The 68,891-nt window shown below is 35.8% G+C and overlaps 2 protein-coding genes, 1 long non-coding RNA gene and 1 other non-coding gene across 4 annotated transcripts; 1 reads left to right on the forward strand and 3 right to left on the reverse strand.

The window, feature by feature from the left end:
• Positions 1 to 21,603: 21,603 nt before the first annotated feature.
• Positions 21,604 to 23,972, reverse strand: LOC107630664 (flavonoid 3'-monooxygenase CYP75B137). Its single transcript, XM_088501447.1, has 2 exons — positions 22,862 to 23,972; positions 21,604 to 22,503 (listed from the first exon to the last, which is right to left on the reverse strand). Exons 1-2 carry the CDS (start codon positions 23,726 to 23,728, stop codon positions 21,874 to 21,876), a joined length of 1,497 nt encoding a protein of 498 aa, XP_088357573.1. The 5' UTR covers positions 23,729 to 23,972; the 3' UTR covers positions 21,604 to 21,873.
• A 2,084-nt stretch (positions 23,973 to 26,056) lies between these two features.
• Positions 26,057 to 28,733, reverse strand: LOC107630675 (copper ion binding protein). Its single transcript, XM_016333882.3, has 2 exons — positions 28,542 to 28,733; positions 26,057 to 26,778 (listed from the first exon to the last, which is right to left on the reverse strand). The coding sequence occupies exon 2, from the start codon at positions 26,763 to 26,765 to the stop codon at positions 26,235 to 26,237; it is 531 nt and encodes a 176-aa protein (XP_016189368.1). The 5' UTR covers positions 26,766 to 26,778; positions 28,542 to 28,733; the 3' UTR covers positions 26,057 to 26,234.
• A 7,726-nt stretch (positions 28,734 to 36,459) lies between these two features.
• Positions 36,460 to 41,766, reverse strand: LOC107630686 (uncharacterized). The gene is made up of 2 exons (XR_015902354.1): positions 40,986 to 41,766; positions 36,460 to 39,231 (listed from the first exon to the last, which is right to left on the reverse strand). It is a non-coding gene; the product is annotated as an uncharacterized LOC107630686 (long non-coding RNA).
• A 7,096-nt stretch (positions 41,767 to 48,862) lies between these two features.
• LOC148576790 (small nucleolar RNA R71) lies at positions 48,863 to 48,970 on the forward strand. The gene has a single exon (XR_015904656.1). It is a non-coding gene; the product is annotated as a small nucleolar RNA R71 (small nucleolar RNA).
• Positions 48,971 to 68,891: the final 19,921 nt, after the last annotated feature.

The raw sequence follows: 68,891 nt of genomic DNA on the forward strand, positions 1-68,891 counted from the left end.
AAAAACAGTGAGTATCGCCAGGTTTACCAGCGATAAAGGCGCCAAAATTCGTCAGGTTAAATTATTACCAGTGGATTTACGTTTCTGATGGTGAATTTGCCGGTAATAATTGAAGAAAATCAAAAAAATATGCACATAAGTTAGGATCGGATTTACCGTCGGATAATCCACGGGTAAACTCATTTTGTGAAATGTTGCATTTTGATGACTCGCAATGATTTACTGTCGGATTTATCCCACGGTAAATCTGATGGTAATTTTAATTTGCCCTAAATTCAAAGTGCGAATGCTCTCCCCCTTCATTTCGAATCCGTCTCTCTCTACCCTTTCTTCTCCCACTCTCTCTCTAACCCTCTTCTTTCCTGTCGCTCCATCAACCCCACCATCAGCCCCGCCGCCGTCTCCTCAATCCATCTCTCTTTCCCTTTCTTCTTCTACTATCTCTCTAACCTTCTCCCTCCCCAAGCCACCGCTCTGTCAGTCGTGCCGCATGTCAGCCCCTCTGCCGCATCCTCTCCGGTAGTCCCTTTCCCTCTCGCTGCCATCCACTTCTGCCAGCCGCCACCAACAGCGCCGGCCACCACCAACATTCTCTCATCCACCTCTGTGCAAGTCTGTATTTTCCAGTGAATAAATTTCTATTTTTGTTTTCGTTAAATTTAGGATTAATTTAGGTTTTAGTTGTTAATTAGTATTGTGATTTAGTTAGAAATAAATTTTTTGTTTAGTGAATTTATGTGGTTAAGATAGGATTAAATTAGGTTATTAGAATTTTATGAGTAATAATGCTATGATGTGATATTGATGTTGTTGTGCTGTTAGTTTTGAATTGGAATTGAATTTAGTAAATTAGTGATGCTCAAACATAAATGCATATATTTCACATAGTTTAAGTTATTCTGTTCAAATAAGCACATTATTGCTAAATGTTTGTGAAGTTAGAATATGCACTTACCTCTTTTGTTTTATTTAATTTCAACGGATAATGTATTTCAATGGATCAACTTGTAAAATACGCCACATTCATTTTACAAGTTGATTAAGCTTACTTTTATACGGGTTAATTTTTGGTCTATAACTAATTTTATCTATGTAATTAAATAATTAATTCTCTATCATTCTAGTACTTCTTTATTTTATGCATAGTCAGTACAATTAATTATATTATATTATTTGTTATAATGTATATTACATTTTATTGTTTTCAAGTGTTATTATTATTATTATTATTATTATTATTATTATTATTATTATTATTTCTTGCATGAGTCAATAGTCAACAAGTTGATTAAAGACTCCGATAACAATTCACATTAATTTTCAATATGTTTTAAGAGTGAAAATGACAGTATATTAAAAAAATCAAATATGAGATCATTTTAAATGACTTATGGATGACTTTTTATTTTCATATGGACAAAATTATACATGTAGTTTATATATTGCTAAATTTTGTGAAGTTAGAATGTGTACTTACCTCTTTTATTTTATTTAATCTCAACGGATAATGTATTTCTTTAACTAAGTTTAACGTAGTTTATTTTGATTAAGCATTTTGAATGATGTTCTGAATATGTTTAGCACATTTTTAATTAGTATGCTCTTTGCAGACATGACGATAGGTAGATGTGTTGTGGATCAGCCTAGTAGTCGTGTTTGTGGTCGTGGTAGAGGAAAGGTTTCCGCTGGTACCCCTGGGAATTCTGGATGCTCTCCCTCTACTCTGACTACCCTGGTGATGTCATAGGTTGTAGGTGCATCAAAACAGCCGTTCATCACGGTGCCTAACCCCAACTACGTCCCTGCGTCTACAGCGACGACGCTGTTGGGAATAAGGAGTATGACCACAATCCAATCAATCATGTATCAAATAATTTGTTATTGTTATTATATTAAAATGTTAATATAATAAGGTCCTTGATTAAATTTAGAGATTTATCATTGTAATAGTGATCATAATATTGAGAGATAAATCTTTTATAATTTAATCTAAATTGTTCTTGGTCATAGGATTATTAAAAAGGACATTAATAATCCGGAAAGATCAATATATATATAATGGTCTTCATTGGATGAAGATTAATAGATCTCATTTATTAAATTATATATATAGATGGTGCATATAGAGATATGACCATTGAACTAACTCACTCTGAGAATTCCTAATAGTTATAATTACCGCATATTTGTCAATAGGATATTCTAAGGATGAACATAGTAATAGAGTTTTCTTTAACCTGCAACTATCATAGTAATTAACAATGTATTTATTATACTTTGATTTCGGACACCTAATACCCTAGAGTGCTAGTTGAATGGATATTGGGTATGATTTAAATACTTGAAGAATTAATGATTAGTCAATAAGGAATTTGTCAACTCTTGGTAAAGAGTTTGAGCTCTATGATTATAATGACTGAGATGAATAAAACCTTGGCTTAGGGATTGAATGAATGAAGAAATGAGTTTCTTAAGTCATTCACAATTCATTATAATAATGGTAACAAGTTAGAGTTTAACAGTTAAACCATACTCTAAGGGTTAACCAAGAGCTGGAAAGATGGAAGGAATTATACTTTGTTCTTCTAAGGTTCTTAGGAAAAATTTATTACTTCATACTATCGGGTCGTTGAGGAGTGTTGCTAGACTCCAACCTTGATTAGTAAATTTAGTATGACAAATTTACTACCCGCTTAGTATTGAACCTATGGGGTCGCACACTAACGAGTGTTCTAATCTTTACTGTAAAATTATTTAATTATTATTTTGATTTGATCAAATAAATAATTATAATAATTCAAATGGAATATTATTGTATTTTTTGCTAGCACTAAAAATATAATAATAATATGATAATTGAGAATATTAAATGAGATTTGAGAATAATTAATTATTCTATTTCTAAATTTGAATTATAAATTTAGATGAGATCCAAATCCATTATGTTTTAAATTGTTATGATATGATTCATAAAATTTGAAGGATTCAGATTTAGAATTTCAAGATATGATTTAAATTTGAATTGAGAATCAAATTTAAAATAAGTAACAAATCTCATACTATATATATGTATGCCAAGAGTAGAGGAAAGGCGAGAGAATAACAAGAGTTTTATTCCTTTACCTCTACATACATAAATGTATATGAGCCTAATTCTTGGAGAAGAATTTTATGGTGTGCAAAAAGTTGCAAAGAGGTTCTCAATTTAGATCAGTTAAATCCATTGGTCAAAGAGTTGGCAACAAAGGTTGGTCTCGGTGTGGATATGCATAGCACATTCGTACCATCAAAGGAGAAAGTAATTTTTACTAAAGCGTCTAAAGGTATTTAGATATGATCTATGTATTATTTCTAGAATAAAATTTAAGCACAAAATAGATCTTTAGGATTACCTTCTTTTCTTCCACTGCGTGTTATGAACACATGGTTATCCTTCTGTGGTATCAAAGCTTTGGCTTTTTTGTGTTTAAATTTTTTATTCCTATTTTCTTAAAGTTTGTGAATTAATAAGATTAATTCAAATTGTTTTTTAAGACTGTGATGTATTTATTTCCATTGAGATAGTTTTCTAATAAATTAATAGTTAATTTATTTTAATTATTTAATTGTGATTAAATTATCATTCTCTTAATATAAAAGTTATATTTATAATCAAATATTTTGTTTGATTTTATTTATATGTTAAATTTTATTGGAATTTTGATCACAATAAAAGGAATAAGATGCAAAATATCTTTTATTTGTTTTTATATATAAGTGTATATATTAAGAGTGTCAAATTTGATTTGATAGTTTTATAAGGCTAAATGTTAGTCTATTAAAAATCAAATTTTGATTTGATTGATATGTTTTGGACACTATAATTTTAGAAATTAGTTTTTCTAATATTCTTGATTATAAAGAGCGGCCTGACAACCAGGAGTTTTATTTTCAAGATAATAATCAGTATATACATTTGATGTATTAGGAATTTATTTTTATATTTTTAATAGACAACCTGGGAGTATAAAATTAATCTATGAGTACTGATGAAAAATTCTCTAACAATAGAGATAAATCCTAAAAGTTAGGAGATTGCCAAACAAATAAATTTATCTCTTGTTTACAAGGAGCAACCTGACAACCAGGACACTTGTACTCAAAGATAGAATTTATTTATGCATATCATGATGTATAAGGAGAATTAATTTTATGCTTGAACTTAGACTATCTAGGGGTATAAAATATAATCCAATTAAATAATTGTCTAACAACTAGATAATTATTTGGGATTATAATTATATAAGATACAATTTAATCATGTTTATTTGGAATAGATATGAGTAACAACTTGACAACCAAGATACCCATTCGTGATTCTAAATAATTTTACCAAAAATATAGATTTCTTGTTTACTTTCATATTTTAGATTTTTAAATATGTCCATATTTCGTATGACATACTTGAAAGTAACAAATTGGCTAAAAATTGAGAATTGTTCTTATGTATGAAAGGATTATCATGGACATGATAATATTCCTATTGAAATAATATTCTCCCATAAATTTGGTTATGGAATGGTTAGAAGTTGTGAAGAATTTGGAATATTGCTTTATTGCAACATAAGTTATTTTGACAACCATGAATTCTAATTTCAAAGACAACCTACTATTTATTATTAAACATCTTGAGAAAATGTATGATGCCCAAAGCAAGATAGTACGACTATCAAAGATTTTATTTAAATTAGTGGGAGTATTGAACGATATATTTTGAATTAAACAACTTTAGAAGTTAGAATGCTGTTAGGCAAATGGCTTTTGCGAGAATTGTTCTTGCAAGTATTTTTGGAGATTTATTTTGTTATAATTTATAATTGGCCTTAATATGATTAATGTTTGTGATCTTTTTGGAAAAACTCAATATGAGTATTGAGGATGGAAATCAAAATTACTTTTAAGGGTTGGTTTGACTAATAATAAAGATATTGAGTATTTTTATTATAAGAGTTTAAAGTAAAATCTCTAATATCTCATTGATATTCTATTGAATAGAGAATGCGATTCTCTCAATGCACAAATGCTAGTACTTTATGTACTTCATCATTTTTAAGAAATAAGGAATTTAGCTGAGGATCACTATTTGTTAAATATTTGGACTACGTTTTAGAAATATTGCTAAATTAACAAATTTTTCACTAAATCAAATTTTTTATCCATATGAGATATGAAAAAGACATAAGCTGAAACTCAAAAACATTAGAGTTTGGAGATGTCTTATATGTGTTAAGAGATTGCACAACAATAGAATTGACATTAGGTCCAATAAATGAGATTTATTGGTTACCCTAAAATAAAAAAATAATAATGAAATTATTTGTATCACTCTTCTTATGACAAAATATATGTGATAAGAGGTTAAACTCCTTTTTAGAAAAAAGATTCCATCATAAAAAAAGAGTGGGAGTACAATTACTTTTATTATAATTGTATACCACTCAATAGAGGATATACTTTCTCCTAAAAGTATAAAAGGTTTGATTGTCAAACAAATTTTTTGAAAAGTAACCGATTTGTGTAATGATACAATTCTATAAAGATAGATCTAATGGTTACTTAGATTTTTTATAATCATATTCAATAATGATTGTCCTTCAAATAATATTATGCACTATTGTAGTAGGAGACTTCATGTTTTGAGAAAACGTGATATTTATTATGCGTTACGTGTATTTTGCAAAAAGTCAGGCACATATGCTCAAGCGTTAAGGTGTTTAAGGTCAGAAGAGTTTCGAAAAACACAAATGTACATTGAAAATTATACACATGATTGATTGGCTCTAGTACAAGTGGGAGATTATTGAGATAATAGTATGTCCAAGATCCAATCTATCATGATTGGCTCTTGTGCAAGTGGGAGATTGTTGGGAATAAGGAGTATGACCACAATCCAATCAATCACGTATCAAATAATTTGTTATTGTTTTTATGTTAAAATGTTAATATAATAAGGTCCTTGATTAAATTTAGACATTTATCATTGTGATAGTGATCATAATATTGAGAGATAAATATTTTATAATTTAATCTAAATTGTTCTTGGTCATAGGATTATTAAAAATGACATTAATAATCCGGAAAGATCAATATATATAATGGTCTTCATTGGATGAAGATTAATAGATCTCATTTATTAAATTATATATATATATGGTACATATAGAGATATGACCATTGAACTGACTCACTCTGAGAATTTATAATGGTTATAATTATCGCATATTTGTCAATAGGATATTCTCAAGATGAACATAGTAATAGAGTACTAGTTGAATTGATATTGGGTATGATTTAAATACTTGTAGAATTAACGATTAGTCAATAAAGAATCTGTCAACTCTTGGTAAAGAGTTTGAGCTCTATGATTATAATGATTGAGATGAATAAAATCTTGGCCTAGGGAATTGAATGAATGAAGAAATGAGTTTCTTAAGTCATTCACAGTTACTTATAATAATGGTAACAAGTTAGAGTTTGACAATTAAACCATACTCTAAGGGTTAACCAAGAGCTGGAAAGATGGAAGGAATTATACTTTGTTCTTCTGAGGTTCTTAGTAATTTATTACTTCATACTATCGGGTCGTTGAGGAGTGTTGCTAGACGCCAACCTTGATTAGTAAATTTAGTATGACTAATTTATTACCCGCTTAGTATTGAACCTATGGGTCACACAATAACGAATGTTCTAATCTTTGCTGTAGAATTATTTAATTATTATTTTGACTTGATCAAATAAATAATTATATTAATTCAAATAGAATATTATTGTATTTTTTGCTAGCACTAGGAATATAATAATAATATGATAATTGAGAATATTAAATGAGATTTGAGAATAATTAGTTATTCTATTTCTGAATTTGAATTATAAATTTGGATGAGATCCAAATCGATTATGTTTTAAATTGTTATGATATGATTCATAAAATTTGAAGGATTCAGATTTGGAATTTCAAGATATGATTTAAATTTGAATTGAGAATCAAATTTAAAATAAGTAACAAATCTCATACTATATATATGTATGCCAAGAGTAGAGGAAAGGCGAGAGAATAACAAGAGTTTTATTCCTTTACCTCTACATACATAAATGTATATGAGCCTAATTCTTGGAGAAGAATTTTATGGTGTGCAAAAAGTTGCAAAGAGGTTCTCAATTTATATCAGTTAAATCCATTGGACAAAGTGTTGGCAACAAAGGTTGGTCTCGGTGTGGATATGCATAGCACATTCGTACCATCAAAGGAGAAAGTAATTTTTACTAAAGCGTCTAAAGGTATTTAGATATGATCTATGTATTATTTCTAGAATAAAATTTAAGCACAAAATAGATCTTTAGGATTACCTTCTTTTCTTCCACTGCGTGTTATGAACACATGGTTATCCTTCTGTGGTATCAAAGCTTTGGCTTTTTTGTATTTAAATTTTTTATTCCTATTTTCTTAAAGTTTGTGAATTAATAAAATTAATTCAAATTGTTTTTTAAGACTGTGATGTATTTATTTCCATTGAGATGGTTTTCTAATATTAATAGTTAATTTATTTTAATTATTTAATTGTGATTAAATTATCATTCTCTTAATATAAAAGTTGTATTTATAATCAAATATTTTGTTTGATTTTATTTATATATTAAATTTTATTGTGATTTTGATCACAATATAAGGAATAAGATGCAAAATATCTTTTATTTGTTATTATATATAAGTGTATATATTAAGAGTGTCAAATTTGATTTGATAATTTTTATAAAGCTAAATGTTAGTCTATTAAAAATCAAATTTTGATTTGATTGATATGTTTTAGGCACTATAATCTTAGAAATTAGTTTTTCTAATATTCTTGATTATAAAGAGCAGCCTGACAACCAGGAGTTTTATTTTCAAGATAATAATCAGTATATACATTTGATGTATTAGGGATTTATTTTTATATTTTGCATAGACAACCTGGGAGTATAAAATTAATCTATGAGTACTGATGAAAATTTCTCTAACAATAGAGATAAATACTAAAAGTTAGGAGATTGCCAAACAAATAAATTTATCTCTTGTTTACAAGGAGCAACCTGACAACTAGGACACTTGTACTCAAAGATAGAATTTATTTATGCATATGATGATGTATAAGGAGAATTAATTTTATGCTTGAACCTAGACTACCTAGGGGTATAAAATATAATCCAGTTAAATAATTGTCTGACAACCAGATAATTATTTGGGATTATAATTGTATGGGATACAATTTAATCATGTTTATTTGGAATAGATATGAGTAACAACTTGACAACCAAGATACCCATTCGTGATTCTAAATAATTTTGCCAAAAATATAGATTTCTTGTTTACTTTCATATTTTAGATTTTTAAATATGTCCATATTTCGTATGGCATACTTGAAAGTAACAATTTGGCTACAAATTGAGAATTGTTCTTATGTATGAAAGGATTATCATGGACATGATAATCCTACTGAAATAATATTCTCCTATAAATTTGGTTATGAAATGGTTAGAAGTTGTGAAGAATTTGGAATATTGCTTTATTGCAACATGGGTTGTTTTGACAACCATGATGCCCAAAGCAAGATAGTACGACTATCAAAGATTTTATTTAAACTAGTGGGAGTATTGAACGATATATTTTGAATTAAATAACTTTAGAAGTTCGAATGCCATTAGGCAAATGGCTTTTGCGAGAATTGTTCTTGCAAGAATTTTTGGAGATTTATTTTGTTACAATTTATAATTGGCCTTAATATGATTAAGGTTTGTGATTTTTTTGGAAAAATTCAATACGAGTATTGAGGATGTGAATCAAAATTGCTCTTAAGGGTTGGTTTGACCAATAATAAAGATATTGAGTATTTTTATTATAAGAGTTTAAAGTAAAATCTCTAATATCTCATTGATATTCTATTGAATAGAGAATGAGATTCGCTCAATGCACAAATACTAGTACTTTATGTACTTCATCTTATTTAAGAAACAAGGAATTTAGCTGAGGATCACTATTTGTTAAATATTTGGACTACGCTTTAGAAATGTTGCTAAATTAACAAATTTTTTACTAAATCAATTTTTTTATCCATATGAGATATGAAAAAGACATAAACTGAAACTAAAAAACATTAGAGTTTGGAAATGTCTTATATGTGTTAAGAGATTACACAATAATAGAATTGATATTAGGTCCAATAAATTAGATTTATTGGTTACCCTAAAATAAAAAAATAATAATGAGATTATTTTTATCACTCTTCTTATGACAAAATATCTGTGATAAGAGGTTAAACTCCTCTTTATAAAAGAGATTCCATCCTAAATAAAGAGTGGGAGTACAATTACTTTTATTAGAATTATATACCACTCAATAGAGGATATACTTTCTCCTGAAAGTATAAAAGGTTTGATCGTCAAACAAATTTTTTGAAAAGTAACCTATTTGTGTAATGATACAATTCTATAAAGATAGATCTAATGGTTACTTAGATTTTTTATAATCATGTTCAATAATGATTGTCCTTTAAATAATATTATGCACTATTTTAGTGGGAGATTTCATATTTTGATAAAACGTGATATTTATTATGCATTACGCGTATTTTGCAAAATGTCAAGCACATATGCTCAAGAGTTAAGGTGTTTAAGGTCAAAAGCGTTTTGAAAAACACAAATGTGCATTGAAAATTATACACATGATTGATTGGCTCTAGTGCAAGTGGGAGATTATTGAGATAATAGTATGCCCAAGATCCAATCTATCATGATTGGCTCTCGTGCAAGTGGGAGATTGTTGGGAATAAGGAGTATGACCACAATCTAATCAATCATGTAACAAATAATTTGTTATTGTTATTATATTAAAATGTTAATATAATAAGGTCCTTGATTAAATTTAGAGATTTATCATTGTGATAGTGATCATAATATTGAGAGATAAATATTTTATAATTTAATCTAAATTGTTCTTGGTCATAGGATTATTAAAAAGGACATTAATAATCTGGAAAGATCAATATATATATATATAATGGTCTTCATTGGATGAAGATTAATAGATCTCATTTATTAAATTATCTATATAGATGGTGCATATAGAGATATGACCATTGAACTGACTCACTCTGAGAATTCATAATGGTTATAATTATCGCATATTTGTCAATAGGATATTCTCAAGATGAACATAGTAATAGAGTTTCCTTTGACCTACGACTGTCATAGTAATTAACAATGTATTTATTATACTTTGATTCCGGGCACCTAATACCCTAGAGTGCTAGTTGAATGGATATTGGGTATGATTTAAATACTTGTAGAATTAATGATTAGTTAATAAGGAATCTGTCAACTCTTGGTAAAGAGTTTGAGCTCTATGATTATAATGACTGTGATGAGTAAAACCTTGGCCTAGGGGATTGAATGAATGAAGAAATGAGTTTCTTAAGTCATTCACAGTTTATTATAATAATGGTAACAAGTTAGAGTTTTACAATTAAACCATACTCTAATGGTTAACCAAGAGCTGGAAAGATGGAAGGAATTATACTTTGTTCTTCTAAGGTTCTTAGTAAAAATTTATTACTTCATACTATCGGGTTGTTGAGGAGTGTTGCTAGACGCCAACCTTGATTAGTAAATTTAGTATGACTAATTTACTACCCGCTTAGTATTGAACCTATGGGGTCCCACACTAATGAGTGTTCTAATCTTTGCTGTAGAATTATTTAATTATTATTTTGATTTGATCAAATAAATAATTATATTAATTCAAATGGAATATTATTGTATTTTTTGCTAGCACTAAGAATATAATAATAATATGATAATTGAGAATATTAAATGAGATTTGAGAATAATTAGTTATTCTATTTCTGAATTTGAATTATAAATTTGGATGAGATCCAAATCGATTATATTTTAAATTGTTATGATATGATTCATAAAATTTGAAGGATTCAGATTTGGAATTTCAAGATATGATGTAAATTTAAATTGAGAATCAAATTTAAAATAAGTAACAAATCTCATACTATATATATGTATGCCAAGAGTAGAAGAAAGGCGAGAGAATAACAAGAGTTTTATTCCTTTACCTCTACACACATAAATGTATATGAGCCTAATTCTTGGAAAAGAATTTTATGGTGTGCAAAAAGTTTCAAAGAGGTTCTCAATTTAGATCAGTTAAATCCATTGGTCAAAGAGTTGATAGCAAAGCATGGTCTCAGTGTGGATACACATAGTGCCTTCATACCATCGAAGGAGAAAGTGATTTTTACTAAAGCGTCTAAAGGTATTTAGATCTGATTTATGTATTATTTCTAGAATAAAATTTAAGCACAAAATAGATCTTTATGATTACCTTCTTTTCTTCCGCTGCGTGTTATGAACACATGGTAATCCTTCAGACGCTGCCTCCATCCGCTCAATAGCCCACTGTCTAGGTGACGCCGCCTCAAGCGACGGACACCGCGGTGTCAGAATCCTCTCACGGAAGCTAGCCAGTTGATGCCCCCTCCACCACCTCCTATCGTATGGATGACAATTTGGCCTGATGGCAGAACGGCGTAAGTACTACTTTAGGTCTTTTATATGCTCTAAGTGTTTGATCATTCGTGATTAATTATTATTGATTATTGATTCTAGTTTTAGTTCTAGCTAGAGCGGCTTCAGTAGATGGAGCAACAGATGATGGTGTACTAGGCTCAGATGTGCGCCAGTAGCAGCGACACTGCTGATGGCAGCGGTGCTGCTGGTGGAAGCGGTGTTGCTGGTAGGACACAGACGTGACCATCTTCTCCGCCGCTTCAGCAGGAACACGAGAATGACCACGACGACGACGACTACCAGGATCTTTAGTGATTAGGTCTTTGTTTTTTATTATTTCACTGTATTTGATTTATTTGACTTTTAATTTATTTGAACATTTGATATTTAATATTACATAATTGGCTTCTAATATTTATAATTTGACTACTAATTGTATGAAAAATAAATTTAAATAAAAAATAAAATTAAAAAGCAAAAATAAAAAAATACGTCACAGTATTTTTTTAAAAAAAGTTGACATTACTATCGAATTTATTGAGGGCATAATCTGATGATAATACTGCGGGAAATAGGATATTGTGGCATCAATATTACTGTCAGAAAAATTCACCGGTAACAATAATCCGATGATAATAGTGCGGGAAGCAGGATATTGTGGCGTCAATATTACTGTCAGAAAAATTCACCGGTAACAATATTTTTCATGCAGGTAATCTGTCACAGAATCCGATGGCGATTGTTGTCGTACAAAAAAATCTGATGATAACTTGTTACTGGTGAGGTTTATACCGTCGGATTCCTTCTGACGGTAAATCCGACGGTACTGAGCCTTTTTGTTGTAGTATTGGATATTTTTGTTGCATTTCATAATATTTTAAGGACATTTTTTTCTCTAATAAAAATAAAAGGTATATTTGTCATTGTTTTAAAAACTCGGATGCAATTTTAGTAATTTACCCTTTTAAATAGCTTTGGTGATGGTTAAAACTAAATTTGAATTTTATAAATCTTGAAATTTGTAAAATGTTTATTTGTATTTGTTGAGTCTCTTATGTTTTTGTATTTGAAAAATATGATTTGAATTTGAATTTGATTATTTGAACAACACTTTATCTTATGAAAAGGCAAAAGGGAAGATGGAGATTGAAGAACTTCAGCAAGCTCGAAGTTTAGAAAAAAAAAGTAACACTAACAAAGACGATGATAAAGGTCAAGATAATAAGAAGCCTTCTCGACTCACACCTAGATACGATTCCTACACAATTCAACACTAAGAGGGAAAAGATCATTACGGAGATTTGAATGCCAAGCTAATCAAACCTCCTTGTAAGGAAGGTATTTATCAAGATATACAAAATATTGACAAATCAAAATATTGTGATTTTCATAAAAAATATGGTCATACTACTGACGACTGTGTTGTAGCAAAATATCTGCTAGAACGGTTAGCTCGGTAGGGTAATTTGGTTAAGTACATCGATGGTCATATTCAGAAAAGAGCCGGACACTCTACTGATCATGCTCCTGCTGGACAGCATTCAAGACACAAAGGTAAAGGTACCAATAATCAACCTACTCAACCATGGGGGAGGGGGTCATTAATTGCATATCTGGAGGGTTCGCTGGTGGTGGTATTACTAATTCTGCTAGAAAATACACATACTGAACTATGCTCTCGGTGGAAGGATCTCATGGTTCCACTCAACCTCTTCCTACAATTCCATATATGGTTTTTCAACCATCCAACTTTAAGACAACAACCACAATTTTTTATGATCCAGTAGTCATATCTATACAATTGGGGATTTAATTGTTTGTAAAGTTCTTTTAGATCCTGGGAGCAGTGTTGATGTTCTTTTTTACTCTACATTTCAAAAGATAAAACTAAACAATCATATCCTGCAACCTTCTTCCAGTGTCTTAGTCAATTTCTCAGGTGAACATGTCCTTGTTATAGGGTCTATGTGTTTGTAAACCATATTGGGCGAGCATCCTTTAGTATAAATTTTAGACATCCAATATCTTGTTGTTGACTGTTCTAGTCCTTAAAATTTACTACTTGCTCGTCCCTTCTTAAACTTTTTACATCCAGTATCTTGATGTATATTTTGGGAGAGATAGGAAATACTGTTGTTAAACTGATTTTATTTCTGTACCCTAGTCGGCCTAAACTTCGCAGGTCGCGACTAGTGGCTATTATACTTTTATATATATATATGTACCTTGTCTTTATTCTATTCTTCCTTATTATTTATACCTTATCCTGTTTCCCTTTCCGAATACATTTTATGTTCTGTTTATCGATAAGTGAGTGTTCTGTTTCGTGATTTTATTTTACTCCCTTTTCAGGCTTCTCGTTTAGTACTTTCTTTCAACTAATATATATTTATGTATTATAATCCACCTTGAGTTGTACCACCTTATTATCATTGACTTATGGCTCGAGTATAAGGATTTAAATATTAGGGTGTTACAAACGCCCAGGAAAATGGGCGCCCAACTCCCAAGAATCATCAAAATGGCGCCCAATAATGTTTGCGACGGAAGAAGAAAGAGTGGCGTCTAACTTCAGGATAGGGCACCCAACTCTAGTAATTGTGCATAGTACTAAGCGGCCAACGCCCTTGCTTTTGGCACCCAACTCCAAATAATTTTTCAGTCCCAGGGATCCAAAGTCAAGCGTCAAACCTTGGTGCACAATGCATTCGAAGAAAAATTGGACTAATTCTCGACACCCAGAGTTCAAAATGCATTGGTGCTCAATGCCAGAGGCTAGCATCAAGCGCTCAAAAGGCCAAAGAAGTGGGAGCCCGCCGCCATCAATTAAAGTTCAGCCCCAGCAAATTAAAGGAGATAGAAGGCTGGCGCCTAGCGCCAAGTTCGAAGCACAACACTAGCGTCCAAAATCACTTCCAGGGCATTTTTTATTCTGCCCATATGCTCCAAAGATTTAAGATTTGAATGATCTAAAAGCAACTAGTTATTGTTAGCTTCTTCTAAAACGATAAGAGTTGGTTTTTAGTTTAAATTTGAATTATTATTTTAATTATCTTATTATTCGCGAAGATAAGACTAGGATTAGTTTAAGTTCAAAAATTAGGTTAGAATTTAGAGCATAAATAAGCGAGCAATGATTCATTGAGAATCATTCAGCATCTATCATTCATTGGTATAGTATAGTTTAGCTTTTATTTTTCCATGAGTCACTAACTCCTTCGTGTTAGGTTAGGAGCTCTCTATTTGATTTTATGGATTAGTAATTTGATTGATTATTTTATTTTGATTAATGCATTAATTTTTTTTTCAAGAATGGAATTTCGTTCTTATTCTTAATGATTAGAAGTATTGAAAAATATTCTAACTCTGTTTTGGATTCCTTTATTATCTTGGAAAATTTAATATTGGGATTAACTTGAAACTCATTCTCATAATTTTTCAAACTAACTAGTGATAATTTTTGAAAGGTTATGCAACTTTAAATCAGAATTGTACTTAACCTCTTTTTCTTAATTAATTGACCAACAAATTGGCGATTAAATAAGATAAAGAGAAATTGAATTGTCTAAGAATCGGAGTTTGATTATATATGATTTTTTGTGAAATTTTTTTGCATGAATCAAAGTAAATAAACATAAAAGTTTCATTTCCTAAAAATTAAACATTTTCAAAACCTTAACATCTCCATTCATTGTTTATTTCTCTAATCATTCATAAGCATCCATTCACACTATTACATTACTATTATTATTTTTAGATCGTTCGTTGATCTAATTAGAGGTTTGATTAGAAATTGCTTGTGCAATTCTTTAATCCTCGTAAAAATAATATCCACTTATTATGATATTACTTAAAACGATTTGGTGCACTTGCCAAAATTAGTCCATTAAGTTTTCGGCTTATCACAAGATAACTTTTAGCTTCTTGATATTTTTGGTTTGTAATTTTCTGTGTGTAATTAATTTATAATATCTTTTTTAAAAAAATCTTTATATAAAATAGAAACTATGTGTACAATTTTATTATGTGCCCTGTAGGTTTAGTTGATAATTCTTCTAATATTTGGGAACTTATAATTGACATATAATCATAGACAAGTCCCTTTAAACCCATATAATTCCATATATCAAGTCCTGTTAGTTAGTGTATTTACCTTGGGTTGTATATGCTAGCTTCTAATGAAAAGAAATTTAACTATTCTTTAAATATTGTTTGTTCATTCTTATACAAATTAGATCAAACATTTTTTCTTTTTTCTAAAAAATTTTGTGATTTTAGAATATATTTAGATGGTATTCTTTTATATTTTGAATTTTGATTCATAATTTTTTTTAAAAACATACTTTTCAAAATCAGTATCCCAACTATAATGAGGTTGTTCTATTCTTTTTAATGTTTCAGCTTCATCTTTTACTTGTATTGAAATTACTGGATATTCTTCACTTGAGTTATTATAATCTAATATCACTTCTTCTTTCTCAGTACTATTTATAAAAGCATTTTTAATTTAAAAATTATGTTCAAATTTTTTATCTTCTTGAATATTTTTTTGTTATTTAAATAGCATAGTTACTTCTTCTTATTCTTCATTAATGTTCATAGTTTTAACGGTGACTTTACTTTTAGTTTTGACCTATCAATTATATTTTGTTGATTTTTTTTTTTGAAAATATTTTTTGAACAATATTTCTTAAATAGTTCGTTGTTCTATTTCATTTATTAGATTAGATTATCTATTTTTTTTATTCTTTTGATAATTTGTATAGTTTAAAATTTTTTTATATAAATTTAATTGAGGTCGAAGGTATGATGGAGATGTGGAAAATCTTTGCCAAAATAACGACTTTTTGAGGTTCCATGAGATATATAAGTTTTTTTTTGTTGTTTTTGAATTTCTTGAATAAGAGTATAAGACTAATTGTAAAATTATGATTTAGAAAAAAATTATTTTGTATTGATTTAAAAAATTCAGTATTATTAAAATTAATATTAGTTAGAATCATTAATTTATTTATTTATTTATTTGAATAATATAGATATATATTTTTTAATTCGTCTAATTTACTTAATGCTTCACTTTTTCTCATAAGTCATGGTGATAAGTGTGGCTAAACTTAGGGTTGTTTTACTATTTTTATTGAAATAAGTGTCTTTATATGGTATGTATATTTTTAATCTGTCTACGAGTATAAACCTAAAATAAAATGTCAACCATTCTAAACGAGATATCAACCTTCAATTATGGAGCTCTTTTTTTTTTTTTCATTTGCTTTTCTCTTTTTTGGTTTTGTTTAATATTGGTTATTTAGATCCTCAAACGACATATAATTCAATATTTGAGAATCTATTTTGCATGGTACATTATGTCAATTTACTTTCTTTCCAACCAATATAATGAAAGGCTTCTGATTTGGATTAATCCACCAATTTATTATAAACTGAGTATATAGATTATCATTAACCATTGTAAATTCTTCAAACTATAAAAAATAAGGCGATAAAAATTATTTGAGAGAATAAATGAGAGAAATCTTGAAAAAGATCTCTGTATTATCTAACAGTTAAGTAATAATAGTTTGGGAGCGAAGAGTGAAACGAGGCACGGACTAGCATCATAGTGTGTGATACGGCTGTTATAGTTCGACTATACCTCATGATCAACTATATACATTATAAGTCGGTTATCAAATATATATATTCATCAAAGCAAATACCAAAATGCTCAAATATGTTATTACTTTCTATTTAAAACAAAATTACTCGGAGACATAACCGTTACTCTTTGTTTTAGATATAAAAGAAAGGGTATGAATGTTGTTCAGATGATTATAATTGGAAAAACCTATTATTCACTTACTTACTTGAGCGTCGGAGTGCCTTTTGCAGGTACTCACCCCCTTGTTCTCTTATCGACGAGCTATACAGCGGTCAATCTCCACAAGAACAATTAGCGCCCACTGTGGGGACGAGAAACAAAAACCCTTCTTTCTTTAGGTCCCAAAACTCCCATATCTATTCATGGCTGACCAACCTCCTCCCACATCATCCGAGCTTCTTCAGATGGTAACAGAGCTACAACAAGCTAATCAGCGTATTATGGCTGAAGATAACCAACGAATGGTAAACCAGATAGCCAAGCTAACTAATGCTCATATTCCTCATAACAATGATCATAATGAACGACAAGATGACGAGGAAGAAAATTCTGATCCAACACATATCTCTGAAACTCAACACCCATAGGGAGACCAACAATGATGACGATGACGGATTGGACAACGTTATTGGACCATTCACAGCTGACGTCATGAATTTCAAACTGCCTAGAAACTTCGCATTACCAATCACCTTGACTCCCTACGATGGCATGGGAGATCCGAAAAAACACGTCAAGAAATTCCGATCTATATGATGATAGTGAACGGTGCTTCTAATCATATTTTATGTCATTGTTTTCTTACCTTTTTAGATGGTCCTGCACTTGGTTGGTTTTCATCTTTGCCTGCAGGTTCAATTTCACACTTTCAGGAGCTCGCTAAGTAATTTGAAGATCAATTCGCTGCATCTTCCATCTATCTACATGATTTCGACTATCTGAACACTATCAAGCAAGGACAACATGAAAGTTTAAGGGAATATGTCACCCGCTTCACTAAAGTAGCAATGAGGATCCCAAACCTTCACCCTGAGGTACACCTGAATGCTATAAAGAATGGAATCCGCCTCGAAAAGTTCCAAGAGGCCATCACAGTGGACAAACCTAAAACCTTGGCCGAAGGGTCAAATGGAGATTGAAGAGTTGCGGTAAGCTCGAAAATCCAAAAAGAATCAAACCAATAAGGATGACGATAAAGCTCGGAAAAACAAGAAACCACCTTTCCGATTGACACTGCGTTACGATTCTTATACCCAATTCAACACCAAAAGGGAGGAAATCATCAAGAAAATACTAAATTCGAAGCTAATCAAACCTCCTCATAAGGCCGGAACCTACCAAGATATGAAGAATGTGGACAAGACAAAGTACTGTGCTTTTCATTAGAAACACTGGCACAATACTGATGAGTGTGTTGTAGCCAAAGGACATCTGGATAAATACATCGGCATTCCTATTCTTAAAAGCAAAACGCTTCTTCTTGGGGGCTGGTTGATTCACATCTCCCTCTCCATCCATTTTCTTGGGATTAGAAGATGACCCCTCTTTCTCAAATTTCTTATCCTTCAGATGAGCTCTCAAGCTCGTCGCTGATACACCTGGATACTTTCCACCTACAAAACAATTCAACAATTTACAAATGTAGCCAACTTTGACTTCTTCAAAAAATAACATATCAACTCTCACCGAGATAGTTCACCACAGATGTTCTATCTTCCTCCCATGAAAGCAAATCAAATACAGATATTAAGTTTTCTCTATCAACAACTTCTAACAAATACCCTATTATACACTCATTTCGAGGAGTGATCCCTTTTGGACCCAATATATGTTGTGGCTGCAAACACCAAAACAAAAAAAACTTCTCACATAAATGCTCGTCTAAATAGAAGGGAAAATCCTCGTCGATCGACTTTACTTTTAGAAACATTTCCTTGAAATCTTTGAAAGACGACTTATAGAGTTTGAAAATCAAAAAACCAGGAGCACTATTCAGATTCACCCAAACTCCCTTCCAGATCCCTTTAGCTTGAAATAAAGAGAAAAATAACTCAAGAGAAGGTTTTATTTTCAAAAACTCCATCAAAATTTCAAAAGATCTTAGAAAAACCCAACAATTCGGATGGAGTTGAGACGTGACATAATTTAGTTGTTTCAAAACATCATAATTGAAAACAGTAAAAGGCAGTTTCACACAAAATTTTTCAGTATAATAGTACTTAGCAATAACTTCTTATACTACTCTCTGCACCTTCTAAATTTTAATTCTATGGACCTTTTTTTTTATTTTTTCTTATGGATGTATCTATAAATATGGAGTACAAAGTAGTGAAGAAAATAGTTCTATTGCAGGTTGCAATGAAGCTTCTTTCAGATAGGAAAAAATTCATGCAAGTGCTTTGTTGCGGAGGGGAATTTGGACCTTAAATGAAAATTTTTGTACCGATTTCTCGTTGGTGCTTGAGGAGAATCATAAATTCCTGGTACAAATTTTAATTACTTAATTACTATACTAATTGTATATTGTAATAATCCAGAAGTTTGTGTTAAGCTGACCAAGTTTATTTTTATTCCTATTAGCATAATGTTGATGAATTTTTATAGTAGAATGTGAACCTGATTTAAGTTGGAATTGTTAATACATGCATAAATTAGATTATTTTTTATAATATTTTTATATATATTATTTTTGTTGGTTCAATTTGTTCTTGATATTTTGCTGCAGGCTAGTATTGGAATGGATAACTTGAATGCTTAATGCACAAAGTGGAGCAGTTTTAGGTTGATTCTGATCTTTTACCAAGTATTTAGGTTGATGATCATCTCTATTAGTGTAATTTGATATATTATGAGCAGTTCTAACTTATATTATTTCTGTATTTTTCTTCGGTTTTTAGTTTTGGAATTTGAACTCAGATTTATGTTGTATTTGAGTATTAGATTTTTAATGAATAAAACAATTATAGTAAATTATATATGTCACTAACTATTGTTTGATTTGTCTTGTAATAAAAATTGCATATTATATTTGTAGGTTTGGTAATAAAAAAGGATTGAAAATTTATATTGTGTAGTAATGAAGATCAAGTAAGGAAAAGAAATTTTTTTATTAATTTAACAAGGCTTTCGCAACGCTTTTAAAGCGTGGCTGTATATCTTGCTATGGCCACGCTTTAAAAGCGTGGCCGTATCTCTACCTATCGCCACGCTTCAAAAGCGTGGCCATATCTCTCGCATACTGCCACGCTTTAACGGGTGGCCAGTTGTAAAAAGCGTGGCAAAAGAAAAAGCGTGGCGATAGAGCAACTGCCACCCTTTTAGACACCATCCTTTCAAAAGCGTGGCGGTAGCTCAAAAAGCGTGACGAAAAGCTATCGCCACGCTTTTTTCAGCTTTTTGCCACACTTTAAAAGCGTGGCAATAGACGTGTTTTCTTGTAGTGAGAACACAGCTATGCATGTAAAAATATTCAAAATCCATTTTTCTATGAAAAACACGATCCACCCTAGTGTTTGGAATCAACTTAACCATCACCCCAGAACCTTTTCTAACTATTTTTGAAACGTCAATCTCAGTCACACTACCCATGTCCACAAAAAGAGAACCTCGAATTTTAACATCTTGACTAACCCAATTGTAAGAGCCATCATCACCATCTTTCAATTTTTCCTTTCCCTTTTTCTCATCCATGATTTTTTCAAAGAAAACTGGAAAACAAGAAAAAGATGAAGGAATCAGAATCAGAAATGGAAGAGAAATTGACCTCTTTTACTCATGTTTTACTCTTGCCAAACGTCTTTAATCAAACTGAAGTTCCTTTAATCAAGACCTTCAAGATTCTAAATACATATGCAAATCGGTTCAGTTCCATCTCTTTAATCACAATTGTTTCTATCAAAATCAATAGTACCTACTCACCTTAGAAACTGGAGCGCCAATTACTACCCATTTAATGATAAGACCACTTTTATTTTCATTTTCTTTTTCAAAAAAAACTTGCATTTCTCCATTTAATTGTTCCAGTCTTTATATTTTCTAATATTTATTTTGATCAAATAAGTTGAGTTAGGACTTCATATATCTATCAAAATACTAAGCTATAACTAATCAATAAAAGCTCAACCTATTGAATCAAAATATCACTAGGTCAAACTTGGGGGTTATGATATCACCGTTATAACTCGACTAAACGTCATGACTCATATATATACATTATAAGTCGGTTATCAAATATATTCATCAAAGCAAATACCAAAATGCTCAAATATGCTATTACTTTCCATTTAAAGGAAAATTACTCAGAAACATAACTGTTACGATTTGTTTCAGATATAAAAGAAAGGGTAAGAATATTGTTTAGATTATTGCAATTGGCAAAACCTATTATTCACTTACTGACTTGAGCGTCGAAATATTTTTTTGCAGATATCCACCCCATATTCTCTTATTAACGTACGAGTTATATAGTGGTCAACATCCACAAAAACAATGTGTTTAAGGGTAATTCTAGAATCAAATAATGTGACCAAAATACAACTTTTTTGTCCATCCACTTTGCATAGTATTACAAGATGACAAAATGCTATTCCTTGTTATAGTATTTGATGACAATGCATCGATTAATTCTATTTATAAAGATCTGGATTGGATAATCGTGGTATGGGAATGGCAATTAGAGGTACTTTCTTCTTAAGAACAATACCAAATTTTTCAGATACATCAAACTTCTCTCTTTCGGGTATCCTCCAATCAAATGAATGTAGAAGCGTGGCAAGGGAGTATAGAACTGTCCTCTCAGCCATTGCAATCCCAGCACATATTCTTCTTCCAGAACCAAATGGAAAGTAACTGAAATCACTCCCACTGAAATCCCATTTGGCTTCACCATCCTCCAAGAACCTAGTAGGATTGAACTCAAGGGGTTTGTCCCAAATAGAAGGGTCTCTGTGTATTGCCCACACGTTCACAAACACTCGCGAACCCTTTGGAATTGTGTACCCACCCACAGTGGTGGTTTCACTGGGGCAGTGAGGGACTAAGAGTGGAAGTGCTGGGTGCAACCGAAGGGTTTCTTTCATTACTGCGCGCAAGTAAGGTAGCTTGTGAATGTGTGACTCTTCTACTATGTTGTCTCTGCCAACTACTGCTTCCAGTTCTTCTTGGACTATCTTCATTATCTCTGGCTTGTTTATCATTTCAGCCATGGCAAATTCGATTGTGTTGGAGGATGTGTCGGATCCACCCACTACCATGTCCTGTTCAAGTTCCATCCAAAATTTTGAGGATTAATGGTACAGGATTAATATAATTTATTACTTTGCTGACTAAAAATACCGAGTAATATTAATTAAAATTAATGACTTTTTGAATTTTTTTAATTAAAATAAATTAATATATACATTAGTACCAATTAATATATTCTTTACCTAAGATCTCCTAGATCTAAAAGGAGTGAGTTCATCTAGTCAAATAAAGTACTTTAATCCCAATCATACACTTCCAATTTCCAAATATAAGATATCCATTCCAACAATATAAAAGAAACCAAACCATTTTTCACTATAAAAGAGTGTAGAAGAGCGAAGATTCAAGAATGAGATGGAACTAACGTACCATGAGCAGTGACTTGAGTTGAACCATGGTAAGTGGGGTCTTGGAGTCACCTTCGTCCTTCAAATTCAACAAAAATTGTAAGAAATCAGTGCTCTTCTTGTTTCCTTCTTTCACCCTCTTCTTAATCATCCTCTCGAAGATCCCATCGAACCGCGGCACCAGTGCGTGCATCTGCTTCTCCACACCCTGCAAGTCAAACCGTGCCAACGCGGGAAAAAAATCCGACACGTTCGGCTTCCCAAGCAGCGCCGTCATCTCCGCCACCACCTCCCTGAACTCCGCTCCCAACCCCTCCCTCTCCTCCCCCTCCACCGCCCCTCCCCACATCATCTCCGTTATCACGTTCAGCACCGTCAAGAACACCTGCTCGCCAACGTTCACCTCTGACCCGTCCCGATTATACAAGAACCCGACCGTTTTTCGCACCTCGTTGCGGCGGAGCTCATAGACGGAGTCCAGCGTGTGGTTGCTCAGCATCTTCATGACGCATACTTTCCTCAGCATCCGCCACTCGGGTCCGTATGGCGTCCAGACGATGTCGGATCCGCCGTAAGTGGCGGCTCTTCCGGCGGCGGGGACGTCGCGGTTGGCAAAAACGGTGTCGTGATCCTTGAGGACTTGGCAGGCCACGGTTGGGGAGGTGATGACGATGCCGAGCTTGCCGCCGAGCTGGAGCTTGAATATCGGGCCATAGGTGCGGGCCAGGCCCGCGAAATAGGTGTGAAGCTCGGGATCGAGGGAGAATAGGTTGCCGAAGATTGGGAGACCCGGCGGGCCTGGTGGGAGGTTTCCTTGGGCCTTGCTGGGCCTGAAAAAGAGGACCCACGTGATGATGGAGATGATGAAAAAAGCAATGATGAGGAGCATGGTGTTCGGGTTTCTTCTATTGTTAATTATTACCGGAGGGACAATGAAGTCTAGGAGGGAATGGGATGATGAAAGAAATGAAATAGAGTGAGAACTCAGAACTGAGAAGTAGAGGATATAGGTTTTCCTTTTCTTGACATGAGTAGAGGATATATCTATGTGAGTGAAATTGTGTCTATGGTTGGTTGGCGGTGAAATAAAAGCTAGATAAGTAGATATGGTAAAGGACAACGAAATACGGCTTAGAATGATTGTGTGAGGAAGATACTGAAATTCATAAGGAATCTTTTGCCGAAAGCCAATACAGTTTTGGCACGTTGGCAGCAAATGAGGATATTTATTTTCCGTTAAGAGAGAAAATTTAGGACCTCCAACCGTCCTAATTAGCATAAGGGAAACACTAATGTAAAGATTTGTTTTGTACAGATTAAGTTTTTGTGGTTAAAAACACTAGTATTATTAAATAATAATTTGTATAGTTTAAAATGAATATCTTTATTCTCGACTAAATTCCTATAGTGATTCTTCAGATTCAGTCCGTGCACCGATTTAGTTCCTGAAATTCCAATTGCACTATTTATGTCCTCCAGATTGTGATCCGAGCACCATAATGGTCCTTCGGTAAATTTTTGGCATGATTTAGCGACGGCCATGCTTATGTGGCACAGCCACTGCCATGTTGGAAGAGTGTACAGATGACGTGGATTGTGTTGTAAAATTTCCCAATGTAGTCCTTGTCTTTATGTTTAAACCCTAAAACTTCGTTGGCCTCCCCTCAATGTGGTTCTCTCCATCAACGTCTCCTTTTTGCATCTATTGTGTACACCAATAGCTGTCCCCCATGAAAGGAACTGGGAGCTATGTTGTAGGAAGTTCGAACCGGTCATCGTTGATGGAATGATGAAGCAAAATACAACTTTCCGCAAGACCCAACATTCACTATTCACTCCACTTCATAGCTTAAGAAAAAGGAGGCACCTTCTCTTCCTTCTAGGGTTCAAGGATTGGGGATGGGTGGTGGGTTACCCGATTTGAAAAACAAGAAAAAGGGGAAATAGAAGGCTCCCAAAGATGCCCACGTCAACGAGGCACTCGACAAGCTGAGGGAGCAGACCAGGGAGGCTGTCAAGGGTCTCGAATTCATGGCTTTGTCGTCGGCCGATGATTTCGGTAAGGATGCCATGATGGAGGATTGGGTCAAGCATTTTGAGGACCTTGCTGGCTCTCAGATAACTAAGTTTACATCCTTCCATTCGTTTCCTTTAAAGTTGAAAGCTTTGTGTTGTTGGGGAATGGTGCAATTGAAAATTGTTTATGTTAGTTTAAAGTCAAATCTTTGTTTCTTGTGCTGTGGTTTACAGTTTGAGTAAAATGGTTGAGTTCATGAAGTTGTGAAATGAGTAAGAGAGTCATGGATTTTACAGGCACCTTGTGTTTTGCACCTTGTGTTTTGTTTCTTTTTTATAGTGTCTTCTGTAAGCATTAAGCTTATCATTGGGGCATATAATTTTACCATAATTTTCTAGCCATGGCTCTCCGTTCCTCTCATGGGGGATAGTTATTGGTGTACACAACAGATGTAGAAGGAGACGTTAATAGAGAGAACCACATTGAGGAGAGGCCAACGAAGTTTTAGGGTTTAAACATGAAGACAGGGATTACATTGGAAAATTTTACAACACAATCCACGTCATCTGTACACTCTGACGTTCAATGTGGCAGTGGCTATGCCACATAAACATGACCGTCGCTGAGTCACGCCGGAAATTCACCGAAGAATCATTATGGTGCCCGGATCGCAATCTGGAGGACATAAATAGTGCAATTGAAATCTCAGAGGCTAAATCGGTACACGGGCTGAATCTGGAAGACTATTATGGGGATTTAGTCTTTTATTCTTTACATTTATATGCTATAATTAACCTTGAGATATTGAGACCCCACAAGAGGAATTGTTAAGACTCATTGATTTATCGTGAAACAAACTCAAAATTATTAATCTATTTATTAAAAATGGACAAAAAATCAAGTAAAACAAATTAGCACACATGGGGCTACATTCTCGATAGATTGTAGTTCTGTTGAAAGGAAAAAACCGAACATTTCTCTTGGTATAATATTACCATGATAGTACCCATTTTGCTACACCAAATTCTCGATATTTTGGACATGTATATTACAAAAACAAGAGAACAGTTATCCTAATCTAACAAGTTTTTGCTAAATCTCTGCAGAATATATGTATGAAAGAAGGATAAACCTGAACAACTTGGAACATATTTTCCCTTGTGTGCACGTTCCTTGTAAGCATAAGTTGGAACCCAGTAATTGAAAATGTTAAAATTCCCAACACATTGCGTGTTACTTATTCTCAGCTTAGAAACAGTTTTGGGAAAAACAAATCAAACAAAAATTGGAGTAACAATAAGTATTTCATCAGTTTGTAGTTAAGGAGTTTATTTGCATATGGTTCATCCAATTTTTCTCCACCATTTCTCAGTGTATCTCACTTCTCGCTTAAACGACCAAACCTACGTAAGCAATCTGCAAAATTGGAAACAAAACTAGCACACTTCAAAGGATCCTTGATATTTTCCCTGTAACATGCTACAGTGGCAGACCTCTCGGCCATGCAAGGTTCAGGCTTTGGGTTTGGAAGCTTATACTCCTTGTCACGGAGATCCTTTGCCTTTTGGGTTACTTCCTGCAACATTGTCTCCTCTTGCTTCTCCAATCTTTCCAAAACCTTCTCGCTTTCCTGCAACACAGACCGAATGGCTTCTAATTCTGAATGAGACGGATGCACGGGTACGGTTGGTGGTAGAAACATAGGGGGCTCCACTGGCCACCCTTGTGCAGCTTTAGTATCGGGCACTCCAGGTTCATCTAAAATTTGCTTTTGATTTTCATTAGATTGGGGCTTAACAGTCTCTCTTTGAACCTTCCGTCTAATTCTTCTAGTTTTCTTCTTGGGCTCCACATCATCAACGAGCTGATTAACAAGGTCATTGCTAATCTGAATTGTAAACTCACCCATAGTATGATAACTCCTAGACAATGCACCAGAAAACCATCATAAAGTTTAAAATGCTATATACACCAAAAGAAGTAACAATGCTGAAGCTGGAAAAGAATAAAAATGTGAATAGTAACCAATTCCCCCTCTTGATTCTTAAAGAGTTGAATCAAAAGTAAATTACACATAAATTTAACAAGTTGGGAGCTGCCTAATGGAAATTAACAGATATATCCATGGTATAAAGCGAGACCTGAAAACAGGGATATATAATTGAGTGCAATCCATCATTTTAGGCCTTGTAAGTTTCTCTATATCACTAAAAATTTGAGCTTAACATAAATTTGAACTCAATCAAAATTAAATATTGTTCACTTACAACAAGGACTAGTTCCCTCAACGCTTATTTGAAACCAAAACAAGGAATACGCTATAGTCTATAGATACACCTTGATTTCATCCTAAGTGCATCATGCTAACTCTCTGAAGGGCAGTTACACTGGAATTTGTTAATTTTACAAACAATCTAACTTTATAAGAGCCATGTCCTTATATTAGCTACTGTTCATTATATTTTGGTCAATCTTTTTTGTCTCTGCATAAAGTGAGAAAGTTGGGAGATTAAGAAACTTTAAATTCAGATAGAAAGTGTATTGCATAACCAACTTAGTAACATTTCTCTTGAGATAATTTCAACAAAGAAGAATCAACCAAAACCGAGCTCTTCATATTTGAAGTGACTGCAAACCACACACTCTTTTGAAACCAACCCGGGGTTTGAAGAAATATGAACTCCCATTACACTTTACTTATGGATCATTCATTGAAAATACACTACAAGTAACACCTCATGACCTCAAGCAAAATAATACAACAATAAAGTACATTATAGATCAGAGCAATCAGGACTATCATAAAAGAAAGCCAGAGAATCAATTATCTAAGTGCAGACATCTAATGTGATTGTGTAAGAATATGATAAGAAGAAAATAAAGCAGCATATCCAATATGAAACAACTATGCCAATTTATAAACACAATATCATGTACAAGCCAAGCAAGGCAGTTAACGAAATATTAAAAGAAAAAGGAACGATTAATTAAGGTATGTGATCTATGTTCGGACCTGTTAGAAAAAAAGGATTGATAACATAGCCTCCTAAAAGTCCTCCTAACACTTAAAGTAAAAAAGTACATTCATCCTATGTATTGAAATCTCGAAATGTAATCAATTCCTCCTTAAAGTAGTAACTAATAGTTCAATAATCATGAAAGGAAAATGTGCATCTTGGTAGTGCCTAAAACTAAGATGATAGTGCATAATCCCACTGATTGATTTGCTCCAAACAATCTGAAAGTTTCCTAAGGCAAAAACAATATCGGCACACGATGGCATACACTGCTGCAACAAGCGAAAATTGTGAAGTAATTTCATCCAATTCACAATGTATTGAGAGTAGAGTATCCAGTGTTGATAAATATACACAACCAGCAACAAAAGGTTATTTCTATGGAAAAATTTTCCAATGCTGTATACACGCGCCTTCATCCAACAAAAACACCTAAACTGTGATACACAGTTACCGAACTAAAAGAAAGGATCAAATTTCAGGAATAACAACATGGAGAATGCAGATCAGGGATCATATAGAAGAGTAATTAAGGTACGAATCATAAATTAAAGTAATTGAAAGTACGAAGCAGCGAGAAGGAACTAGAAACAACCACAAAATCGAAGTATCCAATTCAGCAGCATATAAGAGAGAGGAGCGAGAGGGAGGAGGAGGAGGAGGTGTACCCGCAGGCGGTGGCTGACGTGGCGGAGAGAGGTGGCTGTGCGCGGTGGGCGACCGGGCGGTAAGAGCGGTGGATTGGGAGGAGCAGCAGACGGCTTAGGGCATTCTCCGAAGTTCGAGCGAGATTGGGGCTTTTGCTTTTCTTTGGGGGAAAATTTTTCACAATTACTTCCACATAATTCTTCAATTTCTTTTCTTTTCTTTACCTGCTTCTCTCAAATATTATTATTTTCCCGAAAGATTTCTTTTATTAACAAGAATTATATTAATTTTTTTGAACTTTCTTTTTAATAAAAAAACTAATTTAATTTAATTTACAAATAAATTAAAAACACTTATAAATCAAAGAGGATATATTAACAAAAAAACAAATATATTATATTGTATATTTCAAACCACATATATTTTGTTTCTATATTCTTTATTAAAACATCATAAAAATTATAAAAAAAATTACTTTATTATAATTATAGAAATTTAGTTATGGTAACTTATAAGTACCTATAAACATTTGGATGAGATGAATAAATATTTATTTTTTTTGTTAGGGTGTTTATTCATATCTTAATCTACAACTTAGCCAAATTTAAAATGATTAAAATTTTAGTCCATAAAGTAAGAATCCAAATCATACATTGGGACCTATTTGATCTCATAAAAGTTAGTCCACGTGGCGCCAACTTAGCTTGCCTTATTTAAAATAAGATGAATCTCAACAAACTCCTACGATCTCTCCTACTTATCTAGAAAGGAGATCTCAACAACCTCTAACAAAACGAGTAACAAATCCACCATCAAAGGTGGAACTACTCCAAAATTGGTAATTGACTCTATATCTACACTTATAAATACCCTGATACCTTCAGGTATTTTTTGAACTCCAAACTACTAAAAACTTGACTAAAACCCATGCCAACTTAAGCATCGGAATCCCTTATTGGTACTATCCCCCACCTTTACTTACAAAGAACTCGGACAACTTCACCTTGTCGGAGATGTCAAACCAATCCCTCATAGGAGTCTGAACCTCATTTTCAGACCCAAATCCATCCGTTTCAGGTAACCCTCAAAACATTGGCGTCATTGCCAAGGACCTAGTAATCGACATCGCACGATGGCAAACGACATTCTAGAAGACGAACATACGATTTCTGACTTAGAAGCCTATGAAAAAGAGCAACACAACAACAATCGCGCACTTGTCCTACCTCCCCGACCTGACAAAGGGAAAGGTGTTGCCGGAGAGACACATCCTGCAAATCAAGGAAGACAAAGAATAAGCTCAAAAATCCATCAATCAGGAGGATCGGGAGAAAGAGATCCTACAAAACTCATGGAACTGGTTCACAGATATCAAGGTCAGCTAGAGCAACTCGAGAACGAGTTAGAATGACAACATGAATTAGAACGAGCTTTACGAAGAAAGGTACGACGACGAAGAGAATTGGAAGAAAAACTTAAGAAGATGGAATCTGACTTTAAAGGTAGGAAATCCTGAGCTGATCGAGCAGAAACACCTTTGGGAGGTGAAAACCCATTTATAGAAGAGATCATGCGGGCTAAAGTTTCCAAAAACTTTAAAATCCCCGACATGGATCTCTATGATGGAACTACTGCTCCAAAACACCACTTGAGCAACTTCAAGAGTCGCATGTACATGGCTAACGCATTGGACGTAACTCGTTGCAAAGTTTTCCCAACTACGCTAACCAAGGCGGCAATGAAGTGGTTTGATAGCTTACCACCTAGGTCAGTAACCTGCTTCGACAACTTGGCAAGGAGTTTTCTTACCCGAACCTCCATTCAAAAGGACAAGACCAAGCATGCCCCGAGCCTCTTGGGGGGTAAAACAAGATGTTTTGGAGATCCAAAACCTACTTATGGAAGCAGTCATTATGAGACTAGTTAATGGCCTCAAAGAAGGCTTGTTCTCTCAATCCATATCAAAGAGACATCTAATATCTTTGTATGAGGTTCAAGAGCAGGTGAAAAAATATATCAACATGGAGAGGATGACAAGACAAAGGGAATTCTCAAGACAGAGCAATCAATATCAGGCTCGAAGTAAAGAAAAAGAGTCAAAGAAAAAATAAGAGTACATCTCGAAAAAACTTTGAAGGTATCACTATTATACCCTATTGCGGGTTTTCCTTGTTGACGCCTATAGAGAGATCTGCCATATAGAAAAGATTTTCCCTTCCAGACCAATTAAAAACAAAAGAGATGGACATCGGTCAGAATACTATGAATACTATAAAATTTACGACCATTCCACCAATGATTGCTATGATTTAAAGAATATTTTAAAAAAACTGGCTAGAGAAGGTTTGTTGGACAAATATCTAGTAGAAAGATTGGATGACTAAGGTAAAAAAGAAGAGATGAAGAAGATAGAAATAGGCGAGATCGGCCACAACGAATCCCTGAAAGACATATCCACATGATTGCTGGAGGATTTGCAGGAGGAAGAGTAACAAAATCCTCCCACAAGAGACACTTGAAAGAAGTCTACCAGGTTAATGAGAAAGCTGAAACACCTGACCTACCTGCAATCACCTTTACAAAAGAAGTTGCCCAAGGGGTATCACCCGGACAAGATGACCCTATCGTGATCACGATGATACTTGCTAATACAAACCTCCATAGAACCTTGGTAGATCAAGTAAGTTCGGCTGACATCCTATTTAAACCAGCTTTTGACAAGCTGGGTTTAGAAGAAAGGAGTTGATGACATACCCAAATACTCTCTTTGGTTTAGGCTGACAGACCTATCTGAACTTTAGGCTTTATCTCTTTATACACCATTTTTGGTAAGGGTAGAAAAGCAAAGACCTTGAGTATAGACTACATAATGATTGACGTGGCATCGGCTTACCATGACTTGATAAGTTGGACAACGTTAAATTGACTTGCTACAGTAGTCTCCACCCCTCACCTCTACATAAAATTTTCTACTCCTGAGGGAATAGTCGTTGTAAGAGAAGACTAGAAACTGGCAAGAAGGTATTACAATGAAAGCTCAAACCTACGAGGGTGTACGAAAAGCAAAGAGGTCAATACCATAGAACTCGGAGGTGTCCGAGTTCGGGAGGAACTAAGACCCCAACTTGAAGGAAAGATTGAAGAAGTCCAGATTGGGGATGAGATGGTAAGACAAAAAATGTAGAGGCTAACCTAAAAGAGTAGCTAAAGCAAGAGCTCATTAAGCTCCTACAAGAAAATTCTAACCTCTTCGCTTGGAAGGCCTCTGACATGCCTGGAATCCATCTCGACCTTAAGCCACAAGCTTACTGTTTATCTAGGTTCATGACCTATCCAGCAAAAATGACGAAAGCTTAGCCTCGAAAGAGCAAAAGTCATAGAAGAGCAAGTCTAAGCCTTGTTAGAAGCCAAGTTCATAAGGGAGGTAAAATACATGTTATGGCTTGCTAATGTGGTATCGTGAAGAAACTAAACAGGAAATGGAGGATGTGCATCAACTATACCGACCTCAATAAAGCCTATCCCAAAGATCCTTACCCTCTCCCTAACATTGATGCTCTAGTAGATTCAGCTCCAGGCTATAAATACCTCCTTTTTATGCATGCATACTTAAAAAATAATTAAATTTCGATGTATATTTCTGATCAGGAGAAAACATCCTTTATCACTCCTAGGGCAGACTACTGCTACGTGGTAATGCCCTTTGGGTTGAAAAATGTTGTGACCACTTATCAACGACTAATGAACAAGGTGTTCTCACCTCACCTTAGAAAATTGATGGAGTTTTACAAGGACAACATGCTTGTCAAGAGCAAGGAAGAAACTAGCTTGCTGCCCAACCTCACAGAAGTATTTAGCACGATAAGGCAGCACGGGAAGAAACTAGCTTGCTGCCCAATCTCACAAAGTGCACCTTTGTAGTAGAAGCGATTCATGCTCATCCAAATAGGTATTGAAGCCAACCCGGAGTAAGGGTGGCAAATGGAGAAACCCACCCCGCCAAAAGTCCGCCATCTGGCGGGCTGGTCCGCCCCCACCCCGCCCCGCTTAACGTCGAGCTGGTGGGTTGGTGAGCCAAGCGTGTTAAATCTCTTTGTTTTATAAACCATTTAATATTAAACAATATATATAATTTCACAACCATTTCAATAAATTTATAATTTCTAAATTCACAAATATTAAAGTCTTTATAATTATAAATATGTAATAAACATAATCATAAACTAATTTTTTTGAAACAAAATAATAAAACAAACATTGTCCAAAACATATAATTAAACATCTTTAAATTTATAATCAATCAAACATAAAACATAATTTAAAATATAACTTAGAACATCTATAATTATCAACTTTATCCTTTTGAAGATCAATAACATCATAGAAATTTGTAAAGAAAACGGCATTGACAAAAAAATGCTTGGCCCGTCGGGAAAGCCCGCCCCACCAAAGCCCACAAATTAGGCAGTGCGGGTTAGACGAACTTTCTAAGTTTGGCAGTTTCAAATTTTTAGCCCAACCCGCCTTTCTTAGTGGGTTAGGTGGCTAGTTTGGCGGGTTTTGGCCCTTTGCCACCCCTAAATATAGGGCAATCTTGGAGATGAAAAGTCTGACATGTCTAAAAGAAGTTTAGCAGCTGAACGGCAGACTGTCGGCCTTGTCTAGATTCTTAGCAGGATTGACCTTGAAATCTCTTCCCTTGTTTGCGATCCTTAAGAAAGGATATCAATTCCAGTGAACTTAAGAATGTGAACAAGCTTTTGAAGACTTCAAAAAATTCTTGAGCCAACCACCCATCTTCACCCGACCTGAAGAAGGAGAAAAGCTCGTATTATACCTAGCCATTAGAGACAAGATTATAGCCTCTGCCCTCGTCCGAGAAGATAAAGAGGAGCAGCGACCTGTCTACTTCACGTGCGAGGCATTGTAGGGGGCAGAATTGAATGGTGCACGAAATTAGAACTCGCACAACTTAACCGTTAAGTGCACCGGGTCATCCAAAGTAATACCTCAGATGAGTGAGGGTCGATCCCATGAGGATTGTCGGAATGAGCAAGCAATAGCTATCCTGTTGGAATTAGTCAAGCAAACAGTAAAAGGAGTTGTTGTTGAAAATGCAAAAAACAAATAAATAAGAAAAGCAATTAAAAGGTTTGGTGTAAAACAATTATGAGAAAATAGTTAAGGTTTGGTGAAGTTCAAAAAACTAGTTTATACCACAAATGCCCTAATCACCTCAAATCCCGGTTGAACAGATGTTCCTATGTCCCCAATAGGTTATGGATTAGCCGTCTAGGAGGTGTGTTCTCAAGTTGTAGCTCAAGCGACCTCTTCCGAGTATCATAAGAACTCATGTAGAAAATGGGTCATACTCTCGTTCCACCCAGTTTCATTAGATTAAGAACTAGACACACCTTAGAATTGAATCAAACATATATTAAAATAATTGAATAATAATCTTAATCCATAGAAATAAACAAAGCTCCTAACCTTAACCAGGAGATTTAGTTGCTCATGACTTACGAAGAAAATAGGATTATGAAAATATGCGGAAGGAAGAAGATCCTAAACCTAATTGATTTTTTCCTTTAAATACTAACCTAATAATAAATTCTAACCTAAAAGATATTATTTTAAAATAAAGATTACAAAGATAAAATAAGATAGAACTAATTGGAGGCCCAATTGATTGTGAAATGGACTGCATGCTGGCATTTAGCGCCAGGATTGGGAGTTAAATGCCAGAGAGGGGAAGGCGTGTCTGATCTCTTTCCTCCTTGCTGGCATTGAACATCAGGTTGGCGTTCAACACCCAAGGGGGAGCTGCCAGCATCTTCCTTTCTTGTTCCAGACTTCTCCAAACTGCTCTGAATTTCACCTAAAATCATAAAAATACAAGAAAAACTCAAAGTAGCATCCAAAGGTGATTTTTTCACTAAAATCAATTAAAAGTAATTAAAATATAATTAAAAATAATATAAAAATAACTAGAAAAAGGGTATGAGATGCTCACGCATCATTGAACTATCAAAAAATAGAAAAATTTGCCTATGCCATCATTCTAGCCTTCAGAAAACTGCGATCTTATTTTCAAGCCCACACCTTAAAGTCTAAACCAACCCATGAAGCATATTCTCCAAAAAATGGATATTGCGAGGCGGATGTTACAATGGGCCGTGGAACTGTCTGAGTTCAATCTAAAGTATGAAACTCAGATAGCCATCAAGTCGCAATACCTGGCCGACTTCTTAGTTGAATACACATGAGAATTACAAGGAAGCTCTACCACCTGGCATCTATATGTGGTCAGTTCGTCAAATAAAGCTTGTAGCGGAGCGGGAATCATTTTTGGGAATGAAGGAGAAACTCAGGTAGAGTTTTCACTGAAATTCGAGTTTCTAGCCTTTAAGAACCAGGCTGAATATGAAGCTATGCTCACAGGATTGAGGCTTGCCAAAGAAGTCGGTGCATCAAAAGTGATAGTGTTTAGCGACTCCCAAGTGATTACCTCTCAAATAAATATGGATTACCAAGCCAAAGATCCTAATATGAAGAGGTACTTGGAGAAAACACTAGAACAATTAGCCCAATTCCAAGAAGAAAAAGTCAGACATATAACTCGGGAGCTCAACTGTCGAGTTGATGCTCTCTTCAAACTTGCCAGCACCAAACCAGGGGGCAATAACAGAAGTTTGATCTAGGAAACTCTCCACATACCATCAGTGGCTAAAGAAGTCGACAAGTCGGACGCTCTGACAATTTCCAATCCAAACTTGGGTTGGATGACTCCCATCATCGAATATCTCAAATTTGATGATCTTTCCAAATAAGAAAAGGAAGCAAGAAGACTTATAAGGAGATCACAGAACTATACTCTGGTTTATAACGTCCTTTATAAAAGAGAAGTATCTACACCCTTACTAAATTGTGTTCTGACCTCCAAAACTGAAGAAGTCCTAGAAGAAATCCACAGTGGCATCTGTGAAAATCACCTGAGAGCAAGGTCATTAGCTAAGAAGGTGTTACGAACTGGTTTTTATTAGCCGACCTTACAGAAGAAAGTGGCCAACTTCGTTAAGAAGTGCCCACCTTGTCAATTGCATGCCAATTTTCATGTGGCACCACCAAAACAGCTCAATAGTATTACTTCACCATGGTCTTTCACAAAATGGGGTTTGGACTTGCTTGGGCCATTTCCTCCAACACTCGGATAGGTGAAATACCTCATAGTAGAGATTGACTACTTCACTAAGTGGATTGAGACAGAACTTTTGGCATCCATTATAGCTCAAAGAAGTCAGAAATTCCTCTACAAAAATATTGTCACCTGATTTGGAGTCTGACAACGGCCAAATTGCATGGTTAGGAATTTGATTATCAAAATGGAATTGGCATTGTGAGTATAGTCCTAACCCGACAATTTGACCATCGATCAAATGAATAATCACAATCAAACACTAAATAACCAGGAGTTTGAATTCACGGGTCGTTCTCCCTAGGAATTGCAATGAAATGCTCAATTGTTGGCTATGAGGGAATCAAGGGGGTTTGATGATGGCAAAGGAAGCATGAAAATGTAGTTGGCAAGGAATGAAATGAAGAGGTAAGAAAGTAACTTAACAGAATAAGTCAAAAGGGCATACTTGATTTCAATCCACAAGTCCTAACCAACTCACTAATTAACTTAGTGAAAGACTAGCGTTTGTGGAAACCAAACTAACTAACAATCCTAAGCACAATATCGAATGGACATCTATGACTCAAAATCACCTAATTATCCAATTCCAAGCCAAGAGTGTGAAAAACTAGACAAAAACTATAAGAGACATTTTATCAAACACCTAACATGCATAAAAGGAAATATGTCATAAATTGCAATAAAAATAAATCTTATAACTACCAATTGCATGAAATTGAAAATAACAACTCAAATGAACATCAAAGAAACATAAACATCAAAATTTCATTAAAGGAAATTAAAAGTGACAAGTGTGTTCATACAACTAAAATGAGTATAAAAGAGAAATTAACAAAGGAAACAAAGAGAGTAAAGGCAATAGAACAAGAAAATGTAAATGAAATTACAATTAAACAAGAATTAAAGAGAGAAATTAAAAAGAGAATAAAGATAAAAACCCTAATTCTAGAGAGAAGGGGGAGCTTCTCTTTCTAGAAAATGACCTACAACATGATAAAACCTAAACCTAAGTGCTCCCCCCTTCATTCCTCTTCAATTTGACTTGAAATAGCTTCAGAAATAAGTTGGATTGGGTTTTGGGGCCCAAAAATCGCCTCCAGCGGTTTCCAGTTAATGAGGTCACGTGCAAGGACCTGTGCGTGCGCACAAATTGTGTGCGTACGCACACTTCCACTTAGACCACTATAGCAAATTATATATCGTTTCGAAGCCCCGGACGTTAGATTTTCAATGCCGCTGGAACCGCCTCATTTGGACCTTTGTAGCTCAAGTTATGACCAATTTAGTACCGAGAGGTCAGGATGGATAGCTTTACCAATCCTTCATTTCTTGAATTCTTCAACTTTGGATGCTCTTTCTCCACTTCTTCAACCCAAACTTGCCTTGAAAATCTGAAATCGCTTGACAAATACATCAAGGCACCAATCAAAGTTTATATCATTTAACTAATTTAGGCACAAAAGAGCATGTTTTCACAATTAAGCACAATTAGGAAAGAATTCACAAAGGCTTGCTATTTCAATGGATAGATGCAAGAAGAGTTGATGAAATCCACCTAAATAGAGCAAATAAATATCATGAAATGTAGATTCATCACATCCCCACACTTAAACAATAGCATGTCCTCATGCTATACCAAAAGAAGATAAGAAGGGGAATCAATAATTATTCAATATAACTATCTATATGCAATCTATCTATATGCATGTAACTATACTATCTAACTATCTATATGTATTTAATTAGTCCAAGTAAATCAATTTCCAAGAAAGCATCTATACACATCAAGGGCTACGGCAATTATAACCAAATTACATTCACAATTGAATTGAGTCATATAGAAGAATTTTAACCAAACTTGCAAGATAACAATGATCAAAGGTGGAAATATGGAATTGAAGTGATTGAACCCTCACCGGATATGTATATGCACTCTAATCACTCAAGTGTTTAGGGTCAATTCACTCAATTCTCTTCTAATCATGCTTTCTAAAGTTTGTTCTTCATCTAACCAATCAACAAAAATTTAATGTGCATATGCAAATATCATGAGATCTTTTCAAGGTTGTAATGGGGTTAAGGTTAAATGTAAGGATGTATATATGGCTAGGTGAGCTTGCATTTGAATCTTTGATTAGCCTAAATTATTACCTAACACACACAACCTATAAACTTTTAATATCAAACCTAGCTACCCAAAATCTCACGTTTACATATACACACACTCATGCATCAATTTCAATTCATCACATATGCATTGACTCTTATTGAATTTCTCATTGGGGTAATTTTGTCCCCTTTTTATTATTTCTTTTCTCTTTTTTTTTTTTTTGAAACATAATATATATACCAACTCATCAATGCATATGGTTTTCATAATCTTACATGAGCATGTACCTCAAATTTCCAATATTTTTCAACAAAGAATAAACACATTTTTATCAACCCAAGTTTCCCACATCTTCCCCACACTTAAACATCACACACACTTACTAACTTAAGCTACTTAAAGATTCAAATAAAGGACATTTCATTATTTTTCGCTTAAGGTTAATGATGTGGCAAAATAAAGAACAAAAAAGGGGGTATTCATAGTCTCAAAGTGGCAAACAAAGGTGAATGAGATGGTAGGCTATTTGGGTAAAGTGAGCTATAAAAAAATGATGGTCTCAATCACATAAATGTATAAAAATACATTAAACAATGGATACATAGAATTAAACAAACTAAAGATTGCACTAATAGAGAAGAGCACACACAAGAACAAAATAAGTGGTCAAATAATGCAACCACACAATGAGGCTCAAAATCTCACAAGTTGTATGTTCTTTAACTCAAAAACCATATTCCACAATGTATAAATTATGCAAGTTTCACAAAATTTCAACTCAATTCAATTTGAATTTCAATGCCCTATATAAAAAAAATAAGTTTCTTGGAAATTTCATTAAATTGACTAACATTTATTCTATATGTATATAATGCGATTGGATGAAAGAGGTCAAAAATCCTAAGTTTAATTCCCAATTCCAATCAAACCAAAATAACAAGTGTATAGGAAATCAAACTAGGTGCAATCATCACATCATCCAATTCACAATCTCAACTAAAAGCTAAAAAAAGGAAATCTAAAAACATGCTTTATTACAATATAATACTAGGTTATATACAAGCAAAATTGAAAAGTGTAATAAACTAAGAAAGTGCAATAAACTAAGTAAAAAGTTCCTCAAAAGGATAAAATATATACAGAGTACCAAAAAAACCAAAAAAAAAACTACACTAAAAGTGTTTAGAAATGAAGATTGTCACCCAAAATGCACTGCTGAAGTTGGACAACCTCCCCACACTTAAAATGTAGCACCCTCCTCAGTGCTCATGACCATGTGGAGTGGAAGGAGTTGTCACTTCGTCACCTCTACCATCCCGCGCCTCCTCTGGTTCATCACGCCAGGCCTCCTCTGGTTCATCACGCCAGGCCTCCTCCTCCTCAGATGCTCATAAGCAGAAAACTGAATCACAAAACAGCATATATATATGAAGTGAACAAATAATGTAAATTTGAATGGAAGCATGCATGAGACTCAAGTTGAAAGCAAACAGAAGCAACTTCCAATCAAACTCAGGACATGGGGAAAGCTAACTTGCTTGTTTATCAAAGAATAAAAGAAGGAAGGAGCATTATTACTATGCACAAAGAGAAAGAATACAGTTAAAAGTTACAAGTTAATGTTAGTTGAAAAGTAAAAAGAAAGTTAAAAGTTAAAAGTTATGTTAGTAAAAGGAAAATGGTTAATTGAAAGAAAAAAGAAAATTTAAAGTTAGGTGAAGGAAAAGAAAAAGTTAGTTGAAAAAGAAAGCAAAAGTTAAATGTTATGTAAAAAGAAGGGAAAAGTTAGTAAAAGAAATGGAAGAAAAATCAAAAGTTAGGTGCATAGTCACAAGTTCCTTAATTCCAAAAAGTTTCAAAATTTTCAAAACAAGCAAGTTTATATTCACTTCTCAACAATTCAAAATGCCAAAACAAGTGATGCACATATATGTATGGAGCACATAATCAAGTAAATATCAATCACAAGTAAATTGGCACAAGTTGAAGCAATTTGGTGTTGGCAAGTTAAAACTTTAATGAACAATGCACATAAGTGAAATTCAAACACCAAATCATAAGGAAGCATGAAAGTCACAAGGTTGAGATAAGAGTTGAAAATTTTATGCACTATGTGACTAAAGGTAATTTGGGCATAGAGAAAATGAACCAAATTAGCCACATAGGTAAAAGAAATCATCAACTTTGTGAGAGCAAGCAAATGGGGATCAAATTCAAATGAAAACCAAGTTTATGGTCAATTTGAAAATTCACTTGAACTATTCAATGCATAGAAGTAAATCAGCATTATAAACAAGCAAAGAATGTTATAAGCATGACCAAACCTTGTAAACAAGTTCTTGAGGAGTTTTCCAAAACCATTTAGCAAACAAAATTCTATTGACACAGAATTTCGTCAAATAGAAGCTTGTTGCACCAAATAGAACAGTGTTATTCCATGAAACATGGTTAGGAAAAATCCGGCAGCATTTCAGCAGTAAATCGGCCATTCCCCAAACTCAATCAATCAATTCAAATTCCATATGAATGTATTAACAATTAAAAACAGAAAAACCATATATAAATTCATCGGAAGTAAGCAAATGAGCCAAAATACAGCAGCAAAACATGAATAAGCAATTCAAAACAAGCCAACCATCAACAAGCAACAATGAATAATTAAGCAACCAGCAGCCATGAGCAAATAATGGTCTAAGTTACAGCACCAAGATAGCACCGTGAACAAAATCAATGGATTGAGACAGTCAGCCTTCCTTCATTGAATTCAGCAATCAACCATAAGCAAGGAATATGGATTCAAACAAATGCACCTAACTGAATCCAGTGATTAAGTTCAAATTAAAGCAAGAACTCAGCATCAACCAGGCAGGACAAGGCAGCAATAAACCAATATGTAGCAGCATCAAACAAGTTAAATAAGCACAGGGCAAATCATCAGCAATAAACAAAGAGAAATTCAATGAAACATCAACATTCCCAAACAACATTATTATTCAAAACAAACCTAAATCCACTATCCAGCTCAGATTCTCTAACCACCTAATCAACTAAACATGCATAAACTAACTAAACTAAATTAAGCAAAATAACTAATCATCCTTAATTAAACAGAAATAAAGAAAAAGCAAAAAAAAAGAAAAGAAAGGAATTGGAAACCTGTAAGGAAGGAACAGAACAGGAGAAAGGGAAAGCAAGCATCGGAAGTGTGTGGGGAAGCAGCGAAGTTGGCCGGCCTGGCAGTGGCGCTGGTGCAGCTAGCTACCCTGGGGTGCAGTGAAATGGAATCAGGGGACATGTCCCTGTGCTGGCTGTTCTGAGCAGAGAAGAGCAACAGGGGAAGGAAAAGGTAGTATGTGGAGGTTGTGGCAGAGGGAAAGGGATGCAGAAACAGGGGCTGAGACAGGGCTAGGTTTCGGTGGTTTTGGGGAGCGAAGGGAGGAGAAGGTAGCGCGAAGAGGAGGAAGAACGAGGTGGGATCGCCGACTGAACAGGAGCTGGAGAGGCGCGGCGAAAGCAGGGCATCGGCGATTAGGGTTGCTGGTGGCGCTGCGGTCCTGGGCTCGCGGATAGAGGAGAAGAAGGTTGGCGGAGGTGAGGCGCTGCTACAGGCATGAAGGGGGGGATCGCGGTGGTTTTAGGACTCGGGGGGTGAGGCCGAGACAGGGAGAGAGGAAGAAGAGAAAGGGAGGGGCGCGGCGGCTGTGGTGGCGCGGAGGAGCAGAAACAGATGAAGAAGAGAAGGGGAAGAAGAAAGAAAGAAAGAGAAGGAGAGGGGTCAAGGGGCGAGGGGTAGTTGACGACTGTGGTGGGTGGTCGGCGGCGGGTTCAGAGGATGATAGCGGGGTTGTGACGGAAAAGAGAAGGGCTGCGATGAGGAGAGGGAAGGGAGAAGAGAAAAGAGGGGGTTCGCACCGAAAGGGGGGGGGGTGTGTTTTAGCGTTTGTGCATACGCACCACGTTCATGCGTACGCACGAAAGGGCAAATGGGCTATTGTGCATACGCACGTATTGTGCAGGCGCCGCGGGCAGAAGCCTTGAATTGCTGTGTGCATCCGCATAGTAATTTTTTTTTTTCAAAATCAGAATTTTACCTAACATTCCAAAATGCATATAAACAAAAAATTAATAGAAAAAAAATAAGTAACTATTTACATTAACTTTAAAATTAATCTAAAATTTTATCATTTAAATTAAAATTATAGACTATTTACAAACAAAAGTCTATCAAGTCACCAAAAAAAACAAAAGTCTACCCAAAATTATTTCAATCATCTAAAAACTAATTCAAAATTTTAAATATGCAATTCAAGTCAAAAAGGCAATTTAAAGCAAAATTACTAACTATTCACATATGCATTTTAAAACAAAAGTTTATTTAAGCAAGCTAACAACTAAAAGACATATTTACAAACAAAAACAAGCAACTAATCAAAAACAAACTATTTCCATATTCACATATTAACATATTTACATATTAACAATAGCCAATAATGTAATACCATTGCAATCTCCGGCAACGGCGTCAAATTTGACAACGGCCAAATTGCATAGGTTAGTAATTTGATTATCAAAATAGAATTGACATTGTGAGTATAGTCCTAACCCGACAATTTGACTATCGATCAAATGAATAATCACAATCAAACACAAAATAACCAGGAGTTCGAATTCCCGAGTCGTTCTTTCTAGGGATTGCAATGAAATGCTCAATTGTTGGCTATGAGGGAATCAAGGGGGTTTGATGATGGCAATGGAAGCATGAAAATGTAGTTGGCAAGGAATGAAATGAAGAGGCAAGAAAGTAACTTAACATGCAAGGAATTAAATGAAGGCAAGTAAAGGCAATGAAAATGAAAATTAAAAGCTAAAAGAACTCTTGGCATGGGTTGGGAATTAAGGATTCCTATCATAATCATAGACCACAAATATGATAATGGCTAAGAATTAATCTCAATTAGTCTATCCTAACATCGAGAATAAGTCAAAAGGGCATAATTGATCTCAATCCACAAGTCCTAATCAAATCACTACTTAACTTAGTGAAAGACTACCGTTAGTGAAAACCAAACCAACTAACAATCCTAAGCACAATATCGAATGGACATCTATGACTCAAGATCACCTCATTATCCAATTCCAAGACAAGAGTGTGAAAAATTAGACAAAAACTATAAGAGACATTTTATCAAACACCTAACATGCATAAAAGGAAATATGTCATAAATTACAATAAAAATAAATCCTATAATTACCAATTGCATGAATTGAAAATAACAACTCAAATGAACATCAAAGAAACATAAATATCAAAATTGCATTAAAGGAAATTAAAAGTGACAAGTGTGTTCATACAACTAAAATGACCAAGGTAGTAAGGAGAAATGCAAAGGGAGACGCTAGAATTTGTGGCTACTGGTGCACGAAATTGTGATGTCCAGGCTCAAACAATCCCTGGCAATGTGAGCAACTTGGTACGCGTAATCGTGATTACACTTTAATTATGTAAAATTCATGGCTCTTTCTTTCCCTGGCAGTGGCGCCAAGAACATGGTGCCAATACCATGGTTCACAACTTCGATACAACTAACCAGCAAGTGCACTGGGTCGTCCAAGTAATACCTTACGTGAGTAAGGGTCGAATCCCACGGAGATTGTTGGTATGAAGCAAGCTATGGTTACCTTGCAAATCTCAGTCAGGCAGATATAAATTGATAATGATGTTTTCGAATAATAAATAATAGAATAGGGATAGAGGTACTTATGTAAATCATTGGTAGGAATTTCAGATAAGCGAATGGAGATGCTTTTCGTTCCTCTGAACCTCTGCTTTCCTGCTATCTTCATCCAATCAGTCTTACTCCTTTCCATGGCTGGCTTTATGCAAGGGCATCACCGTTGTCAGTGGCTACATCCCCTCCTCTCAGTGAAAAATATGCTCACATGCTCTGTCACAGCACGGCTAATCATCTGTCGGTTCTCGATCATGCTGGAATAGGATTCACCCTCCTTTTGCGTCTGTCACTAACGTCCAGCACTCGCGAGTTTGAAGCTCGTCACAGTCATTCAATCATTGAATCCTACTCGGAATACCACAGACAAGGTTTAGACTTTCCGGATTCTCTTGAATGCCACCATCATTCTAGCGTACGCCACGAAGATTCTAATTAAGAGATCTAAGAGATATTCATTCTAGCTTATTTCATGTAGAACGGAAGTGTTTGTCAGGCACGTGTTCATAGGGGAGAATGGTGATGAGCGTCACACATAATCATCACCTTCATCACGTTCTTGGGTGCGAATGGATATCTTAGAAGCGAAATAAGATGAATTGAATAGAAAACAATAGTACTTTGCATTAATCTTTGAGGAACAGCAGAGCTCCACACCTTAATCTATGGAGTGTAGAAACTCTACCGTATGAAAATACATAAGTGAAGGTCCAGGCATGGCCGTGTAGCCAGCCCCCATGGTCTAAGAACAATGCGTTCAAAGATGATCCTAAGATCCTAAGATGATCAAAAGATGTCTAATACAATAGTAAAAGGTCCTATTTATAATAAACTAGCTACTAGGGTTTACATGAGTAAGTAATTGATGCATAGATCCACTTCCGGGGCCCACTTGGTGTGTGCTTGGGCTGGGCTTGAGTGTTGCACATGTAGAGGTCCTTCTTGGAGTTGAACGCCAGCTTTTGTGCTAGTTTGGGCATTCAACTCTGGTTTTGGCTCCTTTTCTGGCGCTGGATGCCAGATTTGGGTAGAAAGCTGGCGTTGAACGCCGGTTTACGTCATCTATTCTTGGCCAAAGTATAGACTATTATATATTTCTGGAAAGCCCTGGATGTCTACTTTCCAACGCAATTAAAAGAGCGCCATTTCGAGTTCTGTAGCTCCAGAAAATTCATTTTGAGTGCAGGGAGGTCAGAATCCAACAGCATCAGCAGTCCTTCTTCAACCTCTGAATCTGATTTCTGCTCAAGTCCCTCAATTTCAACCAGAAATTACCTGAAATCACAGAAAAACACACAAACTCATAGTAAAGTCCAGAAATGTGAATTTAACATAAAAACTAATGAAAACATCCCTAAAAGTAACTAGATCCTACTAAAAACATACTAAAAACAATGTCAAAAAGCGTATAAATTATCCGCTCATCACAACACCAAACTTAAATTGTTGCTTGTCCCCAAGCAACTGAAAATCAAATAGGATAAAAAGAAGAGAATATACTATAAATTTCAAACTATCAATGAAACATAGCTCCAATCAAATGAGCGGGACTTATAGCTTTTTGCCACTTGAATAGTTTTGGCATCTCACTCTATCTATTGAGGTTCAGAATGATTGGCATCTATAGGAACTCAGAGTTCAGATAGTGTTATTGATTCTCCTAGTTCAGTATGATGATTCTTGAACACAGCTTCTTTATGAGTCTTGGCCGTGGCCCTAAGCACTCTATTTTCCAGTATTACCACCGGATACATAAATGCCACAGACACATAATTGGGTGAACCTTTTCAGATTGTGACTCAGCTTTGCTAAAGTTCCCAATTAGAGGTGTCCAGGGTTCTTAAGCACACTCTTTTTTTGATTTGGACCTTGACTTTAACCGCTCAGTCTCAAGTTTTCACTTGACACCTTCACGCCACAAGCACATGGTTAGGGACAGCTTGATTTAGCCGCTTAGGCCAGGATTTTATTCCTTTAGGCCCTCCTATCCACTGATGCTCAAAGCCTTGGGATCCTTTTTATTTGCCCTTGCCTTTTGGTTTTAAGGGTTATTGGCTTTTTCTGCTTGCTTTTTCTTTTTCTTTTTTTTTTCTATTTTTTTTTCGCCTATTTTTTTTTCTGCAAGCTTTGTTCTTTGCTGCTTTTTTTTGCTTCAAGAATCATTTTTATGATTTTTCAGATTATCAAATAACATGTCTCCTAGTCATCATTCTTTCAAGAGCCAACATATTTAACATTCTTAAACAACAACTTCAAAAGACATATGCACTGTTCAAGCATTCATTCAGAAAACAAGAAGCATTGTCACCACATCAATATAATTAAACTAAGTTCAAGGATAAATTCGAAACTCATGTACTTCTTGTTCTTTTGATTTAAAACATTTTTCATTTAAGAGAGGTGATGGATTCATAGGACATTCATAACTTTAAGACATAGTTACTACTACTAATGATCATGTAATGAAGACACAAACATAGATAAGCACATAATATAGAAAACGAAAAATAGAGAAAGCAAGAACAAGGAATGAATCCACCTTAGTGATGGTGGCGTTTCCTTCTTGAGGAACCAATGATGTCCTTGAGCTCTTCTATGTCTCTTCCTTGTCTTTGTTGCTCCTCTCTCATTGCTTTTTGATCTTCTCTTATTTCATGAAGGATGATGGAGTGCTCTTGATGTTCCACCCTTAGTTGCTTCCAATAATTGTGTGGAAGAAAATGTATCCCCTGAGGTATCTCAGGGATCTCTTGATTTGCAGTCAAATGTTCTACCACTGAGCTATAGACCCTTGATGGAAGCTTTTGTCTTCCCTTTCTTCTTTCTAGAGGTTTCTCTGGCCTTAGGTGCCCTCAATGGTTATGGAAAAAAACAAAAAAGCTATGCTTTTACCACACCAAACTTAGAATGTTGCTCGCCCTCGAGAAAAAGAAGAAGGAATAGAAGAATAAGAAGAAGATATGGAGGAGATGGGTGGGAGTGTGTATTCGGCCATATGGGTGAGATTGGGTGGGAGAGAGATGTTGAATTTTGAAGGTAGTGGGTGTATGGATGTGAGTGGTCAATGGAAAACAGAAGGGATGATCATGAATGGAAAGAGAGATGATGAGGTAGGTGGGGATCCTGTGGGGTCCACAGATCCTGAGATGATCCTGTGGGGTCCACAGATCCTGAGGTGTCAAGGCATTTACATCCCTGCACCAATTTAGGCATGTAAAATGCCCTTGCACACAACTCTGGGCGTTCAGCGCCAGGTTGGTGGCCATTTTGGGCGTTCAACGCCCATTTGTGTGCCATTTCTGGTGTTGAAGGCCAGAACCATGTCTGTTCTGGCGTTCAGCGCCCAGAAGCTGCCCATTTTGGGCGTTCAGCGCTAGAACCATGCTCTGTTCTGGCGCTGAACGCCAGACAGATGCTCTTCCAGGGTGTGATTTTTCTTCTGCTGTTTTTTATTCTGTTTTCAAATTTTATATTTATTTTGTGACTCCACATGATCATGAACCTACAAAGACATATAACTAAGAAAAATATAGTTAGATAAATAAACATTGGGTTGCCTCCCAACAAGCGCTTCTTTAATGTCAATAGCTTGACAGTGGGCTCTCATGGAGCCTCACAGATGTGCAGAGCTTTGTTGAGACTCTCCAACACCAAACTTAGAGTTTGGATATGGGAGTTCAACACCAAACTTAGAGTTTGGTTGTGGCCTCCCAACACCAAACTTAGAGTTTGATTGTGGGGGCTCTGGTTGACTCTGCTTTGAGAGAAGCTTTTTCTGCTTCCTCTCCATGGTTGCAGAGGGAGATCCTTGAGTTTTAAACACAAGGGAGTCCTCATTCCATTGAAGGACTATTTCACCTCTGTCAACATCAATCACAGCTCTTGCTGTGGCCAGGAAAGGTCTTCCTAGGATGATGGATTCCTCTTCCTTTCCAGTATCCAGGACTATGAAATCAGCAGGGATGTAAAGGCCTTCAACCTTTACTAATACGTCCTCTACTTGTCCATATGCCTGTTTTCTTGAATTGTCTGCTATCTCTAATGAGATTTTAGCAGCTTGCACCCCATAGATTCCTAGTTTCTCTATTACAGAGAGGGGCATGAGGTTTATTCCTGAACCAAGGTCACACAGAGCCTTAAAGATCATGGTGCCTATGGTACAGGGTATTATGAACTTTCCAGGATCCTGTCTCAGTGTCTCTTCTGAGGCAATGTCAGTTGATCCAGATCACTTAGTTCATTGATGAACAAGGGAAGTTCAACTTCCCAAGTATCAATGCCAAATAATTTGGCATTCAGCTTCATGATTGCACTAAGAAACTTGGCAGTTTGCTCTTCAGTAACATCCTCATTCTCTTCAGAAGAGGAATACTCATCAAAGCTCATGAAGGGCATAAGGAGGTTCAATGGAATCTCTATGGTCTCTAGATGAGCCTCAGAGTCCTTTGGTTCCTCAGAGGGAAGCTCCTTATTGATCACTGGACGTCCCAGGAGGTCTTCCTCCTTGGGATTCACGTCCTCCCCTCTCCTCACAGGTTCGGCTATGGTGCTTATGTCAATGGCCTTGCACTCTCCTTTTGGATTTTCTTCTGTATTGCTTGGGAGAGTACTAGGAGGGATTTCAGTGATCCTTTTACTCAGCTGGCCCACTTGTGCTTCCAGATTTCTAATGGAAGATCTTGTTTCAATCATGAAACTTACAGTGGCCTTAGACAGATCAGAGACTAAGTTTGCCAAATTGGAAGTATTTTGTTCAGAGTTCTCTGTCTGTTGCTGAGTGGATGATGGAAAAGGCTTGCTATTGCTAAACCTGTTTCTTCCACCATTATTAAAGCCTTGCTGAGGCTTTTGATCCTTCCATGAGAAATTTGGATGATTTCTCCATGATGAGTTATAGGTGTTTCCATAAGGTTCACCCATGTAATTTACCTCTGCTATTGCAGGGTTCTCAGGATCATAAGCTTCTTCTTCATAAGAAGCCTCTTGAGTACTGTTGGATACAGCTTGCATTCCATGCAGACTCTGAGAGATCATGTTGACTTGCTGAGTCAATATTTTATTCTGAGCCAATATGGCATTCAGAGTATCAACTTCAAGAACTCCCTTCTTCATAGGCGTCCCATTACTCACAGGATTCCTTTCAGAAGTGTACATGAACTGGTTATTAGCAACCATGTCAATGAGTTCTTGAGCTTCTGCAGGCGTTTTCTTTAGGTGAATGGATCCACCTGCAGAAGTGTCCAGTGACATCTTTGATAGCTCAGATAAACCATCATAGAATATATCCAGGATGGTCCATTCTGAAAGCATGTCAGAAGGACACTTTTTGGTCAACTGTTTGTATCTTTCCCAAGCTTCATAGAAGGATTCACCTTCTTTCTGTATGAAGGTTTGAACATCAGCTCTAAGCTTGCTCAGCTTTTGAGGAGGAAAGTACTTGGCTAAGAAAGCCGTGACCAGCTTGTCCCAAGAGTTCAGGCTGTCTTTGGGTTGAGAATCCAACCATAATCTAGCTCTGTCTCTTACAGCAAAAGGGAAAAGCATGAGCCTGTAGACTTCAGGATCTACTTCATTAGTCTTAACAGTATCACATATCTGCAAGAATTCAGTTAAGAATTGAAAAGGATCTTCAGATGGAAGTCCATGAAACTTGCAGTTCTGCTGCATCAGAGAAACTAATTGAGGTTTCAGCTCAAAGTTGTTTGCTCCAATGGCAGGAATGGAGATGCTTCTTCCATGTAAATTGGAATTAGGTGCAGTAAAGTCACCAAGCATCTTCCTTACATTATTATTATTTTCGGTTGCCATCTCCTCTTCCTGTTCGAAAATTTCTGAAAGGTTATCTCTGGATTGTTGTAATTTAGCTTCTCTTAATTTTCTCTTCAGAGTCCTTTCAGGTTCTGGATCTGCTTCAACAAGAATATTCTTGTCCTTGCTCCTGCTCATATGACAAAGAAGATGGCACAGAAAAAAAATAATAATAATATGGATCCTTTATACCACAGTATAGAGGTCCATGTGTGAGTAGAAGAAGAGGGGGAGACAAAGAATGTAATATAATGGAAGAAACACAACTGTGAGGAGGGTTGAGATGTGAGATGAGATGTTAGTAGATGAATAAATAAATAGAATAATATGGGAGAGGGAGAATTTTCGAAAATAATTTTTGAAAAAGGGTTAGTGATTTTCGAAAATGGTTTTTGAAAAATGTTATTATTTTTCGAAAATTTTCAAAATCAAAAATAAAAATAATTAGTTAATTAAAAAGAAATTTTTGAAAAAGAGGGAAGATATTTTCGAAAATTAGAGAGAGAGAGAGAGTTAGTTAGGTAGTTTTGAAAAAGTTAAGAAACAAACAAAAAGTTAGTTAGTTAGTTGAAACAAATTTTGAAAAGATAAGAAGTTAGGAGGTTAGAAAAGATATTTTGAAACCAACTTTTTGAAAAAGGTAAGATAAGAAGATATTTTAGAAATTAGTTTTGAAAAAGATTTGATTTTTAAAATCTTAATTAATGACTTGATTCATAAGAAATCACAAGATATGATTCTAGAACTTAAAGTTTGAATCTTTCTTAACAAGCAAGTAACAAACTTCAAATTTTTGAATCAAAACATTAATTGATTATGTTATTTTAAAAAATTTGATATAAAAATAAGAAAAATATTTTTGGAATTTTCGAAAATAACTAAGAATTTTTGAAAAAGATTTGATTTTTGAAAAAAGATTTTGAAAAAGATAAGATTTTCAAATTGAAAATTTGATTTGACTCATGAGAAACAACTTGATTTTAAAATTTTTGAAAAAGTCAACTCAAATTTTCGAATTTGATGAGAGAAAAAGGGAAAGATATTTTTTGTTTTTTTTTTGAATTTTTATGATGAGAGAGGAAAATAGGAAAAATGATGCAATGCATGAAAGTTATGGATCAAAACAATGAATGCATGAAAGAATGCTATGAATGTCAAGATGAACACCAAGAACACTTTGAATGTTAAGATGAACATCATAGACACAATTTTGAAAAATTTTTAATGCAAAGAAAACATGCAAGACACCAAACTTAGAATTCTTTAATGCTTACGCACTAAGAATTCAAGAATGCATATGAAAAACACCATACAACACAAAATAAAAAATCATCAAGATCAAACAAGAAGACTTACCAAGAACAACTTGAAGATCATGAAGAACACTATGAATGCATGAAATTTTCGAAAAATGCAAGATGCACATGCAAATGACACCAAACTTATGACATGACTCATGACTCAAACAATCCCTGGCAATGTGAGCAACTTGGTACGCGTAATCGTGATTACACTTTAATTATGTAAAATTCATGGCTCTTTCTTTCCCTGGCAGTGGCGCCAAGAACATGGTGCCAATACCATGGTTCACAACTTCGATACAACTAACCAGCAAGTGCACTGGGTCGTCCAAGTAATACCTTACGTGAGTAAGGGTCGAATCCCACAGAGATTGTTGGTATGAAGCAAGCTATGGTTACCTTGCAAATCTCAATCAGGCAGATATAAATTGATAATGATGTTTTCGAATAATAAATAATAGAATAGGGATAGATGTACTTATGTAAATCATTGGTAGGAATTTCAGATAAGCGAATGGAGATGCTTTTCGTTCCTCTGAACCTCTGCTTTCCTGCTATCTTCATCCAATCAGTCTTACTCCTTTCCATGGATGGCTTTATGCAAGGGCATCACCGTTGTCAGTGGCTACATCCCCTCCTCTCAGTGAAAAATATGCTCACATGCTCTGTCACAGCACGGCTAATCATCTGTCGGTTCTCGATCATGCTGGAATAGGATTCACCCTCCTTTTGCGTCTGTCACTAACGCCCAGCACTCGCGAGTTTGAAGCTCGTCACAGTTATTCAATCATTGAATCCTACTCGGAATACCACAGACAAGGTTTAGACTTTCCAGATTCTCTTGAATGCCGCCATCATTCTAGCGTACTCCACGAAGTTTCTGATTAAGAGATCTAAGAGATATTCATTCTAGCTTATTTCATGTAGAACGGAAGTGTTTGTCAGGCACGTGTTCATAGGGGAGAATGGTGATGAGCGTCACACATAATCATCACCTTCATCATGTTCTTGGGTGCGAATGGATATCTTAGAAGCGAAATAGGATGAATTGAATAGAAAACAGTAGTACTTTGCATTAATCTTTGAGGAACAGCAGAGCTCCACACCTTAATCTATGGAGTGTAGAAACTCTACCGTATGAAAATACATAAGTGAAGGTCCAGGCATGGCCGTGTGGCCAGCCCCCATGGTCTAAGAACAATGCGTTCAAAGATGATCCTAAGATCCTAAGATGATCAAAAGATGTCTAATACAATAGTAAAAGGTCCTATTTATAATAAACTAGCTACTAGGGTTTACATGAGTAAGTAATTGATGCATAGATCCACTTCCGGGGCCCACTTGGTGTGTGCTTGGGCTGGGCGTGAGTGTTGCACGTGTAGAGGTCCTTCTTGGAGTTGAACGCCAGCTTTTGTGCCAGTTTGGGCGTTCAACTCTGGTTTTGGCTCTTTTTCTGGCGCTGGACGCCAGATTTGGGTAGAAAGCTGGCGTTGAATGCCAGTTTACGTCATCTATTCTTGGCTAAAGTATGGACTATTATATATTGATGGAAAGCACTGGATGTCTACTTTCCAACGCAATTGAAAGCGTGCCATTTCGAGTTCTGTAGCTCCAGAAAATCCATTTTGAGTGCAGGGAGGTCAGAATCCAACAGCATCAGCAGTCCTTCTTCAACCTCTGAATCTGATTTCTGCTCAAGTCCCTCAATTTCAGCCAGAAATTACCTGAAATCATAGAAAAACACACAAACTCATAGTAAAGTTCAGAAATGTGAATTTAACATAAAAACTAATGAAAACATCCCTAAAAGTAACTAGATCCTACTAAAAACATACTAAAAACAATGTCAAAAAGCGTATAAATTATCCGCTCATCAGCTACCTTGACCAAGGTAGTAAGCACTTTAGCCTCCCAATGCTTGAGCACTCAAAGCACTCCCATGGTCACATGTGGAGAATTAGTTGAAGAGCATAGCATAAAGGAGAGATTGGAAACTCCGGTGGGTGATGAGGGATGCCACTTTGTGTTAGAACAATTGGAGGAGCCTATGATCATTGAAGAAAAGGAAGAAGTGGTTGAAGACTTGGGAGATGCGGAACCTCCTTGGGAACCTAGAGTTGAAGAGAACCTCTCCAAGGCAATTGAATTGGATGTTGAGGAGGAGAGTGCACAACCTCCAAAACACTTTTTGAATGAAGACTTGGAAGGAATGAAGCAAGGATTGAGTTCCCTTGGTGATGAAGATCATGCATCCAATCCTCTTGGTGGTGAATCCTTTGAACTTGAAGAACCTTCTCCCAATGAGATAGAAAGAAATGTGGAGGTGGATTTCTCTCAACCTCTCGTTTATGATTTGAGTGATGGAGAAGAGTTAGATGAAATTGATGAACAAAGGATTGAAATTGAGGAAGTTTATGAAGAGGTGGAGATTGCCAAGGAAGACCACAAGGGGGTAGAGTTTGTGAGGATATTGGAGATACCTCTCCCAAGCCATCACCATCCATTCTTTCATTCAAATGGGTAAATTCCTTATACTTAAGCTTTATTATCCCCCTTGAATATGGCTTGATTAAGATGGATGGTCAACTTAGAAATATATATGGTTTTAAGAACAAGAGGGAGATGGTTAGTGGTTGGCATTGAAAGGTTTGGTGTAGAACTAGATTTCTTGGGTCTAGGAGAATGTTTGGTCACTTCATTGAGAATTCATCATGCCTACCACCCACATGGATCAATGAGAGTCAACTTCAAGATGGGTGTGGAAACAAGATATGGGATCCGGGAATAAATGAGGATCAACTTTGGGAGCTCATAGCTTGTGCGGAACTCCATCAAGGCTTGAAGATATTAAATTTGAAGAATGGAGTTTATTGGAGATTCAAGCATTGGTGGATGTTCAAAGATAGCTTCAAGCACAAGCCACCTTGATGAGGAGCTCCCCATAAGTCCAACTTAAGGACAATAAACAAAAGTGCTAGGTGGGAGACACCCCACCATGGTAAAATCTTTTCATTTTTTTCTTTTGTAAATGTTGATAAAACTTAATTTGATTTCATGTTTAGTTTAGTTACTTGAGTATATTTGGTAGTATAATATGTTAAATAAGGTTTTAGGGTATTTTGGTAGCTGTTCGGAGGTTTGGAAGGCTTGGTTTGGTGCAAGAACTTGGAAAAATTTTGAAAAAAGAGCACAACCCACGCATGCGCGCACTTGGTGCGTACGCGTGACCCAAGCATTTTCGACCATCCATGCGCACGCGTACATGGCGCGTAAGCGTGGATGCAAAAATTCTACCCCCAGCCAAAAACCCGAGAGTTAGGCCTGCACTGTGTGAACATTGGGCCTAAGGCACAAACCAACCCGTGCGTACGCGCACATGGCGCGTACTCGTCCTTGATTCTAATTGCGCAATGCACGCATACGCACGCTGTACGCGCACACGTCGATAGTGCCACCTGCCCTCCTTGTACATTTTTCACAGAGTTGGGCCAACTTTGGGCTGACACTGTGCCCTGCGCCTAACCTCACCCACGCGTGCGCGCACCTGGCGCGTACGCGCCCCTCGGCCAAACTGTGCATCGGCACGTAAGCGTGCATGACGCGTCCGCATCGGTTAAAAAAAAGAGTTTTTTTTCTCATCTTCCATTTTCTTTTGTCCTACGCATTCGCATACTTTTATTCTTTGCATTTTCATTTTGTTTTTATAGCCTGTTTTTACTTTATTTTTTTCGAGTTTCTTACTTTAATAATGGTGTTGAATTCTCTTACTCAATTGTTGAGAATTTCTTGCATTATTTTGGTGCCCCTTGACTTGTTTGATATTTTTGGGTGATGAAACTTTTAAATCAATGCTTCCTCTTTTATGACCCTCGTATCCCTTGTGAATTGATATGAACTCATGTTGTTTTTCATGACCCACTCTTCCTTGTTCGAACTTGATGCTTTTGAGTGCTCTTTATGCTTTGACTTTACTCCTGCATCAAGTATTAATTGATATTCCCTTTGCCTATATTGCTCTCTCACTTACATGCGTAGCTAACATGTAGTAGAAACCATACGTTTATTTGGCATTAGCCCCCGCCTATGTTCTATTTCCTTTGATATCTTTGCTATAGGCTTGATTTTCTTTCTTTTTCTTTCCTTTTAGGTTGGCCACCAAGAGGAAAAGTATAAGCTTTAAATGGGGCAACAAACAAGTCATCCGCGCAATCTTTTGAAGAAAGCTCATCAATTGTTTCAACCCGTCCACCTTGCTCTTCTTTGCATGCACCGAGGACGGTGCAATCTTCAAGTGTGGGGAGTTCGTCCGACTGATCTCAATGGGTAACAATTTCCTTTCAACACCAATTCTTAGTTTTCTTTGTTATGTTAGTTATTGCATTGCATGATAGGTTGCATGTTAGTTAGAATTTGTACATATTTTTACCACTTTCTTTTTATGCTAGGATTACTTGGTTAGGGTGATGATTTCTTTTCCAAGAAAATTGTTTTAGGGCACCCTACCAATTTGAAAATTTTTTTGTTGAACTTGCTTGAAAGAATTTATTTTGAAACATGGTTTTTGAGCTAAGAACACAAGCTTGTGAGTTTTGAGCCTAATGGTGTGGTTACATCTTATAACCACTTATTTTCCTTCTTGTGTGCATTATTCTCTTTCTATGATTGTAATCTTTGATTTGTTTGATTCTCTATGTCCATTATTCCTTGTATTCATGCACTTCTTATATGATTGAGACCATCATTTCGATTAGCTCACTTACCCAAATAGCTTTACCTTTTACCTACCGTTGTTAGCCGACTTTGAGCCTACGATTAACCCACTTTGTTCTTTAATTTAGCACATTACAAGCCTTAAAGCGAAAAATAATAAATGTCCTTAATTTGGATCTTTGATTAGCTTAGGCTAGCGTGAGTGTGTATCATTCAAGTGTGGGAAAACTTGGGACATTGGTTGGGATAAAAGGGTGTATTGTATTGTTGTTGGTAATATTGGAAATTGGGTACATGCTCATGTGTTAATTAAATGTAAAACCATATGAATTGATACTTTTGTATATACTTTATTGCCAAAAAAAATGAGAAAATAAAAAGAAAAAAATATATGTAGATATCAAAAGAAAAAAGAAAAAAAATAGAAAGAGAAGAAAAAGAAAAAGAAAAGAAAAGTAATAAAAAGGGGACAAAATGCTCCAAGTGAAGCTCAATAATAATCAATGCATATGTGTTGTGATCAAGGAAAAAAATGCATGAGTATGTGAAAAAGTGAAGAATGGGTAGTTAGGTTTGTTTAGAATTGTATAGATTGCTATATAGGTTAGGTGAGAAGTTTAAGGTAATCAAAGATTCAAATTTCAAGTCCACTTGACCAAATATGCATCCTACCTTGACCCTAACCCCATTACAACCTATGAAAAGTCCTCATGATAGTTGTATGCATTCATAAAATAAATGTTGATTGTTAGATGAAAAATAAATCTTGGAAAGCATGATTAGGAGAGAATTGAGAGAATCGACCCTATACACTTGAGCGACTAGAGTGCAAACACTTCCGGTGAGGGTTCGATGCTCAATTCCTTGATTCCCAACTTTCATGAGTGTTCTTCTTGCAAGTCTACTTGAACTTCATTTTTATACTTGAATTGGTAGGATTCATGAATCGTCATATGACCTTAGCCCTACCCGTTCATACATGCTCTTGGAGGATTGATTTATTTTTAACCAAGTAGGTAGAATCATTTTGCATTTAGTTGCATTCATATAGAAAGATGCATTTAGGTTATTTGCATTGAATAAATATCCATACCCCTTCTCTTATCCTTCTTGGTTTAGCATGAGGACATGCTATGGTTTAAGTGTGGGGAGGTTGGTAAACCCCATTTTCAGGGTTTATCTTGTGTTGAATTTAGAGGATTTTGTCAACTTTTCCCCCATTTACCCAATGAAATAGCATGGTTTTGTAAATTCTCCTTTAATTATGCTTAAGAGTGAAAACATGCTTTTTGGGTCTTAAAATAGCTAAATTTAATTCACATTGATTCAATTAGATGCCTTGATATGTTTGTTAAGTGATTTCAGATTTAGGAGGCAAAGATTGGATTGAGGAAATGAAGAAAAAGCATGTAGAAATGGAGAACTCATAAAGAAATGAAGGAATCGCAAAGCTGTCAAGCTCGACCTCTTCGCACTTAATCGATCATGACTTGAGCTACAGAGGTCCAAATGATGCGGTTCTAGTTGCGTTGGAAAGCTAACATCCGGAGCTTTAAAATGATATAAAATTTTCCATAGGTGCATGGTGCACGAAATTGTGATCTCTGGTAATGGCTCCAAAGGCTTGGTGCTCTAATCTCAATTCATAATTTGTCACAACTTCGATACAACTAACCAGCAAGTGCACTGGGTCGTCCAAGTAATAAACCTTACGTGAGTAAGGGTCGATCCCACGGAGATTGTTGGTATGAAGCAAGCTATGGTCACCTTGTAAATCTCAGTCAGGCGGATATAAAATAATTATGGAGTTTTCGAAAAGGGATAATATAATAGGGATAGAAATACTTATGTAAATCATTGGTGAGAATTTCAGATAAGCGCATAGAGATGCTTTCGTTCCTCTGAACCTCTGCTTTCCTGCTGTCTTCATCCAATCAGTCTTACTCCTTTCTATGGCTGGCTTTTTGTAAGGATGTCACCGGTGCCAATGGCTACTTTCAATCCTCTCGGGAAAATGGTCCAAATGCTCTGTCACAGCACGACTAATCGTCTGGAGGCATCACCCTTGTCGATGGTTGCATCCTATTCCTCTCTGTGAAAATGGTTCGATGCGCTGTCACTGCATGGCTAATCATCTTCGAGGTTCTCTATCATACTAGAATAGAATTTACTATCCTTTTGCGTCTGTCACTACGCCCAGCACTTGCGAGTTTGAAGTTCGTCACAGTCATTCAATCCCAGAGTCCTACTCGGAATACCACGAACAAGGTTTAGACTTTCCGGACTCTCATGAATGCCGCCATCAATCTAGCTTATACCACGAAGATTCTGATTAAGAGATCTAAGAGATACTCATTCAATCTAATGTAGAACGGAAGTGGTTGTCAGGCACGCGTCATAGGGAATGATGATGATTGTCACGTTCATCACATTCAGGTTGAAGTGCGAATGAATATCTTAGAAGCGGAATAAGATGAATTGAATAGAAAACAGTAGTACTTTGAATTAATCTTTGAGGAACAGCAGAGCTCCACACCTTAATCTATGGAGTGTAGAAACTCTACCGTTTGAAAATACATAAGTGATAATGGAGTTCATTGGTCTCGGCCCCAGAGGGGAACCGGAGTAACCAAAACTCTGAATACAATGATAAAAGGTTCTATTTATAATAAACTAGTCACTAGGGTTTACAGGAGTAAGTAATTGATGCATAAATCCACTTCCGGGGCCCACTTGGTGTGTGCTTGGGCTGAGCTTGAAGTCTATACGTGGAGAGGTCATTCTTGGAGTTGAACACCAGCTTTTGTGCCATTTTGGGCGTTGCAACTTGTTTCTGGCGCTGGACGCCAGAATTAGGCAGAGAGCTGGCGTTGAACGCCAGTTTGCGTCGTCTAAACTTGGGCAAAGTATGGACTATTATATATTGAGTTCTGTAGCTCTAGAAAATCCATTTTGAGTGCAGGGAGGTCAGAATCTAACAGCATCAGCAGTCCTTCTTCAACCTCTGAATCTGATTTTTGCTCAAGTCCCTCAATTTTAGCCAGAAAATACCTAAAATCACAGAAAAACACACAAACTCATAGTAAAGTCCAGAAATGTGAATTTAACATAAAAACTAATGAAAACATCCCTAAAAGTAACTAGATTCTACTAAAAACATACTAAAAATAATGCCAAAAAGCGTATAAATTATCTGCTCATCACAACACCAAACTTAAATTGTTGCTTGTCCCCAAGCAACTAAAAATCAAATAGGATAAAAAGAAGAGAATATACTATAAATTCCAAACTATCAATGAAACATAGCTCCAATCAGATGAGCGGGACTTGTAGCTTTTTGCCTCTTGAATAGTTTTGGCATCTCACTTTATCCATTGAAGTTCAGAATGATTGGCATCTATAGGAACTCAGAGTTCAGATAGTGTTATTGATTCTCCTAGTTCAGTATGATGATTCTTGAACACAACTATTTTATGAGTCTTGGCCGTGGCCCTAAGCACTTTATTTTCCAGTATTACCACCGGATACATAAATGCCACAGACACATAATTGGGTGAACCTTTTCAGATTGTGACTCAGCTTTGCTAAAGTCCCCAATTAGAGGTGTCCAGGGTTCTTAAGCACACTCTTTTTTTTGCTTTGGACCTTGACTTTAACCGCTCAGTCTCAAGTTTTCACTTGACACCTACACGCCACAAGCACATGGTTAGGGACAACTTGGTTTAGCCGCTTAGACCAGGATTTTATTCCTTTAGGCCCTCCTATCCACTGATGCTCAAAGCCTTGGGATCCTTTTTATTTGCCCTTGCCTTTTGGTTTTAAGGGTTATTGGCTTTTTGCTCTTGCCTCTTGGTTTTAAGAGCTTTTGGCTTTTTCTGCTTGCCTTTTCTTTTTCTTTCTGTATATTTTTTTTTCGCCTAATTTTTTTTTCTGCAAGCTTTGTTCTTTGCTGCTTTTTCTTGCTTCAAGAATCATTTTTATGATTTTTCAGATTATCAAATAACATGTCTCCTTGTCATCATTCTTTCAAGAGCCAACATATTTAACATTCATGAACAACAACTTCAAAAGACATATGCACTGTTCAAGCATTCATTCAGAAAACAAGAAGCATTGTCACCACATCAACATAATTAAGCTAAGTTCAAGGATAAATTTGAAACTCATGTACTTCTTGTTCTTTTGAATTAAAACATTTTTCATTTAAGAGAGGTGATGGATTCATAGGACATTCATAACTTTAAGACAAAGTTACTAAATACTAATGATCATGTAATAAGACACAAACATAGATAAGCACTTAACATAGAAAATGAAAAATAGAGAATGTAAGAACAAGGAGTGAGTCCACCTTAGTGATGGTGGCGTTTCCTTCTTGAGGAACCAATGATGTCCTTGAGCTCTTCTATGTCTCTTCCTTGTCTTTGTTGCTCCTCCCTCATTACTTTTTGATCTTCTCTACTTTCATGAAGGATGATGGAGTGCTCTTGATGTTCCACCCTTAATTGTCCCATGTTGGAACTTAATTCTCCTAGGGAGGTGTTGATTTGCTCCCAATATTTATGTGGAGGGAAGTGCATCCCCTGAGGTATCTCAGGGATCTCTTGATTTGCAGCCACATGTTCTACCACTGAGCTATAGACCCTTGAGATGAATCTTTCCATCTCCCATGACTCGGAGGTGGAAGCTTTTGTCTTCCCTTCCCCTTTTCTAGAGGTTTCTCTGGTCTTAGGTGCCATCAATGGTAATGGAAAAATAAAAAGCTTATATGCTTTTACCACACCAAACTTAGAATGTTGCTCGCCCTCGAGCAAAAGAAGAAAGAATAGAAGAAGAAGAAGAAGATATGGAGGAGATGGAGGGATATGAGTATGGATGTGAGTGGTGAATGGAAAACAGAAGGGATGATCATGAATGGAGAGAGAGAGGGTGAGGTGGGTGGGGATCCTGTGAGATTCACAGATCCTGAGATGATCCTGTGGTGTCAACAGATCCTGAGGTGTCAAGGGTTTACATCCCTGCACCCATTAGGCATGTAAAATGCCCTTGCACACAACTCTGGGCGTTCAGCGCTAGATTGGTGCTTGTTCTGGGCGTTGAACGCCCATTTGTAGCCTATTTCTGGCGTTGAACGCCAGAACCATGCTTGTTCTGGGCGTTCAGCGCCAGCTCTTCTCCAGGGTGCATTTCTGGCGTTCAAACGCCCAGATGCTGCCCATTTCTGGCGTTCAGCGCCAGAACCATGCTCTGTTCTGGCGTTGAACGCCCAAAACATGCTTCTTACTGGCGTTTAAATGCCAGTAAGGTCTTCCTCCAGGGTGTGATTTTTCTTCTGCTGTTTTTGATTCCGTTTTCAATTTTTTGATTTATTTTGTGACTCCACATGATCATGTACCTATAAAGACATATAACTAATAAAAATATAATTAAATAAAAATTGGGTTGCCTCCCAACAAGTGCTTCTTTAATGTCAATAGCTTGACAGTGGGCTCTCATGGAGCCTCACAGATGTGCAGAGCTTTGTTGAGACCTCCCAACACCAAACTTCGAGTTTGGATATGGGGGTTTGACACCAAACTTAGAGTTTGGTTGTGGCCTCCCAACACCAAACTTAGAGTTTGACTGTGGGGGCTTTATTTGACTCTGCTTTAAGAGAAGCTTTTTATGCTTCCTCTCCATGAATGCAGAGAGAGATCCTTGAGTTGTAAACACAAGGTTGTCCTCATTTATTTGAATGATCAATTCTCCTCTGTCCACATCAATCACAGCTCTTGTTGTGGCTTGGAAGGGTCTTCCAAGGATGATGAATTCATCCTCATACTTTCCAGTATCTAGGACTATGAAATCAGCAGGGATGTAAAGGCCTTCAACCTTTACTAACACGTCCTCTACTTGTTCATAAGCCTGTTTTCTTGAATTGTCTGCCATCTCTAATGAGATTTTAGTGGCTTGCACCCCAAAGATTCCCAGTTTCTCTATTACAGAGAGGGGCATGAGGTTTATTCCTGAACCAAGGTCACACAAAGCCTTAAAGATCATGGTGCCTATGGTACAAGGTATTAAGAACTTTCCAGGATCCTGTTTCTTCTGAGGCAATGTCAGTTGATCCAGATCACTTAGTTCATTGGTGAACAAGGGAGGTTCATCTTCCTAAGTCTCAATGCCAAATAATTTGGCATTCAGCTTCATGATTGCACCAAGGAACTTGGCAGCTTGCTCTTCAGTGACATCCTCATTCTCTTCAGAAGAGGAATACTCATCAGAGCTCATGAAGGGCATAAGGAGGTTCAATGGAATCTCTATGGTCTCTAGATGAGCCTCAGATTCCTTTGGTTCCTCAGAGGGAAACTCCTTATTGATCACTGGACGTCCCCGGAGGTCTTCCTCACTGGGATTCACGTCCTCCTCTCCCTCTTTGGGTTCGGCCATTTTGGTAATATCAATGGCCTTGCACTTTCTCTTTGGATTTTCTTCTGTATTGCTTGGGAGAGTACTAGGAGGGATTTCAGTGATCCTTTTACTCAGCTGGCCCACTTGTGCTTCCAAATTTCTAATGGAAGACCTTGTTTCATTCATGAAACTTACAGTGACCTTGGATAGATCAGAGACTAAGTTTGCTAAATTAGAGGTACTTTGTTCAGAGTTCTCTGTCTGTTGCTGAGTGGTTGATGGAAAAGGCTTGCTATTGCTAAACCTGTTTCTTCCACCATTATTAAAGCCTTGTTGAGGCCTTTGATCCTTCCATGAGAGATTTGGATGATTTCTCCATGATGGATTATAGGTGTTTCCATAAGGTTCACCTACGTAATTTACCTCTGCTATTGCAGGGTTCTCAGGATCATAAGCTTCTTCTTCAGAAGATGCCTCTTGAGTACTGTTGGATGCAGCTTGCATTCCATTCAGACTCTGGGAAATCATATTGACTTGCTGAGTCAATATTTTGTTCTGAGCCAATATGGCATTCAGAGTATCAATTTCAAGAACTCCCTTCTTCATAGGCGTCCCATTACTCACAGGATTCCTCTCAGAAGTGTACATGAACTGGTTATTAGCAACCATGTCAATGAGTTCTTGAGCTTTTGCAGGCGTTTTCTTTAGGTGAATGGATCCACCTGCAGAAGTATCCAATGACATCTTTGATAGCTCAGATAAACCATCATAGAATATATCCAGGATGGTCCATTCTGAAAGCATGTCAGAAGGACACTTTTTAGTGAGCTGTTTGTATCTTTTCCAAGCTTCATAGAGGGATTCACCTTCTTTCTGTCTGAAGGTTTGAACCTCCACTCTAAGCTTGCTCAGCTTTTGAGGAGGAAAGAACTTGGCTAAGAAAGCCGTGACCAGCTTATCCCAAGAGTTCAGGCTGTCTTTGGGTTGAGAGTCCAACCACACTCTAGCTCTGTCTCTTACAGCAAAAGAGAAAAGCATGAGCCTGTAGACTTCAGGATCTACTCCATTAGTCTTAACAGTATCACAGATATGCAAGAATTCAGTTAAGAACTGAAAAGGATCTTCAGATGGAAGTCCATGAAACTTGCAGTTCTGCTGCATCAGAGAAACTAGCTGAGGTTTCAGCTCAAAATTGTTTGCTCCAATAGCAGGAATGGAGATGCTTCTTCCATGTAAATTGGAATTTGGTGCAGTAAAGTCACCAAGCATCCTCCTTGCATTATTGTTGTTGGGTTCGGCTGCCATCTCCTTTACTTGTTCGAAATTTTCAATAAGGTTGTCTCTGGATTGTTGTAATTTAGCTTCTCTTAGTTTTCTCTTCAGAGTCCTTTCAGGTTCTGGATCAGCTTCAACAAGAATGCCTTTTTTCTTGTTCCTGCTCATAAGAAAGAGAAGAGAACAAGAAAAGAAGAGGAATCCTCTATGTCACAGTAAAGAGGTTCTTTATTATTAGTAGAAGAAGAAAAGGAATAGGGGTAAAGAAGAATGAAGAATCCAAACACAAAGGTGATGATAGGAGCAGAGATGTGAGATGAAGAGAAGTGTTAGTAGATGAATAAATAAATAGAAGGAGATGAGAGGAGGAGAGAATTTTCGAAAATAATTTTTAAAAAAGAGTTAGTGATTTTCGAAAATAGTTTTTGAAAAAGGTTAGTAGTTTTTTTTTTCGAAAATTTAAATAAAAAAAATAAAATAATTAGTTAATTAAAAAGAAATTTTGAAAAAGAGGGAAGATATTTTTGAAAATTAGAGAGAGAGAGAGTTAGTTAGGTAGTTTTGAAAAAGATAAGAAACAAACAAAAAGTTAGTTAGTTAGTTGAAACAATTTTGAAAATCAATTTTGAAAAAGATAAGAAGATAAGAAGATAATTTTTTTGAAAATATATGATTGAAATTAGTTTTGAAAAAGATTTGATTTTTAAAATCACAATTAATGACTTGATTCACAAGAAATCACAAGATATGATTCTAGAACTTAAAGTTTGAATCTTTCTTAACAAGTAAGTAACAAACATGAAATTTTTGAATCAAAACATTAATTGTTATTGTTATTTTCGAAAATTTGATATAAAAATAAGAAAAATATTTTTAAAAAATATTTTTAGAATTTTCGAAAATAACTAAGAAAAATGAAAAAGATTTGATTTTTGAAAAAGATTTTGAAAAAGATAAGATTTTTAAATTGAAAATTTGATTTGACTCATAAAAGCAACTAGATTTTAAAAAGTTTTGAAAAAGTCAACTCAAATTTTCGAATTTTTGAGAGAAAAGAGGGAAAGATATTTTTTTTTATTTTTTTGAATTTTTATGATGAGAGAGAAAAACACTAAAAATGCTCAATGCATGGAAATTTTGGATCAAAACAATGAATGCATGCAAGAATGCTATGAATGTCAAGATGAACACCAAGAACACTTTGAATGTCATGATGAACATCAAGACTTATTTTTGAAAATTTTTATATGCAAAGAAAACATGCAAGACACCAAACTTAGAAATCTTTCATGTTTAGACTCTATGGATGCAAAAATGCACATGAAAAACAAGAAAACATCAAGATCAAACAAGAAGACTTACCAAGAACAACTTGAAGATCATGAAGAACACTATGAATGCATGAATTTTTCGAAAAATGCAAGATGAATATGCAATTGACACCAAACTTTCAACTTGACTCAAGACTCAAACAAGAAACATGAAATATTTTTTATTTTTATGATTTTATGATTTTTTTGTATTTTCTTTTAATTTTTTTCGAAAATCATTTTAAAAAAAAAAAGAAAAATAAGGATTCCAAAATTTTTTAATATGAATTCCAGGAATCTTGCCATGTTAGTCTAAAGCTCCAATCTGAGGGTTAGACATGGCTTAATAGCCAGTCAAGCTTTAGCAGAACTTTACATTCAGCAGCCAATTTGCTAAGAAAGATAAAGAAGCTCTTCTCTTGAGTCCAAAAGAATTGAGACATGGCTTTACAGCCAGCCAGGCTTCAACATGCTTCATGAAACACTAGAATTCATTCTTAAAAATTCTGAAGAAAAATATATTTTTGAAAATATTTTTATTTTAAAAAAAATTTTTTTTTGAAAACAAAGGAGAAATTTTTTTGAAAGATTTTTGAAAAATTTTTGAAAAGAAAACAAAAAGAAAGTTACCCAATCTGAGCAACAAGATGAACCGTCAGCTGTCCAAACTCGAACAATCCCCGGCAACGGCGCCAAAAACTTGGTGCACAAAATTGTGATCTCTGGTAATGGCTCCAAAGGCTTGGTGCTCTAATCTCAATTCATAATTTGTCACAACTTCGATACAACTAACCAGCAAGTGCACTGGGTCGTCCAAGTAATAAACCTTACGTGAGTAAGGGTCGATCCCACAGAGATTGTTGGTACGAAGCAAGCTATGGTCACCTTGTAAATCTCAGTCAGGCGGATATAAAATAATTATGGAGTTTTCGAAAAGGGATAATATAATAGGGATAGAAATACTTATGTAAATCATTGGTGAGAATTTCAGATAAGCGCATAGAGATGCTTTCGTTCCTCTGAACCTCTGCTTTCCTGCTGTCTTCATCCAATCAGTCTTACTCCTTTCTATGGCTGGCTTTTTGTAAGGATGTCACCGGTGCCAATGGCTACTTTCAATCCTCTCAGGAAAATGGTCCAAATGCTCTGTCACAGCACGGCTAATCGTCTGGAGGCATCACCCTTGTCGATGGTTGCATCCTATTCCTCTCTGTGAAAATGGTCCGATGCGCTGTCACTGCATGGCTAATCATCTTCGAGGTTCTCGATCATATTGGAATAGAATTTACTATCCTTTTGCGTCTGTCACTACGCCCAGCACTTGCGAGTTTGAAGTTCGTCACAGTCATTCAATCCCAGAGTCCTACTCGGAATACCACGGACAAGGTTTAGACTTTCCGGACTCTCATGAATGCCGCCATCAATCTAGCTTATACCACGAAGATTCTGATTAAGAGATCTAAGAGATACTCATTCAATCTAATGTAGAACGGAAGTGGTTGTCAGGCACGCGTCATAGGGAATGATGATGATTGTCACGTTCATCACATTCAGGTTGAAGTGCGAATGAATATCTTAGAAGCGGAATAAGATGAATTGAATAGAAAACAGTAGTATTTTGCATTAATCTTTGAGGAACAGCAGAGCTCCACACCTTAATCTATGGAGTGTAGAAACTCTACCGTTTGAAAATACATAAGTGATAATGGAGTTCATTGGTCTCGGCCCCAGAGGGGAACCGGAGTAACCAAGACTCTGAATACAATGATAAAAAGTTCTATTTATAATAAACTAGTCACTAGGGTTTACAGGAGTAAGTAATTGATGCATAAATCCACTTCCGGGGTCCACTTGGTGTGTGCTTGGGCTGAGCTTGAAGTCTACATGTGGAGAGGTCATTCTTGGAGTTGAACTCCAGCTTTTGTGCCATTTTGGGCGTTGAACTCCACTTTGCAACTTGTTTCTGGCGCTGGACGCCAGAATTGGGCAGAGAGCTGGTGTTGAACGCCAGTTTGTGTCATCTAAACTTGGGCAAAGTATGGACTATTATATATTTCTGGAAAGCCCTGGATGTCTACTTTCCAACGCAATTGAAAGCGCGCCATTTTGAGTTCTGTAGCTCCAGAAAATCCATTTTGAGTGCAGGGAGGTCAGAATCCAACAGCATCAGCAGTCCTTCTTCAACCTCTGAATCTGATTTTTGCTCAAGTCCCTCAATTTCAGCCAGAAAATACCTAAAATCACATAAAAACACACAAACTCATAGTAAAGTCCAGAAATGTGAATTTAACATAAAAACTAATGAAAACATCCCTAAAAGTAACTAGATTCTACTAAAAATATACTAAAAATAATGCCAAAAAGCGTATAAATTATCCGCTCATCAGTGCATCGCGTTTAGAGATGCGCACGCGCACTTATGTGTATGTGCCAATGTTGCACATGACTCACTAAAGTGCAACTCGTGGCCAGCAATTTCTGGTGCATTTTGGGCCCAATCCAACTCATTTCTGATGCTATTTAACCCAAAGATTGAAGAGGGATGAGACATCTAGTCATTATTAGTTTAGTTTAGATTAGTTTTAGAGGGAAAGTTAGTTTTAGAGAGAGAAGCTCTCACTTCTCTCTAGGATTAGGATTAGGTTAGATCTAGATTAGAATTTGTTAGATATAGGTTAATTTCATGCTTAGATTTACGTTTCCTTTTGTAATTCTTCTTCTTCTACATCTCTTCTCTCTAGTTTTGCTTTTAATTCTTGTAATTCTCTACTTTTATGTTGATGCACTTTTGTTCTTTCCTTTTCCTTTTAATGCAATTTATGTTTTCATGTTCCTTTATTATTGATTTGATTTGTTGTTGTTTAATTCCTTACAATTTAGTAGTGTAGATTTACTTTCCTTGCAATTTTACTATGCTTTCCTTTTATATCTTCTAAGTGTTTGATAAAATGCTTGGTTGGATTTTAGAGTAGAATTTTATGCTCTTGGCTTGGGATGGTAACTTAGGAACTCTTGAGTTACTAATGTCCAAGTGATTGATGATTGGGAGCCATTAACTCTAGGTCTCACTAATTGAATTGGTGGAAAGCTAGGACTTATGGACTTGGATTGATATAGCTCATTTGACTTTTCTTTACCTAGTTAGAGGATGACTTAATGGGATTGATCCTTGCCAATTCTCATGTTGTGGTTAGTGATAAGGATAGAGATCCTTGACCACCAAACCCTTGCCAAGACCTTTGTAGCTATTAGTTTACTTCCTTGCCATTTATCTTTCATGTCTCTTATCAAAACCCCAAACATAACTCATAACCAATAACAAGGACACTTTATTGTAATTCCTAGGGAGAACGACCTGAGGTTCCAATACTTCGGTTTATAAATTTAGGGGTTTGTACTTGTGACAAACAAATTTTTGTATGAAAGGATTATTGATTGGTTTAGAAACTATACTTGCAACGAGATCTCATTTGTGAATTCTAAACCGTAAAAAATTCCAATCATCAGTAGGGATGGTCTCAGCCTCAGGAAAAACAATCTTTCCATCAACCACAACTTTGTCAAAATCAATGAGAGTGTGGTCGACCTCGGGTGCAAGAACCCAGAATTGAGCTTTCAAATTTTCAGCCATCTCATCCATCTCCAAGGCCACCAATTCCTCTAAGCACCCATGCTCCTTCTTTAGCCTGGTAAGTACTTCCTTCAAATCCAGCTTCTCCCCAAACATGTGAGTATAACTCTCCTCGTCCTTCATCAGTAATCTCTCTGCCATAGCATAAGCCACCTCAGATTGCTTCACCCTCTTGTGAAGTTTTGAAAGATCGGAAGTAAGAACCCTTTTCTCAACTTTCAACCCTGACTTGGCCTCCCAAAGAGAAGTGACCTCAGCATGAAGGTCAATCAACTCTTTCTGGATAGTACCAAGCAGAGTTTCCTCTAATTGCTTTACAAGGGCTGAACACAACCCTGCCGTCCGAACACTCCCTTGGGCTAGTACCTCCGACTACCTTTTGAGGGAGACATCATCCATGCTTTTAGAACTATAGGGAAGGATATATTCCGCACAAAAGGCAACGTCATTGAAATCCTGGTCATAAGCACTACCATACTCAGAAGATGAAGTCTTTCATTTTCAAAAACTCGATTCGGTGAAAGGGGCATAGGGGGAACAGTCCGAGGTAGAGGCTCTGTATTTAAAGGTGGAAGAGGAGGAAGAACGACTCTGGCCGATTGAGAAGAGCACGAATCCGACTTAGAAGGAGCAGAGATACCGCGCTGTTTACTAGCCTCTTTCAATTGGTCAGCCCGAGTAGCAACATTCTTCTTTGCTTGGCCGCACTCTCTGTAATGCATCTAAACCATTGGTCATCCTTGCTACAAAAACAAAAAAACAAAACAAGGAAAGAGACTAAGGTTACATAAGTCAGACAAACATAAAAGAAGTGTCTGCAAAATGAAAAGCTAGCTACCTGGTTTGATACGAACATAGCTCGGGTTGCCTATCAAAAAATTTTCCGTGTCAAAATGAGGAGCTCGGCC

Source organism: Arachis ipaensis, chromosome B1, assembly GCF_059453495.1.
Source record: "Arachis ipaensis isolate K30076 ecotype BB chromosome B1, ASM5945349v1, whole genome shotgun sequence".
In the NCBI taxonomy this organism is placed as follows: Eukaryota; Viridiplantae; Streptophyta; class Magnoliopsida; order Fabales; family Fabaceae; genus Arachis; species Arachis ipaensis.

Coding starts and splice junctions, on each gene's coding strand:
- LOC107630675 (XM_016333882.3), bottom strand. CDS start 26,765: ATGGGTGAGTTTACAATTCAGATTAGCAATGACCTTGTTAATCAGCTC.
- LOC107630664 (XM_088501447.1), bottom strand. CDS start 23,728: ATGCTCCTCATCATTGCTTTTTTCATCATCTCCATCATCACGTGGGTC. Junction 22,504..22,861: donor AACTCAAGTCACTGCTCATG/GTACGTTAGTTC, acceptor GAACTTGAACAG/GACATGGTAGTGGGTGGATC.